Source organism: Tinamus guttatus, unplaced genomic scaffold, assembly GCF_059628265.1.
Source record: "Tinamus guttatus ecotype Peru unplaced genomic scaffold, ASM5962826v1 Tinamus_guttatus_pri_ptg000175l, whole genome shotgun sequence".
Taxonomy (NCBI): domain Eukaryota; kingdom Metazoa; phylum Chordata; class Aves; order Tinamiformes; family Tinamidae; genus Tinamus; species Tinamus guttatus.
This window is the reverse complement of record NW_028288709.1, coordinates 674055-745621: the sequence shown is the minus strand read 5'-3', so window position 1 is coordinate 745621 and position 71567 is coordinate 674055.

The window sequence follows — 71567 nt, the reverse complement described above, 5'->3', positions numbered from 1 at the left end:
AGCGCCAAGGGGCCGGGCACAGCCCCAGCTCTGCCCGTGCAGCCGGCAGCAGGGGCCATACCTGGGGGCTGCAGCCGGAGCTCTCCCACTCCATGGACTCCTCCTGGCTGCAGCCGCCCAAGCTGCTGCTCCCCACCGTCTGGAAGAGAGCAGGAGACCTTGGTGGGAATGGTGCCTGGGGAAGATGAAGGACAAGCACATCCAGTGGCTGTGGGGGCTGTACCTGGCTGCTGCCATAGCTCAGCCACTCCATCGGCTCCGGCCCATTCCCTGTAGGCCCCCCATGCATATGCAGAGCCTGCAAGAGAGAAGGAAGCATTTGCAGGGCAGGTCTCAGAGCTGGAATGCTCTAACCCAAGGACCCCTCTTCCTGCAGTGGGAAGCAGGAAAGCGGGAAGGGGCCAGCCCCAGCCCCAGGTCTCCGCATGTAACCAGCAGCAGTGGCAATACCTGCAAGCCGCAGAAGGAGCTCTCCCACTCCATTGGCTCCTCCTCGTTAGTGCAGCCACCCAGACCTTGGGTGCCCGGAGTCTGGAAGAGAGCAGGAGAGCTTGTGGGGACGGTCACGGTGGCAGCGCTGGCTCTGTGCGCGGGGCCTCGTGTCCCCTGCGTGCGCGGGGCAGGCGGTGCACAGAGCCAGGGCGCCAGGCTCAGGCAGCAGCCCCCGAGGCCTTGGCCGCTCCTGGCCCTGGTGCAGCTCTGCCCCAGCACCCAGGCCTGCCAGAGCTCCCTGCCACCTCTGCCACCAGCCCTGCGGCTGCTCTCGCAGAGCCAAGCGCCAGCTGTCCCCATGTAGCCTCTGCCTGCGTGCACAGTACCTGTCTGCTGCACCCCGAGCTCTCCCAGTCCATATCCTCTACTTCAGAGTTATCCATATTTTTCACTGTCCTGAGCCTGCAACGGAATGGAATTGTTTACATTTGCAGCCATGAGCACCAAGTGTAGCGCGGTGGCTTTGGGGCCTCCCCTGGGAGGCATCACGCAGGCTGTCCTGGAGCCCCGCAGCTCCCCTGCATCTCATGGGCACCACGGGTGGCCCGTGGTGCTGCGCGGCCCTGCTGCTCACCTGGCCTTGCTGCTGCATGGCCAGCACTGGGGCCACTGTGAGGCGCAGCCCTGGGAAGCATCCGTGTTCCCGTGGCGATAACTGCCCCTCTGGGATGTTCCACTGCTCCGTGGGGGGAGGAGGGCAGCGGCAGGGGCCAGGGGGGCTGCCGTGAGGAAGGGTCTGCGTGTGCTGGACTCCCCCTGGCACTGCTGAGCCTGGCGGCAGAGAGCAGTGCGTGGCCTTGGGCTTGCTGGGTGCCAAGGAGGTCTCCTCACGCAGCCCCATGGTGCTGCTGGCGGCTGCCTGCCCAGAGGCCGGGCTGCACTTGGGGCTCTGCTTCCACCCCCACAAGCAGCCTTGAACGCCTGGATCTTTCTTCCCTGCTCCCCTCCTGCCCTTACAGCCCGATGCATTTGAGAAAGTTTTGTCTTCCATGATTGAGACGTGTTCCTTGGTAGCGCAATGAGCGCCAAGGGCAGTTGTGCCCCTGGGCCAGGTGTGCATGTCCTCAGCAGAGCCCTTGTGAGTTGGTGGTGGCCTGGGACCTCTTTGCAGCTTCATCCACTTTCTGATTTCCTCTGGTTACATTGCTCCTTTCCTTCTAAATGGCCACAAGTGCATGTATTACCCCAAAGGTATATTTGAAGTCACATGGTTATTGGCCCACTTTCCTCCAGGTAACTCCAGAGTCTGTGTGAAAGCAAGCAAATCAGCTTTCTGAGGTGACGTATTTACAGTTCATGGTCCTTGGTTCTTTGTTCTTTGTTCACAACATGGAGCTTTTTGTAGATTTTCCATTCATTTTGGTGCATTTGCGCCCTGTTGTGGGCCTTCCCCATTCAAAAGTGAGCAGCTTATGACTTTGTTCTTCCCATAGGATACAAAAGAAAGTGTCTTTTAAATCCAAAAGTGTAAGAGAGAGGCTTAACACAATTTTGATGTTAAGAGTATACAGCTTAGGTACAACAAGATATATGTCAAACACTCTTTGAATGATAGCACTTAGATCTCATCCTCTGATTGCCTTGCCTTTAATTCCACTCTTCCTGGTGAAATACCACTGGTCACAGGCCTGCAACTATATTCAGCACCATTGATAACAACTCTTGAAGCTTGGCCATCCAGCCAGTTCTTGATCCACATGCTCTGCACTTAACCACACCAAACTGCCTGAGCTTCCTAGCATCCCTAGAAGGATGTTACAGGAGATGATGGGAATGAGAAGCTTGTTTCATGGGCCAGCTTTCACAAACAAGTATTCCTGGCTGTTTTTAAGAATTTCAGTTAATCACTGCAGTCAATAGCAGCTTCTCCAGCACTGTGAAAGTCACCTTCTCCATATATCCTCGACTATGCCTAAGGCAAAAGGAGGAAGCAGGCAAGACTCTTCCTCTCCATGGCTCAGCATGATTCCAGGCAGTTCGTCTCTCCTGCACCTCCAAACACCGCTTTCCAGAGAGGGGCCAAGTGGAGACCCACATGTGTAAAGCTGCTGACGGACAAGCCAGAGCAAGGCGGGTGCTGAGTGAGGGCAGTGCCTGATCAGAGAATAAAGACATTGCTCACAAGGGCCCTTGTGCCCGAGTTTTGAGGCAGACGAGCCGCAGCTTCTCTGCAAGCAGCCTGCGTGGGGCAAGGGCTTCCCAGCGCCTTTCCTGCCGCCGGGGGCACTGCGCACGCCTGGGCTCTGCAGGCGTCATGCGCGCAGGGAAGGGGGCTCCCAGCACTGGCCCTCACAGCCACGGGGCTGAGCTCGCTGCCCAGCCCTCTGCTCGTGCCTCCCTGCAGGGAACACTGCTCTGCTTCACACTGCCCCTCCAGCATTCCCAGGGCAGTAGCCAAATGCCTGCCGACAATTCCTCACGCCACCAGCCCTCGGCTTTCATGTCCTACCCTGAAAGTCGGGAATTCTTTCCCTTAGAAAGTGAGCATTGTAGCCCAGTGCTGGGCAGAGCTGCAGCAGCTGCAGGTCCCTGCTGCTGCTGAGGGCACATTTGTGCCTGCTCTGCCCTCTGCAGCCCTAGGAAGCTGTGGCAAGGGCAGCAGTGCAGGAGCCGCACCAAGGCTGCTCTCAGCCACAGCACATGGCGCCTGCAAGGTGCGCGGCAGGACAAGAGAAGGAGCCCAGCAGTACCAGGGGCTCCCAGGCCTCCACCAACTCACAAGGGCTCTGCTGAGGACATGCACACCTGGCCCCAGGGCACAACTGCCCTTTGCGCTCATTGCGCTACCAAGGAACATGTCTTGACCATGGAAAACAAAACTTCCTTGCGTCCGTCGGGCTGTCAGTGCAGGAGGAGAGCAGGGAAGAAAGAGCAAGACATTCAAGGCTGCTTGCAGGGGCGGGAGCAGAGCCCCAAGTGCAGCCCGGCCTCTGGGCAGGCCGCCGCCAGCAGCGCCATGGGGCTGCGTGAGGAGCCCTCCTTGGCACCCAGCAAGCCCAAGGCCACGCACTGCTCTCTGCTGCCAGGCTCAGCAGTGCCAGGGGGAGTCCAGCACACGCAGACCCTTCCTCACGGTGGCCCCCCTGGCCCTGCCGCTGCCCTCCTCCTCCCACGCAGCAGTGGAACATCCCAGAGGGGCAGTTATCGCCACGGGAACACGGATGCTTCCCAGGGCTGCGCCTCACAGTGGCCCCAGTGCTGGCCACGCAGCAGCAAGGCCAGGTGAGCAGCAGGGCCGCGCAGCACCAGGGGCCACCCGTGGTGCCCATGAGATGCAGGGGAGCTGCGGTGCTGCAGGGCAGCCTGCGCGATGCCTCCCAGGGGAGGCCACAAAGCCACCGTGCGACACTTGGTGCTCATGGCTGCAAATGTAAACAATTCCATTCCGTTACAGACTCAGGACAGTGAAAGAAAATGGAGAAATGTGAAGTTGAGGACATGGAGTGGGAGAGCTCGGTACAGGTACTGTGCGCGCAGGCAGAGGCTGCGCGGGGACGGCTGGCGTTTGGCTCTGCGAGAGCAGCCGCAGGGCTGGTGGCAGAGGTGCCAGGGAGCTCTGGCAGGCCTGGGTGCTGGGGCAGAGCTGCGCCAGGGCCAGGAGCGGCCAAGGCCTCGGGGGCTGCTGCCTGAGCCTGGTGCCCTGGCTCTGTGCACCGCCTGCCCTGCGCACGCAGGGGACACGAGGCCCCGCGCACAGAGCCAGCGCTGCCACCATGACCGTCCCCACAAGCTCTCCTGCTCTCTTCCAGACTCCAAGCATCCATAACCTGGATGGCTGCAACAATGAGGAGCCCATGGAGTTGGAAAGCTCCTTCTGTGGCCTTCAGGTATTGCCCTTGCAGCTGTCTGCACAGGCAGAGCTGGGGCTGGTCCCAGCCCCTTCCCATTTTACCGCTTCCTGCTGCAAGAAGAGGGGCGCTGGGGCCAGGGACCTCCCACTCTGTGACCTGCCCTCCCTCTCTATTGCAGGGTCCATGCATGAATTGGGGGCCTACAGGGGACCATTCTGAGCCCATGGAGTGGCAAAGTTATGGCAGCAGCCAGGTGCAGCTCCCCACAACCCCTGAACGTGCTTGTCCTTTCTCTTCCCCACGCACCATCCCCACCAAGGTCTCCTGCTCTCTTCCAGACAGTGGGGAACAGCAGCTTGGTCGGCTGCAGCCAGGAGGAGCCCATGGATTGGGAGAGCTCCGGCTGCAGCCCCCAGGTATGGCCCCTGCTGCCGGCTGCACGGGCAGAGCTGGGGCTGTGCCCGGCCCCTTGGCGCTGCTCCGCGCTGCCTTTGGGGAGCAGCCGCGCGGGAGCCTGGCCCAGGTGTGCGGGCGCTCTGGAGGGCCGCGGCGCCGGGGCAGAGCTGCACAGGGCGCAGGAGCGCCCAAGGCCTGGGCACCTGCTGCCTCAGCCCCTCTGCCGGCCTCTGGGCTGCGCTGGCCACGCCAAGCCTCTGCCAGGGCACCAATGACGGCAGCGCTGCTGCCAAAGAGCCCGCGCAGCCGCCAAAGAGCCTCTGCTCCACGGGAGCCCCCGAGCCGCTCCTCGGCCCTGCTCACGCCTCCTTTTCCCTTGCAGGCCAAGCTCCCCTTCACCTTGGCTGCTGCCAGCAAGCACTCGGCCCAGAGACACCAACAATAACTTCTTCTTTGGATTTTTCTTTATACACTTTTATATTAGCATTTATTGTTATTAATATTGTTGTTGGTTTTATTGTTGTTGATTATATTGTTGTAATTTTTCTTGTTATTGTTTTTAGGTTGTTATTTTTTGTTGTTGTTTAAATATATATTCCTGTATCATTCTTTTTTTGTGTTATGTGGTTTTTCTAAGTGAGGTCAGGCACAGAAATCATACCTATTGCAGATGTGTGTATGTAGCCCTGAGATTTCAGCCCCTAGGGGAAAGTGGGGGCCAGCAAAGTTTCCCTCTAGGATTTCCCTTCACACATGGCCCTTGGGATGCCACAGCCCATTTTCCACCCTTTTTCTTTTTTTATTCTTTTTCACTTCTTCTTCTTTTTCTCTTTTTCTACTCTGCTTCTTTTTTCTTTTCTTTACATTTTTTTCTTCTTTTTTTTTCTTTTTTCTTTTCCTCTTCTTTATTTTTATTTTTTTTAACTCTTTTTTTTATTCCAATTCTTTTTCTTTGAATTTGTTTTTATTCTGTTTTTTTCCTACCTTTTTTCTTCTTTTATTTCCTCCAAGGGTTGTTCTGTGGGAGAAAACTGTGGCAGAGAAAAGGAGTGTAGGACATCACTGAACCAAGGAGCATTCCCCACAGGCAGCAGGGACCGCAGCTCTGCTCCACACTCAGGTGCTCCCCTTCTAAATGCCTGCACTCAAGCAGTGCCAGGAGAGGACAAGCTCATCCTCAGGAGAGCAGGCATTGCTCGCTAGAAAGGACGAGAGCCTCCAAGGCCAGGCCTGCAAAGGAACAATGGTTCTTTTCCAGCAAAGTGTATCCATTCCAATGCCAGGCTGTGGGATTTCTTGCTCCCTTACGGAGTTGGGAATGAGTGTATGGTGCCTGGCAAAGCGGGACAAGCAAGGAAGAAGGCAAGGAGGTTGTTGGCAGATGAGCTGGAAGGCAGCACTGCCAGGCCCAGTGGGAGTCGCACGGCACACGGGGAGCAGCTGAGTGCACCCAACAGCCTGGCTCATTGCGGTCAATGACCACCTGCAGGGACCAGCCCTCACGCACACGTTCACCCCAGTCCTGCTTCACTGCTTTAGCCCTCTCTTCAGCTTCTGCCAAAGAAGACGCCCTGGATCTGCTGCATCTCTGCATGGCTCTTGCTTTGGGAGACAGACCAAAAGGGCAGCCTCAGATCCTGAAGGAACCACAAGTGTCCCAGGGTCCTGCTGTGCAGGCACCGCATGGGGCAGGGTGCACTCCAGGATGGGGAAAGGTCTCCCCAGTATGGACCCAGCAACAACCCTTGGTGTCTCAGCCCACCACAGCCCTCCTGCTTGGGCAGCCACCCTCAGCAACCTGCCCCTGCTGAGTCCTGCGAATGTCCAATGTTGGACGAGTACTGGAAATGGCCAAAGTGAGAGACCAATCCGTGACAAATGCCCTGCGGCCCCTTCACAGTCAGGCCATGCAACCAAGGACACCCAGCTCAGCAAACGTCCTTTTCCTCTCCGGACCCTCTCCAGCCCAGCCCAGCCCCTCTCCAGCTCTCCCCACCTGCCCTGCCCTCTCCCAGCCCACCCAGCAGAGCAGACCAGGCTGGGGGTGGCCCCACAGCAGTGCCCCCCGCAGGGCACTCACCCCACAGCCCCAGCCCCACTGTGGGCACAGCAGCTCCAGGGGACAGGGCTGTGTGTGTCAGGTGCCCCATCAGGCTCCAAGCTGGAACTGGCCCCCACACGGACACAGAGGACAGGGACACTCTGTGCCTCTTGTTCCTGTATGCCAGAGCTTCCCTACCCCAGGCTGCCTGCAGCCCCCATGCCAGCCCCTCTCTCCAGCACAGCACAAGGCCCCTGTCCTGGGGCTCTGCTGGCACCTCCTGCTGCCAGGGACACAGCAGCCAGTCCCTAGCTGATATGCACAGAAACATATTTCTTTTCCCCATTTATTCCTCCTTCCAAGAGCACAATTGCTCCTTTTCCCCTTCCCCCGGGATATCCCTGCTCCCTGGAAAACCTTTCCCCAGGTTAATTCCTTAGTTATGGTCTCCCTGGAAGCTCCTGGAGCCTCCCCGGTGCTCCCTGCAGGACCCCGAGATGCTGGTGCTGCTCTGCAGAGTGAGTGGGCTGTGGTGCTCTGGGGTCACAGGGTGACTCTGCAGTTGTTGTGGTCATGGCTGGACACAGACCCAGCTGGACAGGCATCATTGTACCTGAGAACACCATATCAAGGGGCTTCTATCTGTGAATGATGCTCTGAGCAACCACAGGGCATATAAAATGGCTCAGGCTGTGTTCATGTGTCCCTAGATCCAGACCATGACTTCAGGTATAAGCTATCAGGAGCGGCCACCACATGGGGGCCAGTCCCAGGCAGATACTACTTGGCCATTCATCACTATCAGGAGCACCGAGCACTCACAAGTGAGAACTGAATCCAGTCCTTATTCCCTAACATATCCCCCCAGGACATCATTGCCTTGGGCCCATGAAGAGCCCCAGAAAAGCAACAAGCATCTCTCAGGCTGAAAGTCCTGGAGCAAATTCTTGGCACCAGCTTTGAAAGAAGAGCCCAATCCACAAGATGCAATGAAAACATACCTTTAATTAGCGGTACGACAGCTCTGACACAATGATAGACACAGGCCTCTGATTGATAGAAACAGGCCTCTGAGCTCTGGGTCAGAAAGACACGGTTAACACCTCTGGAGAAGTGGGATGAATTCAGAAACTTGTGCACAAACCTCATTATTAAAGCAAGAATGCCAAAATCACAGGAGTTGTCTGAGAGAAATTAGATATTACTTGAGTAGAAGGATGGGCAGCTTATTGCTGTTGAAATATTACCAATTGAATCATTTTTTTCAGTGCATCCCTGAGTTCCTTGTTCCTCATGCTATAGATGAGAGGGTTCAGTGCTGGAGGCAGAACTGAGTACAGAACAGCTACCACCAGATCCAGAGCTGGGGTGGAAATGGAGGAGGGCTTCAGGTAGGCAAACATTGCTGTGCAGACAATCATACAGACCACGGCCAGGTGTGGGAGGCACATGGAAAAGGCTTTATGCTGGCCCTGCTCTGACGGGATCCTCAGCACAGCTCTGAAGATCTGCACATAGGACACCACAATGAAAAAGAAACACCCAAAAGCTAAACAAAAACTAACCACAAGAAGCCCAACTTCCCTGAGGTAGGAGTGTGAGCAGGAGAGCTTGAGGATCTGGGGGATCCCACAGAAGAACTGCTCCACCACATTGCCTTGGCAGATGGGTAGGGAAAAATGTGTTCCCAGTGTGCAGGAAAGCATAGAGAAAATTAGATGCCCAGGCAGCTGTGGCCATTTTAACACAAGCTCTGCTGTCCATAAGGACACCATAGTGCAGGGGTCTGCAGATGGCAACGTAGCGGTCATAGGCCATGACTGTGAGGAGAGAATACTCTGCTGATATGAAAAAGGTAAAAGTTAAGACCTGTTCAGCACATCCCCAGTAGGAAATTGCCCTGGTGTCCCAGAAGGAATTGGCCATGGATTTGGGGACAGTGGTGGAGATGCAGCCAACATCGAGGATGGAGAGGTTGAGGAGGAAGAAGTACATGGGGGTGTGGAGGCGGTGGTCGCAGGCTACGGCTGTGATGATGAGGCCATTGCCAAGGAGGGCAGCTAGGTAGATGGCCAGGAAGAGTGAGAAGTGCAAGAGCTGCAGCTCCCGCGTGTCTGCAAATGGCAGGAGGAGGAACTCGTTGAATGAGCTGCTGTTGGACATTTGTTCCTTTGCAGCATGGGGCAATATCTGAGGAAGAAAAGACATGGACAAGTTAGAGAAAACTTCTCTGAGCAAAACTTTCTCATATCCTTGCCCAAACACACACTTATTGCCTCCCCACCATTTTAGCAGGACCATCCTTGAGCTCTATGGCTTCAGTTTTTGGTCTTGATGCTGGGGGAGCAGAGCTAGCCTCTCCATCTGCCTTGGTCCGAATTGCCCTGTGCTCTCACCTTGGAGCTGTAGGACACTTGCACTCATGTTACCCCTCAATTAAATGACACCATGGGGAGCAGAGGATTCCTTTACATCATGTCCACCAGCACTCTTTTGGAGGGGGTGTCAGGCAGGTTTCCGCCCTCCCCTTGGAGCCAGCAACACCTTGGGCTCCTGCCAGCTGCCCACATCCACCTCCCTGCAGCGATTCTGTGACCTCAGATTCCAGGAGGCTTCTCCCTGGGGCACCCAGACAGCACCTGCTGTAACGGGGGAGCTGAGCTCTTCCGGAGGGCAGCTTGCAGCCCAGACAGGCACCCAGGGAGGTGGCAGGATGTCCTAAGGATGGGGTGTCCTGATGAGAGAGGTGGCTGGTTCCAAGCTCCTACAACTGCACTGCCCTGAGCCCCGCAGTTTAGAAGGCACTTGGGCACCTCACAGTCCAGGACCCCTCTGCATGGCAGGACCCACAGGGCCAGTGTCTGACCTGCATCAGAAACCCCCTGTCCAGAGAGTCCAAGGGAAGGAGAAGGGCAGCGTGGGCAGGTGGGATCATGGAGTAACACCATGATAGCTGTGCCGAGGGAGGCAGGGCCTGGCAGGGACAGAGGGGCACTCAGATGTGTCTCCTCTCCTGGACATCTGCCTGCTCTGGGACAACTCCTGCCCTGGCCCCCATGGCCTGGAGTGCAGAGGGCTGTGCTGGTGGGAAGGGGTGCTGCAGGAGGCACTTTCCTCTCACCATGATTCCATTGCCTGGAGCCGTCCCTGCAGGAGCTGCTTCTCTGTCCCCAAGTTCTGCCCTATCCATGTTCATAGACCCCATCGCACCCGCTGGGTGCTCAGCTCTGCTCTGTAGACACCTGCCAGGGGCAGGACCCTGCTCAGGGCACTCCGTGTTTGCAGGTGCAAAAGAGTAGGTGAGACAAACCTTGCTGAGGCCGGGGAGGGGATGCTGGCTGTGTCTGCAGGCAGAGGGGTGGGCGAAGGCAGCCGTGATCCCTCTGAGTGTGTGGCTGGGAGTCCCTGCTCTAAAGCACGACCAGCTCCAAACAGGAGAAGCTGGGAGAGCCACCCTGACAAACCCAATCAGCTGCTGAAGGCGCCATGTTCAGAAGATCCCTCCAGGAACCGCAGCAGTGTAGCCCTGCAGCCAGAGACTTACCGTGTCAAGGGCTGGGGAGGTTTCTGCCTGCAGTGAGCTCAGCCGTCCTCCCATTCCCAACTGTCCTTCACTTATGAGCGACTCATCCCAGCCTGGTGCCTGCAGGCAGTGCCCTGAGTCTTGGTGCTCCTTTATGAGGAGCTGCTCCTGGGCAGAGCTGTCTCTCTGCAGCGCCTGCCAGGTTGCCATGGGCTCCCGCAGTCCCAGGAGCCAGGCCCAGCTCAGGAGCAGGGACCCAGCTGCAGATGGGACATTTTCTGTCCCCTGTGCAGCCTCCAGGCATTTCTGGGGCTCCAGGGCTGGCAAAGGTCCACTGATGTAAAGAGAGAGAGTCCGTGGAACGAATCCAGCATGCAGCTGGCCTCATCAGAGGATGGTTGTCTAGGAGAGTGGACATGTCCTGCTGTTGAAGCCTCTGCTTCCATCCCATAAGAACTCAGAACACTTGCACAGGGACAAGAAGGGAGTTAACACCCTCATGCTTCAGGAGGTGATTTAGAGCAGTTCAGCAGTACAGCTAATGCCCATTGAGAAGCTCCAGGAGCGCAGGAGGATTCAGTTTGCTCTTGTGCACTCCATAAACTCAGAGGAGGATTCCCTTTGTCCAGCTGCTGGGGTGCACAAAACGGCTGCCTGTATGGGAGCTGGTTTTCTGAGCTCCCACTGCAGTCCCTGGGAGAAGTGAATCAGCTGTGCACACACACTCGCCCCTTTGGACTTCTTCCAAGGGGGAGGCAGTCCACGTTGGACAGAGCTGCTCCAAGACAGGTGCAAATGTCCACTTGTTCTGACAGAGCAATGAGGAGATCCATGTCCATTGCAAAGAGCTTGCATGATTCTGTGCAGACACTTGATTTCATGCAAGGAAAACAGGTCTACTCGACCGTGTCAGATGTCTGAGGTGTCCAGCAAAACCACCACACTCCTAGCATATTTGAGAGGGAACCAACAGGAAAATCGGGCCCTTCGAATTAGTTGGCAACCACCTAGGACACCTGGGTTTCATACATGCTCCCCCAAAGTTGAGTGCCACCACTGCCTTCAGGAAAAGTCCCCCTTGGAGACAGATAACAGCTCCCCTCCTCTGGTTAGCCATGCTACTGCTAATGCAGCCCCACAGGCATCTGGCATTATTCACATGACCATGCACCACTGCCTCATATGGCATCCCTCGTAGCACCAAGGCCCTTCCCCTCAGCCCTGTCCTCAGTTCCTCAAATTTCTATTTGTCCTGACTGACAAGGTTATATTCTTCCCTACACTGTGGTACTGCCAGGAGCTTTACTTGGTAGTGGGAGGCAGTATGAATAGCCAAAACAACCCCCAAAATCCCCAGTTTAGAGAATTTTGGACTGGACATAAGGATGAAAAAATGACACTGGAATGCTAGTGCCGTGGTGCAACAGGACACCCAGGAGGAGCCAAGGTTCATCCCATGGCTTTGGGAAGGAACAGCCAGTGGGGATGCAGAGACAACAGTGAAGGGAAGGAGATCCCGTGTGAGAGCAAAGTGGGGAAGCAAGGTGGGTGTCTACAGGCTGCTTGGACACAGCTGCAGGCATCAGACAGCATAGGACAGGCTCTGCTGGAGACAGACAAAGGCACTGTCAAGGCTCAAAGACACCAGAGCAGGTCAGCATCTTCTTGGCTATGGCTGTTGTCTCTGCCACCAAGGCCTGTCAGGAGACACTGGGCCTCAGTGTCCCTCTTGCTGACACCCCAAAAGGTGTCATATCATTGTCCTGCACTGAGCACTGCACACCCCCACCCACACACTGTCCCCAAGAGGACCTGGAAAACATGTGGGGGAAAGGATCTCCTTTCCCAGAAGCTCAGTGGCCGAGCTTGGACATTTTGCCTGATAAAACACATCAAGGGTTAATGTGGCATCAGAGCCACCTGTACGTTTCCTCTGCCTACCTGTTATCAGTGATGACAATGTTCTGCTCTAATCAACCCCTGGAGACACTTTACTGCTAACAAGTATCAGTGGGACCCATTAAAACTCAACAAAATGTTGTGGGTTGATCTTGCCTTTGAATTCCCCTCTCAGTAACTGAGGTTTATAGATTCAGCATGAAATACACCATGGGGCTCATTAAAATACAAAAAGCTCTCACAAAGCATGTCTCTCCCTGCAATTTTTGTCTAGGCTTGCATGACTAATTGGAGAGGTTTAGGGACTGTAGCTGAAAGGTGGAGACATCAATAATATACAAGTATTTCTGATTTTACAGGTTTTTATTGTTACTATTAACATCTAGCTTTCAGAGTAATCGACAGCAATATTCTGGAATTGGAATCAATCCAGAATGACTCCCAATGAAGTCTGGACATCTAGGAGAACCAGTGTCCCAGAGCTCAAGCACTGTATGGACATTCTTCCTTCCCTCCCCAACCTGCCATTTCTCACATCAGCCACCTGGGACTTCCATCACTCTTGTTAGAAGCTTCTCTGTTCTACTGAAATCAGCAACTGAAAGTTAGAGCTCATCTGCTGCAACTCCCAACTCCTTTCCTTAGAGAGTTCCATAGAGAACTAGCTGCAAATAAACACAGGTTTTTTTCTTAACTGCAAAGAAACAGAAATAAAGCATGAAATAATTTCATAAATAATAATTGTGCTCTTTGAGCGTAGGCTAAGTCCAACATGTCAACAGCGAGGTTCCCTTGCCACAAGGGACAGCCTTCCTGAAAGACAGAGCAACCTTTAAACTCCTTGAAGTGCAAACCAGCAGCTGGGTCAGAGTGAACAGAAAGCAACAGGGGGAGTCACAATACTGCGGTTCTACAATGGCCAACTCGTGGCCTGTAAAGATGGTGTTAGAAATTGTCAATTTAAGCAGGACATGTGGGAATGGGAGAGCCACACAGCTCCTGGGGGTCCTGGGTCATGATGTCGGCCATGCTGCTTTTGGAGATCCCAGACCTGCCTGCGTTTCTCTACAAAAGTAGGGAAAAGGCCCTGATGCAAGACCCTAGAGAAGAGGGATTTTCCTGGCTGCTCAGAGCAACCCAAAGAAGGGCTTGGGGATGTCAAAGGAAACCCAACCCACCAACACCAAAAGCACTGGACCCTCCTGGACCCTTAAGATGGGAGCAGGAGCGGGCAGGGGAAATATCCACGTTCCAGACTTCCTCCATCAGGCCTTCAGCTCTGCAGCTTCTCATAGTTTCAGGGGAGCTCCCTAAACCAATACTTCCCATGACCCTAGTGCATCGAGCAGACTGAGCAGACACAGAGGAGACAGGAGAGGGAATGTGTAGAGACCCCCGGGTCCAGAATGGGCCTTCCTGTGCCAAAGACAGAATGCTAGAGGCTGAATAGGCAACCGAAAGAAAGGAGGAAAGGCGTGCTTTGCTTTTCAGTGTCTGGAATGCCACATATCTGAAAGCTTCAAGAGGGATGCAGTCTCCCTTCTTCAAGATTTACTCCAGGGCTGTGCAAACACTATGGAAAGAGGATGTTGGTTGTTGGAAGCTTCAGCAGTAGGGGAGCTGGGAGATGGTCATCTCACCGACTTGTGAACAAGTCCAAATTCAGCTCCTGAGGCACGGGAGTGCCTTACAGGCTCCATACAGGAGCCTGGACAGCAGGGATACAGTGTGTGGGCCTGTCCTGAGACAGGGTCCAGGGTCAAAAGTGTGGGAGATGGAGGATGCCAGGGCTCTACAGATCCCAAGGAGAGGCTGGTGCCAAGAACAATACTCAGGGGAGAAACACTACTTGGAGGTGTAATGGAAAATCCCAAAGCATAAGTAAGGTGTCAAAGAGAAATGGCTTTCCTCAGGGTCAGATGAAAGAAAGCTGGGCAAAATTCACAGGATCTGGAGAAACTTCCTCAGATTTTCTACTTGGCCTGACCCATGGTTTTGGAGCCTGTCAGGAACCAATGTCCCGTCTCAAGCGCTCTGGAGGGAAGACATATGTTAAGAATATGTTTGCTGTTTTCTGACATATCTCTATCTTATCACAGATCAAGAAACCTTCCTGAGGGCTTTCAAAGGCTCTACAGGCTCTTCGCTTTTCTCAGAAGAGTAGATTCCTTGAGGTTGCAGCAGGGGAGCCAGTGCCCTGCTGAAAGCAGGTCCCAGTAGGCAGGTCCTTGGGGCCTTCTCCAGTGAACTTTGGGTTATCTCCGAGGATGGAGATCTGAGAATCTCTCTGGATCCTGTGCCAGAGTTTGGTCATGCTCATAGACAAAAAGATTGGTTCTTAACATCTAAGAAGCATTTCCCATTGTCCATTTCTTTTTTTCTCATTGTTGCCTCACATGCCATTTGTGTGACCCTCCAAGAAAATCCAACTGCTCTGTGCCCTCCACAAGGGAGTTGTGCACAGCATGAACATCCTCCTTGGACTTCTCTGGTCTACGCTGAACAAACCTTGCTCTCCCAGCATCTCCTTTTCTGCCCCATGCTCCAGCCCCTGACCATCTTCTCGTCCCTGTGCTGGTCTCCCTCTCACCTGTTAGTGCCTGTGCAGAACTGGAGAGACCAAATGGGGTCTGGTGTACAGGCATGGTCCCCACTGTGCCAAAAACAGAGGTAGAATGTGTCAGTGCCCCTCCTGGTTGTGTTCTCCCAAATACAAATCCAGATGATCATGCACTGGTCATGCACAAGGCCGTCCAAGGAGCTTCTTGATCATGCGCTGGCCATGGGGCTGCAGCTCCCGCCTTTCCTGCTCAGCCCCCCACCTGCCCACAAGACATTCTTTGCTACTGACCTTAGGCTGACCTCCACATCTCCCCCTTCCTTATTTAGTTTTTATTTGAGCGGTCATCACTTGATTGATTGATCATACAATTAACCATTGTACACATGATAACAGACAAAGTAGACAATTAACAGCAAGCAAAATACAATTAACCCAATAATCAAAAACTTTACAATTTGTGTTTTCCAAAGCCCAAACTGTCTTAACCAAGAAAATACTCCTATTAAACATGTTTGAAAGGGATTGTCTGTTGTTGACATGGCTAACGTTACCCATATGTTTCTTGGCTGTTTGGGACAAAGGCTGCACAGCTGCTGAGGAAAGCCAGGGCCGTACACATCGTTAAGGGACCCATCTTGGTTTCCCGTGTGTCAAAACGAAAGCATAACCCCTTCCCCAAGTTACTAAGTCTTTTGTACCTTCCCACTTCCCTGTAACTAGATCTTTTATGGTAACTTGGGATCTTGGCTGTAAATTTTCTGACCGTTGGCCAAAGTGTTGAGTAACTCAGTTCTCACCTGCTATGTTACGATTTAAAAAATTAAATACATATAAAGCTTGATCCAATTTTTCTTGGGGGCCATCTCTCTGAGCTCCCCCTCTCTGTTTAATTAACATATTTTTTAGGGTCTGGTGCGAGTGTTCAATAACTGCCTGCCCAGTAGGAGAATGAGGAACATCGAAGATATGTTGAACACCCCATTGTTTAAGGAAGTCCTGGGTTTACATAGCACCATACACAGGCCCGTTGTCTGTTTTTATCATTTTTGGAACATCCATGACCGCAAAACATCTTAACCAGTGCTTACACACATCCCAACTTTTCTCCCCAGTATGTGACCATGCCTGAGTAATAAGGCAGGGATTGGCTCAGCTATTTAACAAAGTCCATAAATTTCACAATTGGGCCATCAGCAAAGGATTGGCAACCTCTCAAAGTGTAGCTCCCTCCAAGCGCTTCACCAGGCCTTCGACATTTAAGGAATCTGTTCCAACATTAAGATTTAGAGTTGTAAATTTTTAAAAAGCCACGGTTGCAGCTACCAGCTCCACCAGCTGTGTGGAGCCTGGTACTTGAACCTCAGTTTGCCGCTCTGCGTCCGCTGACATTTTCCAGGCAATGGCAGCCTTTTTAGTTTGTCCTGATCCATCTGTGAAGACAATAATACCTGAAAGGGGAGTTTGCTGCCAAAGAGACCTTGCTAATAAGGGAATGTTAGGAAGTTCTGACCACAACCTATGCAGGGGATAGTGAATGTTCATCTGTCCTGCAAAGTCTGCTAAAGCCACCTGCATGATTAAATGTTCTGCTAATAACCATTGCAAATTTTCCTTGGTTGCAGGAAGATAAATGAATCGTGGATCGCTGCTGTTTAATATTAAGTGCATTCTTGCTTTCTGAATTAACTGTGCATATTCTTCTGTCGCAGTGATAATTTCTTTTTGACTGTCCATGAGGTAAAAAGATCCACTCCAGCACTCGAAGTGGATCTGTCAATGACCCATACAGCAGGTGAATAAGCGAGCTGGAGCTGGCTTGCCTCCACCTCTCGGCCTTTGGGGCAGTTTTTCTTGAGATGGCCATTCTCTCCACATTGAAAACACTTCCCTGCTTTTCCTTTTTAAGGCAGGATTTGGTTTTTCTCAGTCAAATGCACCACCGACGCATACACGACTGGCATAGCTGTTAATATTTCTAATTTCCCCTGCTGAACTGCCTCTCTGCTAAACATTTCCCAGCGATTCGACCCTCAATCCCCTTTTGTAACCTCGTTATGTGAGTCTCAGGCTGTAAATCATGTTCCTTCTCCGGGTCCCTGGGGCCTGGGTCGAACGGATGGTCGCACGGAGGATCAGCCACCCCAGCGTACGGTGCTGCTGCACGGTGCTGCTGCACGTGGCTGATTCCTTTTGTCCCCTTGAAGATCCCAGGCCGTTTTCAAGGCAACCATGATCTGCCACCAGGTGCTCACATGTTTTACTGCAGCTGTATCACCATCCACCATGGCCTCCTTAAGGCGCTTTCCAAGTTCTTCCTACACCTCTCGCTGGAGTGTGCCTTCCTTCGGGAAAGTAGGTACCCTCTCTCAAATCCACACTAGCAGAGTGACTAAATCCTTCCCAGAAACCTGCCGGTTCTCTTCGTGCACCATGTGCTGCAGCACATCCAGGCTACATTTCTGCCCTTGAGACATTCCGCCTCCTGTGGTTCCCAGGCTGCTGTCCTCTCATTAGGTGATGGGTGCACACCGGAGTTCTTCCTGCTCCGTTCCTGGTTCAGCTGGGCTACGCTGCCGGGTTCGGGCTTTGTGAGCTTACCCTGTGTTCTTGCCCCAACTTTGGGCGACATTTGCAGTGTCTGAAGCAATCATGGTCTTCAGTGTTGTGAAACCAGAGACCTTTATTTAAACACAATTTATAGAGCTTCTGACCCCGGAGACAGCCCCCGCCCTGCCTGGCAGCACGTTAAGACCCAAACCCAACCAACCCATCAACCAGATGATCACGCGCTGATCACACGTGAGGCTGTCCAGTGAGTTCCTTGATCATGAGCTGGCCAGGTGGCTGCAGCTCCCGCCTCTCCTGCTCAGCCCCCCATCTGCCGAGGGGACATTCTTTGCTACTGACCTTAGGTTGACCTCCACAGGTGGTGACTTGTGTCTGGGACCAGGGCACTGCTCTTCCCTAGACCCTTTCCTGGGAAAGCACTGCAGGAGCAAGCACGCCCTGGAGAACAACCTTGCCCATGTCCCTGGGACCAATGACAGGGTCCCTTCTGTGTGAGAACATGACATGCCAGCAGCAGGACCATGGCTACCCTTCATACTCTGAGGTCCTTTCTGCCTGAGCACCTGATAGCCCCAAATTCTGACTCTGAGGACACTTACTGCTCTGGATGGGCCAGAGGGGGCTCTTAGCTCCCACAGGCTGTTGTGATGTCACCTCAGTGTCCAGTGGTGACCAGGCAGAAAATGCCCATGGTTTGGATGTTGGTTGTGTTGGCGTTTATGCCTCAGGACCTGGCAGACCAGCAGGAGGCCCATGGCCTGAATGTTGTTAGTGAGGTCACCGCTGTGCCGGTCCCTGATAGGCCAGCAGCAGGGACATGGCCTGGATATTAATAGTGAGGTCACTGCTGTGCCTGATCCTGATAGGCCAAAAGCATGGATATGGCTCTGAGGGTGACAGTGAGGTCACATCCTTCACTGTAGACCTGATGCTATCAGGAAGCTCTGGGTTGCTTAGGTTTCTTGTGACGTCACCTCTGTCCCTGCTGCTGATAGGCCAGAGCCAGCTGAAGGTTCCAGGGCACATTGTGAGGTCACTGCTGCCTCGTGCGGGATTGGCCAGCAGCAGGACCAGCCCCAGCCAAGGGCCTGTGAGGTCCCCTCAGTGTGAGCAGCTGTTCAGAGGACAGGGCTGTGACATGGACTGTGAAGACGCGTCTGTCTGTGCAGAAGACAGGCTGGAAACGTGCTGGCCATGCAGGGCTGTCCCCAGAGCAAGTACTGGAGATGGAGAAGGAGCAGCAGACGAACGGCTGCTCCTCATCCATGGATGGGATCCATGGAGCGGGCGAGTGCACGAGGGAAGTAAGTGGGGGGACTGGAGGGAGAAGAGGGAGTGCCCGTTGGGCACTCTCTCCTGTAGCTGATGCTGGTTCAGGAAGAACAAGGTGCCACTGAAGATGTCCATGGGCCTTGACAGCCTTCGGTGCAGCCACCCAGAGGTCCTCATTAGCCCATTGCCTGTTCACACCATGTGGTGGGATGAAGAAAAGTTCAGGGGAGGAGAGCTGGAAGGGTTTGAGAGTGCAGGGCCTGGAGCAGAGACGGGGAAAGGCCGGGGTGCCTCCCATTTAGGCAGCACCCTGCATGTAGACGGGATGGGCTTACCCTACAGCCAGTGCTGGAATGTGTTTGTTTGGGTACAGGATGGAAACGCAGGATGCTCTGGGGCACTTGCCCAGCAATCACTCCAAGGGACATGGTTTTCCTGTAGGTGACCTGCTGTATCTGCTAGAGACATGAGGTTGTGCTGGACACCCCAGGCATCAGACAAGGCCCTGCCAGCACTTTTCTGTGACATCAAATCAGGACTCTGCATTGAATTACAAGAGCTGTTGGTTAATCCTGCAATCTTCCCATACCCGCAGCTTCATGGGGAGTGTCGCTGTTGTCGTAGTTGGCATCTGGGGTCATTTCAGATGGCCAAGACGGCCAATTCCCCAACTCGTGCTCTAGGATCATGCAGGTCTCCTAGTAGCTCCATCAGAGCAAGCAGGCACTGACACACGCCTTGCACCTCCTCAGTCTCTTCTGCTGTCACCAGGTGTTTCTGTGGGAACTGCTGACTCACCCTGCATCTCCAGTGATTGTGGTGGAGCTTTGACAAGGACCTCGTGGGCAGATCTCTGTGCTCTGCTCACTTCAGTTTTGGCAGGGGCAATCCCACCATTGCTGTATTTGTGCAGTTTACAGGAGGGATCTGAATACGACTTCCGACTCACATCTAAGCAGGTACAGCCCAGACTGATATTTCTGAATCAGCACCTAAACCCTGTGTCAATGACCTCCCCACTTGTTCACTCCTCAGTCTCCTGTCTAGTTAAGGGATGTGAAATGAGCCTTGCAGAGTGAGACATTTCCAATTTTGATAGATCTTCATTCTCTGATGAAATAAATTGCAATATTAGAATCTCTCTCTCTCCACTTGTTAGCAAAGGACAAGGTGATTATTTTAGTTTATTGAAGTGCACTTTTCCCAGGAGGAGGGGGCACGAGGGACAGAGAAATTGGTGAGTTCAGCTGTTCCTCTGCTCCTGAGCGGGGCCAGGCTCCTGGGACGGAGGCAGCTCGTGGCAGCCTGGCAGCACTGCCCAGAGACAGCCGAGTGCAGGAGCAGCTCCTGTGCCAAGAGCAGCAGGGCTGCGGGCACTGCCTGCTGCTGCGGACAGCAGAGGAGAGAAGGCAGCGAGAGGGGAACGGCAGTGTGGAGCGGGAGCAGAGCTCATTGTGGGGGAATCTTCACAGCCCTTGAAACAGTGAGTCTCTGTCTGCAGGGCAATGCTGCTGAGGTTCCTGGAGGGGGTGTCTGCATCCCAGCCAAAACATGGCTCATAGGATTTTTAATGGTCTCTCTCCTGGAGTAAGCAGGACATAGCAGGAGGAGGAGATGCTTCAAAGCAGGGATTCCCTGACACATGGTCAGAGGATCAGGGTACGCTTCTCTTGGCTATGCCACTTGAACACAGGGCTGTAGGGCTGTGAAGGCAGGGAGTGCACCAAGGTCTGCCTGGGGCTGTGATTCAGAGCAGTGTCCCTGTAGCTCATGGTGCTGTTTGCCCAGGGCAGTGACTCTGCCACCTGTGAGGGTCAGCACACAGCCTCTCCAGGGAGCTCCCCGTGGTGCTGTGGGGAGAAGCTTTGGGTGGGAAGAGAGATCCCTGGCAGGGCAGGTTCTTTCTGCCTTTGAGAGGTGCTGCAGGTTTCAGGTTCTGCTCGCAGCTCCAGCACATGCGCAGGACATGTCTGAGGGGTCCTTTCAAGAGGAAAAGCAAGAGAAGAGCTGCTGGAAGGAGAAAGTACTTTCCTTCAGGTCTCTGCACTTTCCTCATTTCGATAGGGAGAATGAAAGAACAAGTTTTCTGTTTTGGCAATGAGCTGGGAGTCGTAAACCTTCACTCTGAGAGATTAGTAGGTCTGTGGGAAACGTCAGTGAGCTGCTTCATCCTCACTTTAGTCTAAAAGCAGCATCAGCATCTTCTTTGCAGCATCCTAGGGCTTTGTGTGACCTGCTCATTCCAACCTGCAAACACAGAGCTGGCCCTGGACATTGCCAGAGGTTTCTGTAGGTTAGAACTGAGCACCCAGAGGGTGACATGGGATCTTTGAGCAGTGACAGGGACAAGACACTGGGACAGAGAAAGAGCTGCGAGCAGGGACAGCTCCAGGCAGCAGAGATGGGCAGGGAAGGAGAAGGAACTGCAGGGCATGGGACTCTGGCTGAACTCTGCAGCCAGAGCTGTGGCAGAGGAGAGGGGCATCTCTTTGGTGCCTCCCCACCAAAGGGCTGAGAGGGGCAGTGCTGCAATGTCCCCCTCTGCAAGGTGCCATACCCTGTGGGTAAAGCAAAGGTTTTCCAGAATGCCTCTCTGTCCCTCTCCTTGCCTCCCTTGGCAACAGGGTCATGGTGTTGCTCCTTAATCCTTCTCCTGTCCATGCTGCTCCTGTTCTTGCTCTCTGCTTCCTGTGGTTGGGAGGATTCAGCTGCAGTTCAGGCACCAAAGCTGCAAGTAGTGGAAAAGAGGGATTTCCAAGGGAGTGAGGCCCCATTCTGTCCTGTGGAGCTCCGGGAAATGCAGTACAGGGAAATGAGTTGACTGTCCCTTAAGGAAAGTCCTTCTTAAATCCTGACAATCATCTGGCTGTTACCCTGTGGTGTCCTGCAGGCTGCCACCTGCCCTCCAGAAAGCCTCTGCTGTCTCATGGCATATCTGTGGTATCTCAGCGACCCATGGGGAACCTATGGAAATACTGATAGTATGGAAGTGATGGTGGGAGGCTGTAAATGGGCTGCAGAAAAGGGTCTTGTGTGTTGTTTGCTAGAAGGGGAGTGTGGAGACCTCCCTCGGGTGCATGTAGAAAGGGTGAGAATCTCAGAGATGGGCACTTCTAGCTAGAAGAGGCATGAGCCTCAGAGATCTGGGAATGAGACGAATAGATAAGAAAACATCATTAATATCTTTATTTTCCTTTTAAGAGTGTCTCCTAACTTGTCTCTGTCTCTTTTTTCCTTGGTGAGTCCCCCATATGGATGGGGAGGAAATGTCCAACAGCAGCTCCCTCAATGAGTTCCTCCTCCTGCCATTCTCAGACAGGAGGGAGCTGCAGCTCTTGCACTTCTCGCTCTTCCTGGCCATCTACCTGGCTGCCCTCCTGGCCAACGGCCTCATCATCACAGCCGTAGCCTGCGACCACCGCCTCCACACCCCCATGTACTTCTTCCTCCTCAACCTCTCCCTCCTCGACCTGGGCTCCATCTCCACCACCATCCCCAATTCCATGCACAATTCCCTCATGGACACCAGAGCCATTTCCTACTTGGCATGTGTTGGCCAGGTCTTAAATTTTACTATTTTCATGTCAGCGGAGTTTTATCTCCTCACAGTCATGGCCTATGACCGCTACTTTGCCATTTGCAGACCCCTGCACTACGAGACCCTGCTAGACAACAGAGCTTGTGTCAGAATGGCAGCAGCTGCCTGGGTCAGTGGTTTCCTCCATGCCCTCATGCACACTGGGAACACATTTTCACTACCCCTATGCCAAGGCAATGTGGTGGAGCAGTTCTTCTGTGAGATCCCCCAGATCCTCAAGCTCTCCTGCTCAAATTCCTATCTCAGGGAAGCTGGGATTATTGTGGTTAGTGCCTGTTTAGCCTTTGGGTGTTTCAGTTTCATTGTGGTGTCCTACGTGCAGATCTTCAGAGCTGTGCTGAGAATCCCGTCAGAGCAGGGCCAGCACAAAGCCTTTTCCATGTGCCTCCCGCACCTGGCTGTGGTCTCCCTGTTTCTCAGCAATGCAGTATTTGCCTACCTGAAGCCCCCCTCCATCTCCTCCCCAGCTCTGGATCTGGTGCTGGCTGTTCTATACTCAGTGGTGCCTCCAGCAGTGAACCCCCTCATCTACAGCATGAGGAACAAGGAGCCCAAGGATGCCATTAGGAAAGTGATTTCATGGACCTTTTTAAGCAGTGGTAATTTTTCCATATCTTTCCAGGAATGACTCTTTCTGTATCCCGTAACTGGATTGAGCATTGTTTCTTCATGTTATTTTTATTACGGCTTTTATTACTGATAATAATCATTATGGTGTTGTTACACACTACTTGTATGCGTTCCCGTTTTTACGGTGTCTGCTCTGTCTCACCTGATACCCTCAATTGTGTCAAATGCTGGACAAGGGCTGGCTCCCTAACAGTATCTCTGTAATGAAGTAATTTCTATCAGTACATTGCGTGAAAGCTGGGCTTTTCCTCCAAAGCTGGTGTCAAGAATAGGCCCAAGGACTTGCACCCCTCAAGGGCCTGCTGCACAGGATTCTCCATGGGTTCAGCAACACAGAGCTCAGAATCATGTAATGATCTTTCAGAGACCAAGGGCTGATTTGAGAATTTACCTATCAGGGTCCAAGGATAGTGGAGATGCTGAATGGTCATGGATTTACACATGCACAGCTCTCCTACGTATTAAGGCACAGTGTCAGACGGCTGTTCTCATGGAGGGGAAGCTGGAGGTGTCAGGAGAGCACAGAGATCCTGCTGGGACAGCATATGCCTGAGATGGCCTGTGAGTAGAGCCTCATAAAGGGAGAGGTCCTCGAAGATGGAGTTTCTTAGGGGTAAAACACGGGGTATTTGCAGGCAAAAGAGGACTCTGCAGTCTCAGGAGAGGCAGTGAGGACTCAACTGTCAGAAATAAGGGAAAATGGAGAATCCTCTGGGTCATCATCTATCAAATAGCAGGGGCAGGATATATAGGCACAACTGGACACAACGAGCACCCTTGGAAATGCTCTGCAGTCCAGGTGCCCTGGAGTGTGCAGTCATCTGCAGTCCCCCGGAGGGATTAGAGGTCGTGATACCCATTTGGTTGGGTCTGACTCCTACCCCCGGTCACAGGAGCAGTGAAATGTCACCCTTAGCCACTTTATTCCCTTCTCTCCTCCCTTCATATCCTTCCCAGCTCTGGATCTCTCTGTGCTGGCCATTCTGTACTCAGTGGTGCCTCCAGCACTGAACCCCCTTGTCTACAGTGTGAGGAACAAGGAGCTCAAGGAGGCACTGAGGAAACTTCCTCAATGGGTACAATGTCAGTGCCAAAAACTGTCCTGTGTCCAGTCATTTGTCATTCCCATGTACTTGGCATGAAACGTGCTCCTCATTTATTTCTTTCTGAATTTTGACTCTTACCTTCCTGATAAAATAATAATAAATAATTATTTAAAATACAATACAACAATACAGTAGGAACAAAAGGCTGACTAGGGAAAATACAGGCCATGCTGTTAAATGGGCCAAGAGCCCTGGTGAGAGAGGACGCAGAAAAGGCCACCTTTCTGCAGTCTTTAGTGCTAAGAGTGACCCTCAGGAATCCTAGGCCCTGGAGACCATGGAGAAATGGAGAAAGGAAGACTTTCCCTTGCTGGAGGAGGATCTGAGTAGCGCTCACTTCAGCAAACTGGACACCCACAAAACCATGGGCTCTGAGGGGACTCTCTTGCACTGTTCAGTGCCCACACGTGACAGAGCTCCATGAACTGGAGAAATCGAGTCCCTCCAGTTACACTGCTTGTACCTCTGGCCCTTGGCAAGCAACCTTCACACATTAGAGACTCTCTGAGCACCGTCTGATAGATGCAAAAAGGGGCTCACATTGGAATGCTGCATTTATGGCACTGCACCTCGCACTGCTTTCATGCCTCCTGATGGTTAGCTTGCTTCCCTTTACCCCTTCTCTGTTTGCCACACTGCACCATTGCATGTGTCACGATCACATCTCAAAGTGCACAAGTGGCAGTTTCTCCTCTGGTGTTATTCCTGTGTTTCACACCTCAGACAACTTCACCTGCCACCTGCATGGTCAAAGTGAGAACCGGGAATAGAAGAAGCTGAGCGCAAGGAAGGACCTTGCTCTACCTTGCTTGGTCTTGTTACAGGCATTGCCTGGCTCAGGCTGGGCTGCTTTTTCTTGGAGAGCAGCAAGAGAAGAGGCATCTTTCCCTTCTTTTAAAAGTCAGCAGGCAATAATTGGCATCCTGCTTGTAACACACACTTGCTACTCAGGGCCACAAGGCCCGGGGGCTTGGGGCATGCAAAGGAGCACAATGAGAAAGAAGAGCACCTGCACAGCTCTGGGGCAGATGGGGCGACGGGAAAAAACAGATGCCACTGGAAAGAATGGTCTTATTTCACTATTTATATTAAGGCGGTACGGAATGATACATTTAACAAAATAAGCTTATTACACACTGGTTTTAGCAACAGACAAAATAAGCAAGGTAATGCACCTCACCATTACTATACGAGAAAGAGAATAGTGATTAAAAGATACATCACCAATTGCCTAAATATGCCATCATATGTGATCATCATCCAGATCCGCAGTTGCTGGGGAGTCCCTGTTGTGGTGAGAATTTGGAGAACCTTCCCGGCAACGGGGAGGTCTTACGTGGTGCTTCCACTCGTGAGGTCTCCAAAATTGTGGCAAGAGTGTCCATCTTTTATGGAGACAAATCAGCAAATGATGATAACTTGCATTTTGTTTGTGAGCGGTAACATCTGATGTGGCATACTTTCCCTATCATGTGGGATGGGGTTCTGGTCAGAGCCCAGGCCTCAGATGGGAGGGTTCCCTTCAAGGTCAAAAACAGCTGCATTAGAGCTTAAAAAAGCTACAGTTTAATAAGCCTCCATGCAAGCTGGCATGAACAATTCTACAGGGGAGTGTTGTGTACTGCAAAGGCAGTGCCGTATTCATCTCTAAGTCAACCCCGACTCGGGCCTGTCGGAGAACTGCTTTGGAGAACTTGCTGGGGAAGCAGATTGGGTGTCTATAGTCTGCAGTGACACAGGAGCAGGTCTAGGATGACCTGTGGTAGAGATGGCCAAGGGCGCTGCCAAGGCCCCAACAGAATGGAGGTCTTTATCCTCTTGACTATGGCTGTTGTGTCTGTCAGCGAGGCCTACCCCGAATCATCAGGACTTCTTTGCCCCCTTTATCCTTCTGGGGACCCTGGGAGGTGTCGTGTGTTTGTCCTGCACTCAGCATTGCACACCCCTACCCAAACACTGATGCCAGGAAGAGACATGGGCAACAAATGGAGGAAAGGATCTCCCTTCCCAGGGTTTCTCTGCCCATGCGTGGCCATTTTCCTTGACAAAACACATCGAGGGTGTATTCAGCATCAGAGCCACCTGAGTATTTTTTCTACCTAACTATTACCAATGATTATATTTTTTAGCTTTAACCAGCCCCTGGTGAGTTGTTGTAGTTAATGGCCTCAGTGGGATCCATTAATGCTCTACAAAACTTTAGGGTTTCCTTCTGACTTTGACTTCTTCACTGATTTCTTCCATCTCCTTTCAATAGCTGCAATTCACGGACTCAGCTCCAAGTACTGCATGGAGCTCATTAAAAAGCAAAACGCCCTGATAAACCAGGACTCTCCCTGCTATTTCCTTCAAGTGTCCATGGCTAATCGGAGAGGTTTGGAGAGTGTAGCTGAAAGATGAAGACAACAATCATATACAAGTATTTCATCTTTTTGAAGTTTTCTAGTATTATTCTAAAGAATAGGTGACAGCACATCATCCAATTCATAGCCATCCAGAGCGACTCCTAATGAAGTCAGCACATGTAGGAAAAGCAGTGTCCCAGTGATCAGGCACTGTATGCACAATCTTCCTCTCCATCTCCCCAGTCCTACCATTTCTCTCATCAGCCTCTTGGGAATTTAAATCACTCTTGCTGAAAGCCAGCCTTAGTCCACCTAAGTCTGCATTCAATGTTATAGCTCACCTGCCCCAATTCCCACCTGCTTTACTTAGAGAACTGGCTGCCAACAGGCACAGGGGGATCTTCTAGTTACAAGGAAACAAACAAACAAAAAAATAAAGCAGAGCACAGTTTCATGGAAAACAATGACACTCCATACAATCCATATGACACAGTCCATACAATCTGTACATATATTAAGGACTTGGCTAACAGGGCAGACTACAGGGAGACAGAGCAAGCTTTAACCTCCGTAAAGGGCAAACCAGCCACTGGGTCTCTAAGTGAAAAGAGTATCGGGCGGAGTCACAATGTGACAGCCCAGGGAGCTGCCCTGTGAGCTGGGTCTGGGGGGAGCAGAGGGGGTGCCCAGAGCTGCCCAATCCCTTGGGACCCCTCTGCCTATGGCATCCCACTGTCACCCCAGGCATTTGCCCTCTGCCATGTCTCCATGGGGAGATGCCGGCTCCTCTCTGTTTCCAAGTGCCAAAGGCACAAGGATGAAGTCTCCTCCAGCCCACGTCGCATTCAGCCCTGGGATCTGGATGCCGAGCGAGGAGGGAAGGGGCAGCCCCAGCAGCAGCCCCCTCCACACCAGGGCACGAGCCCCCTTGTTCCACACAAGCCCCCAGCTGTCTCCGTTCCCCCTGCCCAGCCCTGCTGCTACGGCCCCACAACGAGCCTTGTCCTATTGCCGTGCCAGCCGCAGGTCCCTTCCCTTGGGATGTGCATCCATGGACAGCCTTCCCCATCCCCAAACCCTTTGACCCTGTGTAACCAGGGGTAATGGTACCCTGAGCAGCAGCAGCTGAGGGCCAACGCGTGCGTGTTCTTGTTCTGCCCATGTAGGAGGCCTCAGAGTCCCAAGAGGAGGAGAACTCATTGTCCTCCTGCAGCCCCAGGCCAGACATTGAGCCAGGTACGTACCCACATGCAGAGCCCTTCTGGGGACAGTGGGATTGTCTGAGACAGCAAGTGGCACTGAGGTCGGCAGCAGGAAGCACTCGGGGCTCCCGTGCAAAGGCCACAGCCCCTTGGGAAGCCCTTGGCGGCAGGGACAGGCAGGTGCAGCCCTGCGCCCATGCAGCCCATTGCCCACAGCTCTGCTTCCCACCGCAGGCATCGCTGCCCTCCCGGACATCGCGGCTCCCTGGCGATGGCGCTCGCGGCTCAGGACGGCGCTTCGGGCTCTGAGCAGAGCGTTCTGCTGCTGCTGCATCGCGGGGCATCGAGAGGAGCGGCGCAGGTGAAAGAGCCTGGCAGGGCCCGAGAGCGGGGCTGGCGCAGAGCGATGGACACTGTGTCCTGGGGGCTACAGAGATGCTGCTGCATCGTGTCCCAGAGCACCCATGTGCCCACACAAGCCCTAGGTGGAAACAGCCATCGCAGGCTCCAAATAAAACTCTTGGAAGTTTTTTCTCCCCTTGTCAGTTGTTTTCAGAAAATCTCCATGGAAAGGCTAATGGGGCTGTGGGACCCTAAGGCCATGGGTGACTCCTGACTCCGCACTGGCCTTGGTGGCTGGGGTGGGAAGCAGACCTGGCCAAACAGGGCTGCTCACGACTGACATGGCTGGCATGTGTCTGGGCTCTTGAATGGTTCTCAGAGTGACCCCCGGGCTCTTGCAAGAGCAGGAGATGTTTTCAGGTGTGCATTAGCGCTGGCCTGTGGTGTTTCACTGCGAGTGCGTGAATCGCTCTCCAGTCCTCCTTCCCTGCTCCTCCTGGGTCCCCGCTGCTTCTCCAGGGACTGCCGAGTTCCCCAGGCATGCCTGCATTTGCTGCGTGGTCTTTGGGGGACTCTACCATGGGCTGCCTCATGTTTGGTGAGACTGCACTCACTGCCACCCCTAGGCATCCCCGGGGTTCCCCTGAGCTCTCCTGGAGCCTCAGGTTCCCTTCCACAAGGATGGGCATCTGTCATCAGCACTGTCCCCTGTGCGACAGCCCCAGGCATTCAATTCAGAGACCATTCTGCACCTCCAGTGGCAGTGCTCCCAGGGACATGAACCCCGAATGCAGCCCTTGGTCCCCGAAAGACCACGCTGGGCCTCTGACCTCCTCCCCTGGAGCCCACAGAGCGCACAGGCAGAGCAGAGGCCCTTTCACGCTGCAATCCCTTGGGTGCATTGGTGTACTGTTGACCCCAGCTTCAGAAGAAAGACACAACTTAATGTTTTTCTGGAGGCTAAGTCTGGCGTAAGGCTGCCCATTGCCTTGTCCTGCTTTACTTAGGAAACACATGGAAACACAACCCCACCACCACTCCGTCCCTTCAAAAGTCCAAAGGTGTCTGTGTGTGTCCAGCTGCCACCCTCTCTCCATCCCTATGGATTATGAGCTTAGACAGGAAGCTCCTATGCAGAGAGACATAAAATTTAGTCAAGGGGAAACCTCCTGTGACCTTGTGGAGCACAGAGGAGGGAACTGAATCCCGCTGCATCCCAGCAGCTTCTCCATGGGCATTTGGTGCATGGATTAACTCCCCGTGAAGAGCCCGTGGAGCAGGAGGAAACGAACCAACTTCCTGCTCCTGGGCAGGTGTCCTGTCCTCTTACGTGGCGGGAGCAGAGGCTTCTGCAGTGGGACACACAGATGATCGTCTGATGCTCCCGATGGTGCCACCCTGTCACACTGTCCCCCAGGAACTTTTCTACAAGAAAGAGGAGCTGCAGAAAGTGAAGAAGAGGAGGAGGACGCTCCCAGGCTCTGCTTGGACCCAGGTGAGCAGGTGCCTCTCCAGGGTGGAGGTGACAGGGTGCCCGGAGGGTCCTGCTGCAGCCTTGGGTGTTGTGGGTGCCGCAGGAGGAGCTGGGGGCAGTACCCAGGATGCTCCCCAACGTGCCAGGGTGCCAGGTCCTCGAGTTGTCCCCAGGATGTCCCCAGCGGTGCTGGGTCCCCAGGCTGCCCCTGCCTCTGCCCTGACCTACCCGCTCTCCGCAACAGCAGCCCAACATCAAGCAGAAATTGTTGGCCTTGCTGAGACACTTCAAAGTGTTGGGTGAGGTGGGGTGTCCCCCCAGGCACCCATAGGTGGCCCTGGGCCCCTAGGCTCCCTGTGGAAAATGGGGCTCTGCAGATGGTCCCAAACACCCCCCAGCTCCCTCTACTCCCAATATTGAGGTGTCCCCAACCTCTCCCAGACACCCCTGGTATTGGGGTGAATCCACCTCCCTTCACCCCCACAGTATTTAGTTCCCCCAACCTTTCCCAGACCCTGCCCAGGATTGGGGTGCCCCAAGCTACATTTTCAGCCAATATTGGGGTGTCCCAGTTCCTCCCCAGGATTGCAGTGCCTCCAAATACCTTCACCCCCAATACTGAGGTGCCCCAATCCCTTCACATCTAATATTGGGTGCCCTGGGACCCCCAGCACCTTTTAATATGGATATTGGGATGCTCATCTCCCCCCCAATATGAGGTTCCCCTTTATCCAACATTCTGGGGTACCCCAGACTCCCCTCACTATTGAGGTGCCTCCCATCTGCCTCCCCCCAGTACTGGGGTGCCCCAGGATCTTCTAAGTGCTGCGCTGCCCTCTAATGCCTTCCTCCCATATTGGGGTAGCTCAGATTCCCCCAGTATCGGGGTTCCCCCAGCTCCCTTTAACCCAATAGAAGGGTGAGACCCTCCCATAATGGGGTTCCCCAGGTTCCATCTCCTGATATGGGAGGGAATTGCCCCACTTCCCACTCAGGTTTGGGTTGCTCCCAAATCCCTTCATCCACAATTTTGGGCTACCCTGGGCCACCTCTGTAATGGGATGCCACCAGAAACCTTCATCCCTAATATTAGGAGTCCCCAGAGACCCCAATATTGTTGCCAGACCCCCCAGTCCTGGTGGTTCCCTCAACTCTTTTCACCCCTTTCCTGGGTTACCGCAGAGCCCTCCAGTTTTGAGGGTTCCCCCCAGGTCCCTTTCCCCTCAGTTGTGGGGTGCCACAGCCCCCCCAGCATTGGTGATCCTCCCCCACTCTGTACACCCCTAGTGTTAGGGTGTCCCCAACTTCTGCCAGGCTCCTCCTAATATGGATCTGCCCCCTGCTCCATTTACACTGGATATTGGGGTGTCCCAGAGCCCTCCCCAGTATTGGGGGTGCCCCAGACTCCCTTCAGCCCAGGTATTGTTGGGCCCCAGCTACTTGCACGGCCAATACTGAGGTGCCCCCGACATCTCCCAGACCCCTCCCTGTAGTGCAGGTGTCCACAGCTCCCTTCACCCAAAATACTGGGGTGCCCCAGATCCCCCCAACATTGGGGTGCCCAAAGCACCCCTGGCTGCCAGTACTGGGGTCCCCTGGAATCCCCCAGTATTGGGGATGCTCCCAGCTGCCTTCACTCAAAAGTTGGGCTGCCCTGACCCTTTTGCCAAGTATGTGGGTGCCCCCAATTCCCCCCCCCCCACATATTGGAGACGCTCCTAGTTTTTTGAGACCCTACCCAATATTTCTCCCTCAAAACAAACAAACAATATCGGGGTGCCCTAGAGAATTTCACCCATAATATTGGGGTATTCTGGACTCACCACCCCAGGTTTGGGTGCCCCCAGCTCCCTTTTCTCCCCAAATGGGGATGCGTAATTTCCCCCCCATATTGGGGTGCCCCAACTGACTGCCCTAACCCCCCCAATGACCTTTCCCTGCACAGGCTGCAGGAGGAGGACCATAAAAAGCTCATGGATTCTGGAGGAAGCCCCAAAAAGTTGAAGCCCCAAGTGAAAAGCAGCCAAGAGGAGCTGACATCAGCCAGGTAAGGGGCAAGCTGGGGTGGAGGGTGTTCCTGCTGGAGGAATTTGGGGTCCCTAAAGTGGGATTTAGGGTCCCCGAGTGGATGAGGGATTTTGGAGTGCAGGAGAAAGGGAGGAAATTGGATTCCCAAGAGGGCTTGGGGGTCCCTGTCGAGGAAGCAAGAAGGGATCTGTGGAGTTGGGGGGATTTTGCATCTCAGGACAGGGGTCATCTCAGGCCCCTGCGTGTCCTGAGTGGTGCCCTCGTTGCCCCAGAGCTGCCAGCGCCGGACAGAGGTGCTCCAGGCGGTGGAGGTGGTGGTGGTGGGTGCACAGGGGGGCACAGCCCCCTGTTGCCTTGTTTCCTGCGGCAGCTGCTGCTGGGCACCCGCCGTGCCGAGTGGCCGGGCTGTCTGCGCTGCCTCCTCGTGCTGCAGGTGCGTCACCTTGGTCGGGGACAGTGCAGGGACGCGGGGGGACACAAGGCATTGGGGGCCACGGGATATTGGGTGGACACCTGGGGGATGAGGGACACATGGGAGATTGGGAGCACATGGTCAGGGACACAGAGGGGACTGGGGACATGTGGGATCAGGGAGACAGAGGGCAGGGAGGGAAACCTAGGGAACTGGGGACATGAGTGGCATGAAGAGTACAGGACATTAGGAACACATCAGGACCTTGAGGGGACAAGGGCATAGAAGGCACACAAGCCTTTGGGGACACATAGGGCATTGGAGAAACATGGAGAACAGGAGGAGACATATTAGATCTGGGAACATGCAGGGCATTGAGAGACACAAGAGCTAATGAAGAGTACGGGACATAAGAGGACACAAGACACGTGTGGACACATGGAGCATTGTCAGGACAGAGGCCATGATGGGATGTACAGAGCATTGGGGATATGGAGGACATGAGGCACAGAGCATATTAGGAATACATAGGGAATTGGGAGAATTTGGGTCATAAGGAACACATTGAGATGCTGGGTGCACAAGGATGATGTGGGGCACATGGGCCATCAGGGGGACAGAACATCAGGGGTTCACAGGATATTTGGGGCCAAACGAAGCTTGGGAACATGTTTGCCACCAGGTCCATAGCACATTAGGGACACGCAGGACATGGGCAGACACATGGGGAATCGGGGACACAGGACATCAGGGGACAGCCAGAGCATGAGGGACATGTGGAGCATTAGGGACACAGGACATTAGGGACACATGGGAGACAGGGGGGACATGGGGCACTGGGGACGCATGGAGTATCAGGGACATGTGGGACATTGGTGGGTCACAGAGAACATCGGGGGACATGTGAAGCATTGGGTGGACAAACGGTGCATCAAGGAGACATGGCAAGGTAGAGACACGCAGGACATTCAGTGACTTGCCGGGGAAGGAGACACGCCAGGGATGCAGGACGTCACAGCAGGGATCGGGGCAGTGGGTCTGTGACAAGACAGGGACAGCCCGAGTTTCCCCTGTCCCAGCCATGGGCACTATCGTGGTCCCTGGGGTGGTGACACCAGTGTGGGCACAGTGTGGGGACACCCTGGGGGCCACCAGCACTGGCTTCCCGGTTGCCCTTGTCCCCTTGGGTGCCCTTGCGGATGCTGAGCGTGTTGGGGCCCCCACAGCGCTCCCGCCAGGTGCTCCCTGAGCAGCTCAAGCCGCTCTGGGTGTGAGACATCCCTTCCCGAGAGCATCGTTGTGGTAGAGACGGCCGAGCAGCAGGGCCAGGTGAGCGTCGGGGCACCCCCGGGTCCTGCTGGGAGCGGGGGGACACGGGGACCCTGCTGGGCACGTGCTGACCCCTCTGCACAACCACCCCTGTCTGTCCCCAGCTTGTTGGGGACCTGCTGCAGGAGCAGAAGCCACTGGTGGCTGCTGTCAAGCTGCAGGCCGAGCTCTCGGACGTCCTCACCCGCATCCAGCACCAGTGAGTGTCACCGCTGGGTCCCCAGGATTACTCCAGTCACCCTCAGTAGTTCACGTCTCCTCTGTGCCAGGCCTGGGCTGCCCATGTTGCCCATGTCCCCTCCATGTCATCGTTGGGGTGCTCGTGGTCCCCAGGTCCCCCCTGTGCCATGTTTTGGGTGCCCATGGTCCCCATGACCCCATTGGGTGACCCCACCCACCCCAACATGCCCCAACGCTCCATGGGATCCCCAGTGGGTCCCCCCCAACCTGGTACCCCCCCGCACACAGTGGGAGCCACTTTGGGTGCCCACTCCCAACCCAACATGAGAACCGCTGGGTTCCCCCGTGACCCTGCTCTGGGCCCAAAGGGGACCCCGAGCGTCCCCTGCGTCCCCTGAGTGGTGCCCTCGTTGCCCCAGAGCTGCCAGCGCAGGACAGAGGTGCCCCAGGCGGTGGAGGTGGTGGTGGTGGGTGCACAGGGGGGCACAGCCCCCTGTTGCCTTGTTTCCTGCGGCGGCTGCTGCTGGGCACCCGCCGTGCCGAGTGGCCGGGCTGTCTGCGCTGCCTCCTCGTGCTGCAGGTGCGTCACCTTGGTCGGGGACAGTGCAGGGATGCGGGGGGACACAAGGCAGTGGGGGCCACGGGATACTGGGTGGACACCTGGGGGATGAGGGACACATGGGAGATTGGGCACAGATGGCATCAGGGACACAGGGGGCATGTGGGATTAGGGATACAGAGAACAGGGGAGGGAAACATAGAGAACCGAGGACAGGCGTGGCATGAAGAACACAGGACATTGGGAATAAAGCAGGACCTTGATGGGACAGGGGCATGGAAGGCACACAAGACTTTGGGGACACATGGGGCATTGGAGAAACATGGGGAATCAGAGGGGTTACAGGAGATCAGGGAACACGCAGGGCATTGAGGGATGCAGAAGGAAATGGAGATTACAGGACATAGGGGGACACAGGACATGCAGGACACATTGTCAGGACCAGCACATCAGGGGACACAGAAAATTAAGGACATATGGACATGAGGCACAGAGCACATTAGGGACACACAGGAAAGAGGGGGAATTTGAGGCATAAAGGACACACAGGACACTGGAGAAACATGCAGAATGGGAGGAGATGCAGGAGATCAGGGAACACGCAGGGCATTGAGTGCAAAGAAGTCTTTGGGGAGACATGGGGCACTGGAGACACATGGAGTATCAGAGCACACCACTGAAGGGTCATAGAGGACATCAGGGGGCATATGGAGCACTGGGTGGGCATATGATGCATAAGGGACACAGGATATTAAGGACACATAGGACATTGAGGGGCCTGCCAGGGGAAGGGGACACCCCAGGGATGCAGGACGTCACAGCAGGGATGGGGGCATTGGGGCAGTGATAAGACAGGGACAGGCAGAGTTTCCCCCATTCCTGCTGTGGGCACTATGGTGGTCCGTGGGGTGGTGACACCAGTGTGGGCACAGTGTGGGGACACCCTGGGGGCCACCAGCACTGGCTTCCCGGTTGTCCTCGTCCCCCTGGGTGCCCCCGCAGGTGCTGAGCGTGTTGGGGCCCCCACAGGGCTCCCGCCAGGTGCTCCCTGAGCAGCTCAAGCAGCTCTGGGTGTGAGACAGCCCTTCCCGAGAGCATCGTTGTGGTAGAGACGGCCGAGCGGCAGGGCCAGGTGAGCGTCGGGGCACCCCCGGGTCCTGCTGGGAGCGGGGGGACACGGGGACCCTGCCGGGCACGTGCTGACCCCTCTGCACAACCACCCCTGTCTGTCCCCAGCTTGTTGGGGACCTGCTGCAGGAGCAGAAGAAGCCACTGGTGGCTGCTGTCAAGCTGCAGGCCGAGCTCTCGGACGTCCTCACCCGCATCCAGCACCAGTGAGTGTCACCGCTGGGTCCCCAGGATTACTCCAGTCACCCTCAGTAGTTTCCATGTCTCCTCTTTGCCAAGCCTGCGGTGCCCATATTGCCCATGTCCCCTCCATGTCATCGTTGGGGTGCTTGTGGTCCCCATGTCCCCCCTGTGCCATGTTTTGGGTGCCCATGGTCCCCATGACCCCATTGGGTGACCCCACCCACCCCAACATGCCCCAACGCTCCATGGGATCCCCAGTGGGTCCCCCCCAACCTGGTACCCCCCCGCACACAGTGGGAGCCACTTTGGGTGCCCACTCCCAACCCAACATGAGAACCGCTGGGTTCCCCCGCGACCCTGCTCTGGGCCCAAAGGGTACCCCAAGCATCCCCTGCGTGTCCTGAGTGATGCCCTCGTTGCCCCAGAGCTGCCAGCGCAGGACAGAGGTGCTCCAGGCGGTGGAGGTGGTGGTGGTGGGTGCACAGGGGGGCACAGCCCCCTGTTGCCTTGTTTCCTGCGGCGGCTGCTGCTGGGCACCCGCCGTGCCGAGTGGCCGGGCTGTCTGCGCTGCCTCCTCGTGCTGCAGGTGCGTCACCTTGGTCGGGGACAGTGCAGGGGCGTGGGGGGACACAAGGCATTGGGGGCCACGGGATATTGGGTGGACACCTGGGGGATGAGGGACACATGGGAGATTGGGCACAGATGGGATCAGGGACACAGGGGGCATGTGGGATTAGGGATACAGAGGACAGGGGAGGGAAACATAGAGAACTGAGGACATGCGTGGCATGAAGAACGCAGGACATTAGGAACACAGCAGGACCTCGAGGGGACACGGGCATAGAAGGCACACAAGACTTTGGGGACACATGGGACATTGGAGAAACATGGGGAATCAGAGGGGTTACAGGAGATCAAGGAACACGCAGGGCATTGGGAGATGCAGAAGGAAATGGAGATTACGGGACATTGGGGGACACAGGACATGCAGGGACACATGGAGCATTGTCAGGACCAGGACATCAGGGAACACAGAGAATTAAGGACATATGGACATGAGGCACAGAGCACATTAGGGACACACAGGAAATAGGGGGAATTTGAGGCATAAAGGACACACAGGACACTGGAGAAACATGTGGAATGGGAGGAGATGCAGGAGATCAGGAAACACGCAGGGCATTGAGTGCAAAGAAGTCTTTGGGGAGACATGGGGCACTGGAGACACATGGAGTATCAGAGCACACCACTGAAGGGTCACAGAGGACATCAGGGGGCATATGGAGCACTGGGTGGACATATGGTGCATAAGGGACACGGGATATTAAGGACACATGGGACATTGAGGGGCCTGCCAGGGGAAGGGGACAGCCCAGGGATGCAGGACGTCACAGCAGGGATGGGGGCATTGGGGCAGTGATAAGACAGGGACAGGCAGAGCTTCCCCCATTCCTGCCGTGAGCACTATGGTGGTCCCTGGGGTGGTGACACCAGTGTGGGCACAGTGTGGGGACACCCTGGGAGCCACCAGCACTGGCTTCCCGGTTGTCCTCGTCCCCTTAGGTGCCCCCGCGGATGCTGAGCATGTTGGGGCCCCGACAGGGCTCCCGCCAGGTGCTCCCTGACCAGCTCAAGCCGCTCTGGGTGTGAGACAGCCCTTCCCGAGAGCATCGTTGTGGTAGAGACGGCCGAGCGGCAGCGCCAGGTGAGCGTCGGGGCACCCCCTGGTCCTGCTGGGAGCGGGGGGACACGGGGACCCTGCCGGGCACGTGCTGACCCCTCTGCACAACCACCCCTGTCTGTCCCCAGCTTGTTGGGGACCTGCTGCAGGAGCAGAAGAAGCCACTGGTGGCTGCTGTCGAGCTGCAGGCCGAGCTCTCAGACGTCCTCACCCGCATCCAGCACCAGTGAGTGTCACCGCTGGGTCCCCAGGATTACTCGTCACCCTCAGTAGTTTCCATGTCTCCTCTGTGCCAGGCCTGGGATGCCCATATTGCCCATGTCCCCTCCATGTCATCGTTGGGGTGCTTGTGGTCCCCATGTCCCCCCTGTGCCATGTTTTGGGTGCCCATGGTCCCCATGACCCCACTGGGTGACCCCACCCACCCCAACATGCCCCAACGCTCCATGGGATCCCCAGTGGGACCCCCCAACCTGGTGCCCGCCCCCGCACACAGTGGGAGCCACTTTGGGTGCCCACTCCCAACCCAACATGAGAACCACTGGGTTTCCCCGTGACCCTGCTCTGGGCCCAAAGGGGACCCCGAGCGTCCCCTGCGTGTCCTGAGTGGTGCCCTCGTTGCCCCAGAGCTGCCAGCGCAGGACAGAGGTGCTCCAGGCGGTGGAGGTGGTGGTGGTGGGTGCACAGGGGGGCACAGCCCCCTGTTGCCTTGTTTCCTGCGGCGGCTGCTGCTGGGCACCCGCCGTGCCGAGTGGCCGGGCTGTCTGCGCTGCCTCCTCGTGCTGCAGGTGCGTCACCTTGGTCGGGGACAGTGCAGGGACGCGGGGGGACACAAGGCATTGGGGGCCACGGGATATTGGGTGGACACCTGGGGGATGAGGGACACATGGGAGATTGGGCACAGATGGGATCAGGGACACAGGAGCCATGTGGGATTAGGGATACAGAGGACAGGGGAGGGAAACATAGAGAACCGAGGACATGCGTGGCATGAAGAACGCAGGACATTAGGAACACAGCAGGACCTTGAGGGGACAGGGGCATAGAATTCACCTAAGACTTTGGGTGTGGGAATATATAGGATAAAAGGTTCATGAAGGGAACCTGTTGAAGATTGCAAAACTAGGACTGAGGAACTGCTGGTGAAGCAGAGGAGATCCAGGATTGGTCACTGGGATGCTGACGCTCCAGGATTGGTGGGTTAAGATGTGTGAAGGTTATATACTCAACCCTGGTTGGGTATTTATACCAACCCTTCAGCCTTCGGCTGAAGACCATTGGCCCATCAATTACTCTACAGTGCTTATAACCTACTTTCCAAAGGAACTTCGTAGCATACGACAGTTTTCCTCTGCCTGAATTCGTGACACATCCGAGGATCCTCACCTCCCTCAGCCTCACAAACCTCAGCTTCTTCTGACGATGATGATTCTATAAAATGATATAAAATGGCAGAAAGTGATGTTTCACCTGTTTATAACTCCAGAAAGCAGTTTCAAGTGTCTTTTCTCAATGCATAGTACAAGGGAAACACACACAGTAGGTTTTTTCAGGACACAAAGTGACAAGAGGGTAAGAGTACCATGTTGGGTTTATGACTTTTCTTTCAAGGATATGTACATATCTATTTATACTTCTCAGTGGAGATCTTTAAATTAAAATCACTAAGTTTGGATATGGAAATAACAAAACTGAAAGGTTAAGTTTTTGATAAAACAGTGCAATGAAAGAAAAAAGTCATTATAAACTAAACTACAAGTAGAAACAGATTTATAAAAAGTAGACGTTCTCAAGTGGCCCTTTAGCAGCCCATTTGTAATGGGGCATTGACAGAAATGGCAATGAGCAATTGAAGTGGCAAAGAAATGCAATGTACACAGGTTACATGCATGCAATAAATGCAGCAAAATGCACTTGCACAAGAAATTTAAATCAAAGTTGAGTGTGTGTGTGTATAAATATATTCAAGAATTTGTATCTCATTTATATGCAATCATTTAGCCCTGGAGAGTACCTGTGCACATAACCTACTTTCCAAAGGAGCTTGGTAGCATATGACAGTTTTCCTCTGCCTGAGGCCGTAACGCTTCCGAGGATCCTCACCTTCCTCAGCATCACAAACATCAGCTGCTTCTCACGATGATGATGATTCTGTAACTACAGCAGGAGGATACACTTCAGAGGAGCTCTCATGCACATCTCTTCCTGAAAATTCTTGCTGTGCTGCACAAAACCAGGAAAACTGCCCCACTATTGCTGTAGCAAGAGCACTGTTTCCCATGCTGAATAATACTACCCGTTTACTTGACTTCCCACCTGTCTGTGGCATCTGTTGCCTTTTATTTGTGTTTGGTCGTGAGCATGTTGTGAATGTGTTCCTTTGTTTTTCTGAGCATCTGTCCTGAGCCCAGCCCAGCCCAGCCCTGACATCCATCCCTCTGGCTTGTAACCCCGATGGCAATAGAGAATTATGAACACGTGGAAATTATCCAGTAGTTAGCTCACTTCTGTGAGCAGTAAAGATAATTTAAAGCCAGAATTAACCTATCACCTGAGTTGCATAAGCTTTTTCAGCAGCTTCATTCTTCTTGGAAGCATGCATCAAGTTTCCCTGCTTAAAAGAACCAAGAAAATCAGTCACAAATATGCAGAGCACCTGACATGCACGTACTTTGTGCCTGTATAGAAACTTTACCAAGGCACTGCATATACACAAAAGATCAATTTTTTTTCCTCTACTTGAAAAAAAAAGGAATTTGGACCTAAGCAGGAAGCTATGAAGGCAACTTTCTAGCCTGTTCACAAAATGAAGTGTTCAGCATCCCAAACGAAGAATTCCAGTTACCAGCAAAAGGAGGCAATAAGGATTGCTGTGTGCTTCAACAGCAGCTCCTCCAGGGGCACAAGACTACTTAAGATGACGTGCAATGCAGGCACAGCAACAAATACACAGAAAGCAGGCACCAGGAAATGTGGTTTAGAAATTAGAAGGCTTCAAAACCCTAAAAAGGTAACTCTGGAAGTGGCTTTTAATCAGTGAATATTCTAAAATGGGCTTTAAGTCGACTTAAGAAAATGCTTACATGCTACATTTGCCTTTCACAGCTGACTAAACTACACGATACAGGACATTCTTTGTAAAGTGAGGAGATTTTAAGAAAAAAATACTGGTCATGAGGAATCAAAGTTCAAGTCATGTCACACTGACAAACACACGGAGGCATTCTACAGTGCATTTTATAGGCTGTAACTTAACTGAGCTTTCCAAACTTTTTTTTTTTTTTCCCCCCGTGATCAGAAACTTAACTTGGGAACGAAGGCTGAAAGGACAGACAGCTTGGTTGTGCCTATGTGATGAGAGGCATCGGGCAGTCTGTTTGCCTCTTTAATCCCCAGTCACAATTTTCAGTAAGTTTTGAAGCGAATACCCAAGTCCTAGTAAGTCTGTAATCAATTTGCCCATTCAAAAGTTGCTAAAAAGCAATTCAGGAAACATGGTGTAAGATGTATATGGTGGCATTTCAGTGCAGCTGATGAAGGCACAGAGTGCTCCCTCAGCAAGTTTGCTGATGATACGAAACTGGGAAAAGTAGCTGATACCCCAGAGGGCTGCGTTGCCATCCAGAGGGACCTGGACAACCGGGCGGTGAAAAACCTCATGCAGTTCAACAAGGCCAAGTGCAAGGTCCTGCACCTGGGGAGGAATAACCCCAGACACCAGTACAGGCTGGGGACTGACCTTCTGGAGAGCAGCTCTGCGGAGAAAGACCTGGGTGTCATGGTGGACGACAAGTTGACCATGAGGCAGCAGTGTGCCCTCGTGGCCAAGAAGGCCAATGGGATCCTGGGCTGCATTAAGAAGAGCGTCTCCAGCAGGTCGAGGGAGGTGATCCTGCCCCTCTACTCAGCCCTGGTGAGGCCGCATCTGGAGTACTGTGTCCAGTTCTGGGCTCCACAGTACAAGAGGGATGTGGAGCTGCTGGAGAGAGTCCAGCGCAGGGCTACAAGGATGATCAGGGGCCTGGAACATCTGCCCTATGAGGAGAGGCTGAGGGAGCTGGGCCTGTTCAGCCTGGAGAAGAGAAGGCTGAGAGGGGATCTGATCAGTGTCTATAAGTACCTCAAGGGAGGGAGTGCAGAGGACGGGGATGGTCTCTTTTCAGTGGTGGCCACTGATAGGACTAGAGGAAATGGCCGGAAACTGAAACATCAAAAATTCCATAGGAACTTAAGGAAAAATTTCTTAACAGTGAGGGTGACAGAGCACTGGAACAGGCTGCCCAGAGAGGTTGTGGAGTCTCCTTCTCTGGAGATCTTCAAAACCCGCTTGGATGCAGTCCTGTGCCACGTGCTTTAGGTGTCCCTGCGTATGCAGGGGGGTTGGACTAGATGATCTCTAGAGGTCCCTTCCAACCCTAAGCATTCTATGATTCTATGATTCTATGATTCTAGGATGGAACCCTAGAATTCCCTGGAGTACTTGCCCAGCAAGTGCTCCAAAGGGAATAGTTTCCCTGTAGGTCCAATCTGCTAGAGACATATGGTTGAGCTGGACAACCCAGGCATCTGACAAGGCTCTTCTGAATTACAAGAGCTGCTGGTTAATACTGGAATCTTCCTATGCCTCAGCTGGAGTGAGTGGGGATCTAGTTGTGTTTGGCACTAGGAGGTCATTTCAGATAGCCAAGACAATTCCCCACGTGATCCTCACCTCATCCTCTAGGATGATGCAAGTCCCCCAATTCCTGCATCAGAGCAAGCAGACACTGACACCACATCTGTGTGTGGCACATCTGCCCTGGACCACATCTGTCTCTGTGTGTAAGAGACAGATATCTGTGTGTAAGAGACTGACTCTTCCATCTCCAATGATCATCAATGATTATCAATGATTATCAATGATTATCCATCTCCAACGATTATCCCAAAGATTATAGTGGGATCTTAGACAGGTGCATACACGCACAAATCTGTTTTGTGCTCACTTTGTTTTTGGGAAGGGGAATCCCACCGATGGGGTCTGTGGATTTCACGGGAATAATCTGAATATCACTTCAGACCCATGTGTAGGGATCTGAATTCTGTAATGCCCAGATTGATTAATCCTAATCAAAATCTGAACAACATCTCAGTGAGCTGGCTTTTGTCCCATCTAGGCATCCCTGTCTGGTTGAGAGATGAAAATCATTCTTCCAGAGTGGGACATTCACAACATTCATAGCTCCTCATCCTCTGATGAAATAAATTGCAATGTTGGAACCTCTCTCCACTCACGAGAAAAGGAAAACAGATGATTATTTTAGTTTGTTTGAGGGAACATTCCCCAGGAGGAGGGAGCACAAGGGACAGAGAAATTGGTGAGTTCAGCTGGGCCTCTGCTCCTGAGCAGGGCCAGGCTCCTGGGACGGAGGCAGCTCGTGGCAGCCTGGCAGCACTGCCCAGAGACAGCCGAGTGCAGGAGCAGCTCCTGTGCCAAGAGCAGCAGGGCTGCGGGCACTGCCTGCTGCTGCGGACAGCAGAGGAGAGAAGGCAGCGAGAGGGGAACGGCAGTGTGGAGCGGGAGGACAGCGGAGAACTGGTGGAGAAATCATCACTCCCTTGACACGGTGAGTCTCTGACTACAGGGCAATGCTACTGAGGTTCTTGGAGTGGTCTTCTCACCCCAATCCATGCCATTACAGATCGGCATGGATTCTCTTGCTTTCTCCTGTGCAGAGAATGGGGAGATGCTGCAGAGCAGCGTCCCTGCCACTCCAACACAGGGACAGGACATGCTGCTCTCTTCTCCTGGGGATGGCTGCAGGGTGTGAAGCCGGGCTGTGCACAGCAGTGTCCCTGTGCTCCATGGTGCTGTGTGCCCGGGACAGTGACTCTGCCACCTGTAAGTGTCAGCGCTCAGCCGGCTTCAGGAGCTCTCCATGGCACTGTGGGGAGAAGCTCTGGGTTAGAAGAGAAACCCCCAGCAGGGTATCTTGAGCCTCCCATCAAGAGGATGCTGTATTTCTGCCTTGGGGACATATCAGAGGTGACTTTTCATCAAGAACACCGAGGCAGGGAACACCTGATAGAGAGGGAATTGTCATGACTCTGTCCTCTCCCTTTTATTCTCTTTGGGTGGGGTGAAACAGGCATGGATTTGTCAGGTTTATACACAGGTTGGAGGCTCATAAACGGTGACACTGAGAGAAGAGCAGTAGTGGGACAACCTGAGCAAATGCCTTCACCCACCCCTCAGCCTGTAGACAGAGCCAGCATCCCCTTTCCAGCCTCAGCAAGGTTTGTCTCACCCGCAAACACGGAGGTGCCCTGGGCAGGATCCTGGCTCCAGGAGGTGTCTGCAGGGCAGAACTGAGGACCCAGCGGGTGGGATGGGGTCTGGGAGAGTCTCTGGCCATGTGAGGGCAGACACGCAGATGCAGGAACAGCTCCCACAGGGGATGGCTCCCCAGGCAGCAGAGTCATGGCCAGAGGGTTTGAGGAAACTGTCATTTCCAGGACCTCCTCCCCTCTCCCCACCAGCACAACGCTCTGCAAGCTGCAGCATCCAGACCATATTTCCTTGGCAGACGGACGTGAAGGAGACACCCCTGAGAGCTCCCTTCCCCCAGGCCTGCCTGGCCCTGCATCTCTTGGCACAAATCAGGGTGTTGCTCTGTGTTTCACCATGTGCTTCCCTTGGACTCTCTGGGCAGGGGGTTTCTGCTGCAGTCCAGACACCGACCCTGTGGGTCCTGCCATGCAGATGTGTCCTTGAGTGTGAGGTGCCCAATGCCCCTCTGCCCTGTGGTGCTTGGAGCCATGGACAGTGAGGGTTTCGGAATGAGACAACTCTCCCTTCAGGACACCCCATCCTTAAGAAATTAAACCTTTTCTCTTTATTTTTGTTGGCTGGGCTGCAAGCTGCCCCTCCAGAGCGGCACAGCTCCCCCATTACGGGTGAGTCTTATGAAGGGCTCCATGAAGAAGCTCTCTAGGTAGAGGCCACAGCACTGCTGCTGGGCAGGTGCATGGGAATAGCTGGAATAAGTCCAGTGTGCTTCCGGCTTGAAGAGGAGGGCTGAGACCTCCCTCAGGGACTCTCAGATAGGGCGCTGGGTTGGGCGATCAGTGCTTTGAACCTGGATTCCTCTGCACTCCGTGGAGTGATTTCTTTCTATGGTAAAATCAGTGAAATTCTCCTCTATATCAGAGGTGCGAACAGAGGGCAGCTGGGAACAGGTCAGCTCTTCTCACTCTGCATTAATGCTATAGTGATCCCGTTTGCCCCTCTATAACTACAGCCATTTACTCAGAGTGCAGTAGCAGTGCTGAGGATTTCTGTCTCATGGCAAACCCACCCAGCACCAACCACAGCTCAAGACATGGACCTCTATGATGGTTTGACTGAGATGGCAGTTAATAAAACTTGTGTGTTAGAGGAGGGTTTATGAGAAAGAATTGCACATGGAAATCTAATTTCTTAACAATTATTTTTATTCAGACAGTCCTGCAGTGGCCTAAAGGAACTAATGTCCAACAGCAGCTCCTTCAACGAGTTCCTCCTCCTGCCATTCGCAGACACGCGGGAGCTGCAGCTCTTGCACTTCTCGCTCTTCCTGGGCATCTACCTGGCTGCCCTTCTGGCCAACGGACTCATCATCACAGCCGTAGCCTGCGACCACCGCCTCCACACCCCCATGTACTTCTTCCTCCTCAACCTATCCTTCCTCGACCTGGGCTCCATCTCCACAACTGTTCCCAAAGCCATGCACAATTCCCTGTGGAACACCAGGACCATTTCCTATTTGGAATGTGCCGCCCAGATATTTTTCTTCATCTTCTTGCTTGGAGGAGAGCTTTATCTCCTCACAGTCATGGCCTATGACCGCTACGTTGCCATCTGCAGACCCCTGCACTATGGGACCCTCCTGGGCATCAGGGCTTGTGTCAAAATGTCAGCAGCTGCCTGGGCCAGTGGTTTCCTCAGCGCTCTCCTGCACACGGGGAACACATTTTCCCTATTCCTCTGCCAAGGCAATGTGGTGGAGCAGTTCTTCTGTGAGATCCCCCAGATCCTCAAGCTCTCATGCTCACACTCCTACCTCCGGGAAGTTGGGCTTCTTGGGGTTAGTGCCTGTTTATTCTTTGGCTGTTTCGTTTTCATTGTGGTGTCCTACATGCAGATCTTCAGAGCTGTGCTGAGGATCCCTTCTGAGCAGGGCCGGCACAAAGCCTTTTCCATGTGCCTCCCACATCTGGCTGTGGTCTCCTTGTTTGTCATTACTGTATTGTTTGCCTACCTGAAGCCCCCCTCCATCTCCTCCCCACTTCTAGATATGGTTGTGTCCATTCTGTACTCCGTGGTGCCTCCAGCCCTGAACCCCCTCATCTACAGCATGAGGAACAAGGAGCTCAAGGAGGCACTAAGGAAACTCATCCAGTGAGTACAAGGTCAATGATAAGAACTGTTTCATTCACTCACCAGGATATCTGGCATCGAGGCTGTATTTTATCCATTTCTTTCTTTTTTACTTCTCTCTTTTACATCCATCTTAAAATAATAAATAATAAAATAAAGATACCTAGTTTTTGTCACATCTGCACAGGAATCTCTCATTTAGCACTTAAACACAGACCATGATAAAGCAGGAAACCAGGCTTCCCCCTTCACTAGCAGAGAGGGGGGATTCTCTGAGCTGCTTCTTTGAGCTCCCTTGGATGTGCCCAGTGCAGGGAGGAGAGTTTCCCTCTGCAGCGTCTTTTCCAGCATTGACACCAAGGGACCTCTGGGGTACAGAGTCACGGCGGGACAAGGGCAGGTGGGCTGAGACCAGGGGTCCAGTGTTGTTTAGGAAATCTCAGCTCTCGTGGCTATGGTTAGAGTGTCATCTCAAATCTCTCTAATAGGAGAGAAATAGCAACCAAGTGTCACCATAGGTTTCCATGGTTCCAACATAAAAAACTAAATATGAGTGAATTGAAGGAAAGTCTAGAGGCAGCCTTCCCATGGCAGTTCATCTTTCGTGAAGACACATTCAGGAGGACAGCAGGACTTTCTTTATTTAGAGTTGGCCTCCTCATTTCTGTGCTGTCCTTCCATGCTTTATTCTGTGGATATGGCCCAGGAACTCTCATAACCTGGAAGAGATAGACCTGAGAAGAGAGGCTTGTTCTTACTCTTACCCTGGAAGAACAGGCAGGACCAGTCCTTGGGCTCCCTTAAGCCACAGCTGGATTCCAGAATAACATTTCCATAATAAAAGGGGATCTTCCCTATGATGGTCCTGAATGTGGCCTCTCTTTAGGAACTGGAATCAAAAAATATGCCCGAGGGTGTGCAACCACAAAGGGGCCTGCTCTTCTGCTTGTGAACTCCATGGGATCCAGGGGATGACCTCAGCATTCCAGGGTGATCTGTTAGCCTCAATCTAGGGTTCACCTCCCAGTGACCACTGCAGACAGGCAATGGTCTCTGCATTGCCTGTGCCAGGCTGCCCCACACGTGACTGTGCTGATGAGAGAACCCCCAGGGGATCTCCAGGCACAGGGTTTGCCTGGCAGTGGGCACTGAGTGCAGCTTTAACGAAACAGGGATGACTCACAGTGCAGGGACCAGAAGGTAGAGCACTAAACCCAGGTGCACATGGGGAAAGGAGGGCTCTGCAATCCCCAGAGAGGCAGTGGGGACCCAGGAGGCCCAGGGAAGGGGCAGTGGAGGGCGATTCCTGCACCCGCAGTGAAACACCACAGCCTGGAGCTAGTGGCCACCAAAGACATCTCCTGCCATTGCAATATTGTGGGGGCACTCTGAGTACCGTCAGACCTCAGCCACTAGTATCAGTGGCCACAAGGGCACACTGATTGCTCATGCTCAATTTGTTGCCAACCACGATTCCCAGGTCCCTTTTTGTGGAGCTGCTCTCCAACAGGTCAACCCCCAGCCTGCCCTGGTGCATGGGGTTATTTCTCCCTAGCTGCAAGACCTTGCACTTGCCCGTGTTGAACGTCATGATGTTCCTCTACCCCTAAGTCTCCAGGCTGTCCAGGTCCCTCTTAAAGCCTGCACAGACCTCTGGGTTATCAGCCATTCCTCCCACTTTTCTATCCTCAGCAAACTAAGGGTGCACTCTGTCCCTTCAGGTCACTGATTAATAAAGTGAACAGGTTTTGACTGATTCCTGATACCAATAGTTGCAGGTCTCCAACTGGGCTCCGTGCCGCTGATCACAATCCTAAAGCCTAAAGCCCAAACCCAGCTGCTCACATGGAGGTGACCTCACAGGTGCAAACCCACCACATCCCTGCTGCTGCCTGTGGCCTTCAGAGACAGCAGCTTCCTCAACCCCCTTCCCCACACAGGAACCACTGCTGCCCTCTCAGCTCCTCTCACCACAGAGACCCCCCACCCACCGCCCACGCCTGCCTGCCTGCTGCCGGCCAATCAGGCACTCACAAAGACATGACGTCACAGCGCCGTCCCGCCCAGCCTTCTGGCCCTGCCCTCCAGGGCAGCAATGGCCTCCCCAGCCCTTCCCCGCCAGGAGCCCAGCCCGGGCTCAGCAGCTGCTCCGCGGAGATGATCTCAGCAGCGCAGAGCCCCGCAGGGCCCGGCTGCTGCCCAATGAGGCGCTGCGGGAGCGGTGACCTCACAGTCACCAGGCAGAGCCAGCCCTGCTGCTGCCCAATCAGCTCTGCCCGCAGCGGGGACCTCCCAAGCAGCAGCCACGCCCTCTCCCTGCAGCTGGCCTATCAGGGGCTGCGGCAGCAGTGACCTCCTCGTACCCAGTGCAGCCATTGGCTGTGAGGCCCCGCGGGGCTCCTGGCTGTGCTGGGGTGTGTGCGGGGCCGGGGCAGGGAGGGGAGCCCAGCTCGGGGCTGCGGGTGCTGGGGGTGCTGGTGTGGGGGCCTGGGGGGCTGTGTGAGCTGCTGTGTTGGGCTCAGCCAGCACTGCCCACCCCGGCGTGGGGGAGAAGAGGGGCAGCCAGTGCCAGGGAAACCTGCCCTGGATTCTCTCCTTCTGCCCCCAGCACCCACACAAGGGTTGGAGCTGCCCCATGGGAGCCTTGGGGCTCAGGGAAGCCCCAGCCCCAGGAGTCCTGGCTGCCACGTTGTCCTCTGAGCAAGGTGGGACCCTCAGGCAGGACTCCTGAGGCAGCCTCCAGCCCTGAGCAGCTGCTGCCACAGCCTGGGATCCACAGTGGTCTTTGCAGTGACAGTTTCTGTGTGACACCTCGGGAGGGAGCTCCCAAAGCTGGGAGCCCTGGTGGAGAGTAGCAGGATCACTGGGAACAAGAACTGAGGTCCAGGCCATGGGTGTTCATCCAGCAGTCCCCATCTAGCTCATCGGTTTCCATCTCATTTGACTCCATCAGCAGTTTGTGAGATGACCAGCTCCCTGCTCTGCAGCTGATGAAGCTGGTGAATATCCCTGCAACCTCTTTTCATGCTCTGCCTCATCTCTACATAGTCCTGGGTACCATCTGACAGAAGGGAAACCCCATCTGCCTGGAAACCTGTCAGAGATGTGGCTTTCCAAGTCACTGCCAAAGGAAGGACTCCTTTGGGTTGCTTATTCAGTCTGTGGCATCTCATTAGTGATGCTGTGAGTCCAGCTCTTCATGCCAGGGGTCTTGGCATGTTCTCTGCCTGTCTCCTGTGCATCCACCTAAGTCTCCCATTCCCACATGTCCTGTTTAAAGTGGCAATTTCTAACATCCCCTTAGGACACCATCTGGACACATTGTGACTCCTCCCAATACTCTGTTCACCCAGGGAGCTAGTGGCTGCTTTGCCCTTTAGGGAGCTTAAACCTTGCTCTGCCTCTTGGTAGTCTGACCCATTAGCCAAGTCCTATCTGTATGTATGGGTTGTATGGACATAGCCTACATCCAAAGAGTGTCATTATTTTCCATGAAACTATAATTTGCTCTTTTTTGTTTCCTTGTAACTAAAACAAGATCCTGCTATGCCTCTTTGCAGCTAGTTGTCTAAGTAAAGCAGGTGAGCTATAACATTGAGTGCAGTCTTATGTGGACTAAGGTTGGCTTTCAGCAAGAGTGATTTAAATTCCCCAGAGGCTGATGAGAGAAACGGCAGGACTGGGGAGATGGGAAGGAAGATTGTGCATACAGTGCCTGATCTCTGGGACACTGCTCTTCCTATGTGTGCTGAGTTCATTAGAAGTCGCTCTGGATGGCTAAGAACTGGATGCTGTGCTGTCACATATTCTTTAGAAAAATAATAGAAAACTTTAAAAAGATTAAATACTTGTATATAATTGTTGTCTTCAGCATCTAGCTACACTTCCCAAACCCCTCCAATTAGCCATGGACACTTGAAGGAAATAGCAGGGAGAGTCCTGGTGTATCAGGGCTTTTTGCTTTTTAATGAGCCCCATGCACTACTTGGAGCTGAGTCCATGAATTGCAGCTATTGAAAGGAGATTGAAGATATCTGTGAAGAAGTCAAAGTCAGAAGGAAAGCCTAAAGTTTTGTAGAGCATTAATGGATCCCAGTGAGGCCATTAACTACAACAACTCACCAGGGGCTGATTAAAGCTAAAAAAATATAATCACTGGTAATGGATAGGTAGAAAAAGTACTCATATGACTCTGATGCTGAATACACCCTTGATGTGTTTTATCAAGGAAAATGGAAATGCACAAGCAGAGAAACCCTGGAAAGGGAGATCCTTTCCTCCATGTGTTGCCCACATCCTCCCTGGCATCAGTGTTTGGGTGAGGGTCTGCAATGCTGAGTGCGGGACAAACACATGACACTTCCCAGGGTCCCCAGAAGGATAAATGGGGCAAAGAAGTCCTGATGATTCCGGATATGCCTTGGTGACAGACACAACAGCCATAGTCAAGAGGATAAAGACCTCCATTGTGTTGGGGCCTTGGCAGTGCCCTTGGCCATCTCTACCACAGGTCATCCTAGACCTGCTCCTGTGTCCCTGCAGACTATAGACACCCAATCTGCTTCCCCACCAAGCTCTCACAACAGGTTCTCCTTCCCTTCATTGAGAGCTTTTCCATCCTTAGTGGCTGTTTCTTGAAACACAAAGCCATGGGTGGTGACAGACTCGCTCTGGGTGCCCTGTAGCACCACTGCTCTACCCTCCAAGTGATATTTCTTCATCCTCTTGCCCAATGTGAGCTTCCCAAGCTGTATTTTGGTCCTCTTTCCTCTTTTCATGCTGCTTCCCACTACCAAGGAAATCTCTTGGCAGCTCCACAATGTGGGGACGAATATAACCTGGTGTGTCACGACAGAGTGGAACATGAGGAACTGAAGTGCCAGGGCCCAAATGACAGTCCTGAGTCAGGGTTGACTTAGAGATGAATACAGCACTGCCTTTGCAGTACACAACACTCGCGTGTAGAATTGCTCATGCCAGCTTGCACGGAGGCTTATTAAACTGTAGCTTTTTAAAGCTCTCGTGCGGCTGTTTTTGACCTTGAAGGGAACCCTCCCATCCGAAGCCTGGGCTCTGACCAGATCCTCATCCCACATGATAGGGGAAGTATGCCACATCAGATGTCACCGCTCACAATCAAAATGTAAGTTTTCATGATTTGCTGATTTGGCTCTATAAAAGATGGACACTCTTGCTGTGATTTTGGAGACCTCCCGGGTGGATGCACCACGTAAGACCTCCCAGTTGCTGGGAAGGTTCTCCAAATCCTCACTGCAACAGGGACTCCCCAGCGACTGTGGATCTGGATGATGATGACATATGATGGCATATTTAGGCAATTGGTGATATATCTTTTAATCACTATTCTAATATAGTAATGGTTAGGTGCATTACCTTGCTTATTTTATCTGATGCTAAAACCAGTGTGTAATAAGCTTATTTTGTTTAATGTACCATTCTGTACTGCCTTAATATTAATAGTGAAATAAGACCATTCTTTCCAGTGGTGTCTGGTTCTTTCCCTTGCCCCGTCTGCCGTCTGCTCCAGAGCTGTGCCGTTGCTCATCTTTCTCACCGTGCTCCTTTGCATGCCCCAAGCCCCCTGCCCTTATGGCCCTGAGTAGCAAGTGTGTGTTACAAGCAGGATGGAAATTATTGCCTGATGACTTTTAAAAGAAGGGAAAGATGCCTCTTCTCTTGCTGCTCTCCAAGAAAAAGCAGCCCAGCTTGAACCAGGCAATGCCTGTAACAAGACCAAGCAAGGTAGAGCAAGGTCCTTCCTTGCGCTCAGCTTCTTCTATTCCCAGTTGTCACTTTGACCAAGCAGGTGGCAGGTGAAGTTGTCTGAGGTGTGAAACACAGGAATAACACCAGAGGAGAAACTGCCACTTGTGCACTTTGAGATGTGATTGTGACACATGCAATGGTGCAGTGTGACAAACAGAGAAGGGGTAAAGCGAAGCAAGCTAACCATCAGGAGACATGAAAGCAGTGCGAGATGCAGTGCCATAAATGCAGCATTCCAATGTGAGCCCCTTTTTGCATCTATCAGGCGGTGCTCAGAGAGTCTCTGATGTGTGCAGGTTGCTTGCCAAGGGCTAGAGGTACAAGCAGTGTAACTGGAGGGACTCGATTTCTCCAGTTTATGAAGCTCTGTCAGACGTGGGCACTGAACAGTGCAAGAGAGTCCCCTCAGAGCCCATGGTTTTGTGGGTGTCCAGTTTGCTGAAGTGAGTCCTACTCAGATCCTCCTCCAGCAAGGGAAAGTCTTCCTTTCTCCATTTCTCCATGGTCTCCAGGGCCTAGGATTCCTGAGGGTCACTCTTAGCACTAAAGCCTGCGACAAAGGCGGTCTTTTCTGTGTCCTCTCTCACCAGGGCTCCTGGCCCATTTAACAGCAGGCCCATATTTTCCCTAGTCAGCCTTTTGTTCCTGCTCTATTGTTATATTTTATATATATTTTAAATAAGTATTTATTATTATTTTATCAGGAAGGTAAGAGTGAAAATTTAGAAAGAAATAAGTGAAGAGCACAGGTTTCATGCCAAGTACATGGGAATGACAAGTGACTGCACACAGGACAGTTATTGGCACTGACATTGTACCCATTGAGGAAGTTTCCTCAGTGTCTCCTTGAGCTCCTTGTTCCTCGTGCTGTAGACAAGGGGGTTCAGTGCTGGAGGCACCACTGAGTACAGAATGGCCAGTACAGAGAGATCCAGAGATGGGAAGGATATGGAGCGGGGAAAGGGGGGAGTAAAGTGGCTAAGGGTGACATTTCAGTTCCCCTGTAACCGGGGGTAGGAGTCAGACCCAACCAAATGGGTATCACGACCTCTAATCCCTCCGGGGGACTGCAGATGACTGCACAGTCCAGGGCACCTGGACTGCAGAGCATTTCCAAGGGTGCTCGTTGTGTCCAGTTGTGCCTATACATCCTGCCCCTGGTATATTTGATAGAAGGTGACCCAGAGGGCTCTCCATTCTCCCTTCTTCCTGACAGTTGAGTCCTCACTGCCTCTCCTGAGACTGCAGAGTCCTCTTTTGCCTGCAAATACCCAGTGCTTTACCTCTAAGAAACTCCATCTTTGAGGAGCTCTTCCTTTATGAGGCTCTACTCACAGGCCATCCCAGGCATATGCTCTCCCAGGAGGATCTCTGTGCTCTCCTGACACCTCCAGCTTCCCCTCCATGAGAACAGCCATCTTTTACACTGTGCCTTAATACATAGGAGAGCTGTGCGTGTGTAAATCCATGACCATTCAGCGTCTCCACTATCCTTGGGCTCTGATAGGTGAATTCCCAAACCAGCCCTTGGTCTCTGAAAGATCATTACATGATTCTGAGCTCTGTGTTGCTGAAGCCATGGATAATCCTGTGCAGCAGGGCCTTGAGGGGTGCAAGTCCTTGGGCCTATTCTTGACACCAGCTTTGGAGGAGAAGCCCAGCTTTCACGCACTGTACTGAGAGAAATTACTTTATTACAGAGATACTGTTAGGGAGCCAGTCCTTGTCCAGCATTCAACACAATTGAGGGTATCAGGTGAGACAGAGCAGACACTGCAAAAAGGGGAATGAATACAGGTAGTTGTGTAGCAACATGATAACAATAATTAACACTAGTAAAAGCCATAATAAAAATAACATGAAGAAACAATGCTCAATCCAGTTACGGGATACAGAAAGAGTCATTTGCGGAGAGATATGGAAAAATAACCACTGTTTAAAAATGTCCATGAAATCACTTTCTTAATGGCATCCTTGAGCTCCTTGTTCCTCATGCTGTAGATGAGGGGGTTCACTGCTGGAGGCACCACCGAGTATAGAACAGCCAGCACCAGATCCAGAGATGGGGAGGAGATGGAGCGGGGCTTCAGATAGGCAAACAGACCTGTGCTGACAACCATACAGACCACGGCCAGGTGCGGGAGGCACATGGAAAAGGCTTTGTGCCGGCCCTGCTCAGAGGAGATCCTCAGCACAGCTCTGAAGATCTGCACGTAGGACATAACAATGAAAGTGAAACACCCAAAGACTAAACAGGCACTAACCACAATAATCCCAGCTTCCCTGGGGTAGGAGTGTGAGCAGGAGAGCTTGAGGATCTGGGGGATCTCACAGAAGAACTGCTCCACCACATTGCCTTGGCAGAGGGGTAGGGAAAATGTGTTCCCGGTGTGCAGGAAAGCATAGAGAAAACCGCTGGCCCAGGCAGCTGCTGCCATTTTGACACAAGCTCTGCTGCCCAGGAGGGTCCCGTAGTGCAGGGGTCTGCAGATGGCAACGTAGCGGTCATAGGCCATGACAGTGAGGAGATAATACTCTGCTGAAATTAAAAAAAAGAAGACAAACATCTGGGTTGCACATTCCAGATAGGAAATGGCCCTGTTGTCCCACAGAGAATTGGCCATGGATTTGGGGACAACGGTGGAGATGGAGCCAAGGTCGAGGAGGGAGAGGTTGAGGAGGAAGAAGTACATGGGGGTGTGGAGGCGGTGGTCGCAGGCTACGGCTGTGATGATGAGGCCGTTGGCCAGGAGGGCAGCCAGGTAGATGGCCAGGAAGAGCGAGAAGTGCAAGAGCTGCAGCTCCCGCCTGTCTGAGAATGGCAGGAGGAGGAACTCGTTGAGGGAGCTGCTGTTGGACATTTCCTCCCCATCCATATGGGGGACTCACCAAGGGAAAAACAGAGACAAGTTAGGAGACACTCTTAAAAGGAAAATAAACAAATTAATGTAGTTTTATTATCTATCTGTCTATTTGTCTCATTCCCAGATCTCTGAGGCTCCTGCCTCTGCTAGGTAGAAAATGATGTTACTCTAAAAAGGGGGCAGCCCTTGCTGAGAGCAGAGTCTGGTTTTAGAGTGCCCATCTCTGACCTTCTCACCCTTTCTACGTGCACCTGAGGGAGGTCTCCACACTCCCCTTCTAGCAAACAACACACAAGAGCCTTTTCTGCTGCCCATTTACAGCCTCCCACCATCACTTCCATACTATTAGTATTTCCATAGATTCCCCATGGGTGGCTGGGATACCACAGATATGCCATGAGACAGCAGAGGCTTTCTGGAGGGCAGGTGGCAGCCTGCAGGACACCACAGGGTAACAGCCAAATGACTGTGAGGATTTAAGATGGACCTTCCTTAAGGAACAGTCAACTCATTTCCCTGTACTGCATTTCCCGGAGCTGCACAGGACAGAATGGGGCTGTGGAGACCTCACTCCCTTGGAAATCCCTCTTTTCCACTACTTGTAGCTTTGGTGCCTGAACTGCAGCTGAATCCTTCCAACCACAGGAAGCAGAGAGAAGGAACAGGAGCAGCATGGACAGGAGAAGGATTAAGGAGCAACACCATGACCCTGTTTCCAAGGAAGGCAAGGAGAGGGACAGAGAGGCATTCTGGAAAACCTTCACTTTACCTGCAGGGTATGGCACCTTGCAGAGGGGGACATTGCAGCACTGCCCCTCTCTGCCCCTTGGTGGGGAGGCACCAAAGAGATGCCCCTCTCCTCTGCCACAGCTCTGGCTGCAGAGTTCAGCCAGAGTCCCATGCCCTGCAGTTCCTTCTCCTTCCCTGCCCATCCCTGCTGCCTGGAGCTGTCCCTGCTGGCAGCTCTTTCTCTGTCGCAGTGTCTTGTCCCTGTCACTGCTCAAAGATCCCATGTCACCCTCTGGGTGCTCAGTTCTGCCCTACAGAAACCTCTGGCAATGTCCAGGGCCAGCTCTGTGTTTGCAGGTTGGAATGAGCAGCTCACATAAAGTCCTAGGATGCTGCAAAGAAGATGCTGATGCTGCCTTTAGACTAAAGTGGGGATGAAGCAGGTCACTGACATCTCTCACAGACCTATTAATCTCTCAGAGGGAAGGTTTACGACTCCCAGCTCATTGCCAAAACAGAAAACTTGTTCCTTCATTCTCCCTGTCAAAATGAGGAAGGTGAAAGTGCAGAGACCTGAAGGAAAGCTCCTTCTCCTTCCAGCAGCTCTTCTCTTGCTTTTCCTCTTGAAAGGACCCTTCAGACATGTCCTGCGCATGTGCTGGAGCTGTGAGCAGAACCTGACCCCTGCAGCGCCTTTCAAAGGCAGAAAGAACCTGCCCTGCCAGGGATCTCTCTTCCTGCCCAAAGCTTCTCCCCACAGCAGCACAGGGAGCTCCCTGGAGAGGCTGTGTGCTGACCCTCACAGGTGGCAGAGTCACTGCCCTGGGCAAACAGCACCATGAGGTACAGGGACACTGCTCTGAATCACAGCCCCAGGCAGACCTTGGTGCACTCCCTGCCCTCACAGCCCTACAGCCCTGTGTTCAAGTGGCATAGCCAAGAGAAGCATACCCTGATCCTCTGACCATGTGTCAGGGAATCCCTGCCCTGAAGCATCTCCTCCTCCTGCTATGTCCTGCTTACTCCAGGAGAGAGACCATTAAAAATCCTCTGAGCCATGGTTTGGTTGGGATGCAGACACCCCCTCCAGGAGCCTCAGCAGCATTGCCCTGCAGACAGAGACTCACTGTTTCAAGCGCTGTGAAGATTTCCCCCACAATGAGCTCTGCTCCCGCTCCACACTGCCGTTCCCCTCTCGCTGCCTTCTCTCCTCTGCTGTCCGCAGCAGCAGGCAGTGCCCGCAGCCCTGCTGCTCTTGGCACAGGAGCTGCTCCTGCACTCGGCTGTCTCTGGGCAGTGCTGCCAGGCTGCCATGAGCTGCCTCCGTCCCAGGAGCCTGGCCCTGCTCAGGAGCAGAGGAACAGCTGAACTCACCAATTTCTCTGTCCCTTGTGCCCTCTCCTCCTGGGGAATGTTCCCTCAAGCAAACTAAAATAATCATCTGTTTTCCTTTTCTCGTGAGTGGAGAGAGGTTGCAACATTGCAATTTATTTCATGGATAATGCAATTTCATGGATAATGCAATTTATTTCATGGAGGATGAGGAGCTATGAAAGTTGTGAATGTCCCACTCTGGAAGAATGATTTTCATCTCTCAATCAGACAGGGACGCCTAGATGGGACAAAAGCCAACTCACTGAGACATTGATCAGATTTTGATTAGGATTAATCAATCTGGGCATTACAGAATTCAGAACCCCAGGCCTGGGTCTGAAGTGATATTCAGATTATTCCTGTAAATTCCACAGACGCCATCGGTGGGATTCCCCTTGCCAAAAACAAAGTGAGCACAACACAGAGGTGTGCATGTGTGCTCTAAGACCCCACTCTAATCATTGGAGATGGAAGAGTCAGTCTCTTACACACAGATATCTGGTGACAGCTGAAGACACAGATGTGGTCCAAGGCAGATGTGCCACACACAGATGTGGTGTCAGTGTCTGCTTGCTCTGATGCAGGAACTGGGGGACCTGCATCATCCTAGAGGATGAGGTGAGGGTCAGGTGGGGAATTGTCTTGGCTATCTGAAATGACCTCCTGGTGCCAAACACAACTAGAGCCCCACTCACTCCAGCTGAGGCGTAGGAAGATTCCAGTATTAACCAGCAGCTCTTGTAATTCAGGGCAGACACTTGATTTGATGGCGTTGAAAAGTGCTGGAAGAGGCTTGTCAGATGCCTGGGTTGTCCAGCTCAACCATATGTCTCTAGCAGATTGGATCTACAGGGTAACTATCCCCTTTGGAGCGCTTGCTGGGCAAGTGCTCCAGAGAATCCTAGGGTTCCATCCTGAATCCAAAGAAATGAAATCCAGCACTGTCTGCAGGGAAAGTTCATCCCATCTACATCCATGTGTGCTGCATAAATGAGAGACATATCACACCAAGGTATCTTGAGGTTCTTGCACTCTCAAACCCTTTTTGCTCTCCTCCTCTCAATTTCTGCCCACTCCATCATATTATATGAACAGGGACTGGGCTAATGAGGACCTCAGCGTGTCTCGATCACAGGCTGTCAGGGTCCATGGACATCGGCAGGGGCACCTTGTCCTTCCTGGAGATTTGTACAAGAAGTCTGTCATAGGTCCAGTATAGCCACAGAGTCACCTCAGGCAGAACCCCCTTTCCTGCTGTTTCTCAATGGCCCAGCTCTGTGTCTTCCTGGCCTCGGACACTGCTGGATTCACTTCCTTAGTAGGAAACTGCTTCCACCATTGCAGTGTTCCTGCTATATATGACGGCATGGCTCTGCTCTGAACTGGGCCATTGCACACCCAGTGTCTTTGCCTCGTGGTAACAGGTTTCTCTGTGACCATTCTGTTCTCTGTGCCACAGCTGAAGCTCTATAGCCCAAATACATGCAAGTGTAGGCTGCCTGAAGTAGAGGCAGGAGCACAGGAAGATGTGCAAGCTGTCACAGGCCAGAAATACCATTGGAATGGTGATCAGTAGACGATGAGGGAGGATACCTCTTGTGTGAAGGAGCAGATTGGATATGTGGAGCTCTTCCTTGGAAGAGGCAAGGTTTGAAGTTAGAGCTTGTGGGTGAGCGTCTCAGGAGGGAGCTCTCCTATTTCTCAGCAGTATAAAAAAAGTCTGTGGATCACTGGCCCTGGTTCTTGTTGGGCAGACTTTAATCCCCCTATCACGTCCTGGAAAGGCACACTGCAGGGTACAAACAGTCTGGGAGGCTTCTGGAGGACATTAAGGAGAACTTTTTTGCACAGCTGCCAGATGGGCTGATAAGGACGATGCTTTCTGGTATCTGGACATTTCAAACAAGGACAAACTGATCAGGGATGGGATAGTCAGTGTCTTCCTTGCTACTGTGACCATGAGAATCTGGAGTGCCTAATGCTGAGGGGAGTCCAGAAGGACAGTAGCAGAATAGAGACTGGGCTTCAGAAGAGCCAACTTCCTGGCCTGTTCAGGGGACTCGTGGGGGATCCCAGGGGAGGCAGCTCTCAAGGATATCAGAGCTCAGGAAAGACAGCAGGTCTTTAACGACAGACCTGCCAAGCATAAGGATGGGCCATTCCAATACTCACTAAAACTGTCAGATACCTCAGGGCACTCAGACTAGCAGATACCCCTTGGGTTAACTGGGATCTCGTAACTTAGCTCCAGACTAATAGGGCAATGTAGAGGAGAAAAAAAGGCAGAGGCAAAGGCAGAGGCATTTAGAAATAATGTCCAGCATTATATTACAAGGACAAGTGCAGGGTCCTGCACCTGGGGAGGAATAACCCCAGAAACCAGTATAGATTAGAGCAGCTCCACAGAGAGGGATTTGGGAATCCTGGTTGACAAGTAGTTAATCATGAGTCAGCAATGTGCCCTTGTGGCCAGGAAGGCTAATGGGATTCTGGCACCTATCATATGAGGAAAGACGAAGGGAGACGAAGGGAGTTTAGTTTGGAGAAGGGAAGACTGAGAGGAGATCTGATCAACATGTAGAAGTAAGTACCTTAGGGGGTTAATGTAGGGAGGATGGGGCCAAACTCTTCTTGGTGGTGGCCAGTGACAGGACAAGGGGTAATGGGTGCAAGCTGAAACACAGGTAGTTCCATCTCTATGTGAGGAAGAACTTTGCTGTGAGGGTGACAGAGAAGATCATACTCACAGCAGCACAATTTCCTGGTGCTAAGTGCTCCATCTCCCTCCTCTTTATTAAGGAGCTGCCTTTCTCCAGGGCTGCAGAGCTCCGCAGGTGTCAGCCCCTCCACGGGGCACCCTCAGCAAACCCTCTTGTCCCCGCCGCTGCTGCTGGGACAGGAGAGGCCTCAGAGCCCGTCCCCAGCCATGGGCCAGCGCTGGCCTCGCAGCTGCTCTGCCAGCAGGGACCTCCCAAGGAACTGCCCAGCCAGGCGCCTCTTGCTGGCCTGCCCGGGACTCAGCAAAGAGCAGAGCTCACGGTCACCTCACAGACATGGATGGACCTGCTAATGCCTGGTGCTGTCCAGTCAGGAGCACAGACAATGTGACCCCCCTCCCAAGCAGGAGCAGTGCCATGTGCCTGCTGCTGGCCTCCTAGGTGCTTACGAACATTCACTTCACCATCATCTGACTAGGTGATCTCCAAATATCCCTTGCAACCAGAGAAAGGTGCCTGCTCTCACTCAAGCCCCCTTGAAGCTTGCCTATGAACCAGCAATGTCCCCTTGCTGCCAAGAAGGGCAGTGGTCTTCTGGGGTGTAGTAGGAAGACTGTTGCCAGGAGGACAAGGGAGGCCATCCTGCCTCTCTACTAAGTCCTGGGGAGGCCACCCCTTGAGTCCTGTGTCCAGTGCTGGGCTCCCCAGTACAAGAGGGACATGAAGCTACTGGAGAGAGCCCAGCATAGGTCTACAAAGTTGATCAGGGAGCTGGAGCATCCCTCCTGTGAGGAGAAGGTGAGAGAACGGGGCCTATTTTAGCCTGGGGAAGAGAAGGCTGAGAGAGGATCTTATCAGGTTATGCAAATACCTGAAGGGAGGATGCCAAGAGCAGAAGAGGATGGCCCAGACTCTTTTCAGTGGTGACTAATGATGGCACAAGAGGCAACAGACGCAAATTGAAGCACTGGAAGTTCTGCCTGAATTTAAGCAAAAGCATCTTGACTGTGAAGGTGATAGAGCACTGGCATGGATTGCCCAGAAAGGTTGTGGAGTCTCCTCTGCAGATATTACAGACCTGCCTGGATGGGATCCTGTGCATCATGCTGTAGGTGACACTGCTTGATCAAGGGGATTGAACCAGATCATCTGCGAAGGTCCTTCCAACCTCAACCATTCTGTGATTCTATAAACGGTCTCCACTTGAATATATCAGCTTTGTGAGCTGTAGGGGTCTGCCTGTCCCTCAGCTTTATTGTGAGTGCTGCTCTAGTAGGATAGAAGGCATCCAGGGTCATTAGAGATGACCAAGGAAATTCCTGCCCTGGCCTCCCACTGAAGCTCTATTTCCAGTGATTCCATTAGGACCTTTAGGCCAGGAGCTTGCAAGTAGACCATGTGCATGCTTAGCCTGGTAAGGGGGAATCCCACCTGCCATGTATTTGTGGAGTTCATGAGTTAGCTGAATCCTTCTCCAAACCTGGCGCTTCTGAACAGACATGTGGAGCCCCTATAAGCCATCTGAATAAGTCATCTCAATCATATATGTACCATGTATGAACAAGCTCCCTTCTTATCCTTGTCTGGGTGTCCTGCCTAGTTAAGAGATGTAAATCAGGACTTCCCGTGGGACATTTCTAACTTTGGTAGATAATCATTATCTGATGAAATAAACTGCAACGTTGGAATCTGTATCCCTGTACTCTTTAGAGAAGGAAAACAGGTTACTCGACTTGAGGGAACATATCCCAGGAGGAGGAATCCCAAGGGATAGAGTAATTCATGAATTCAGCTGGGCCGCAGCTCGTGCCAACCTTTCAGCACTGCCCAGAGACAGCCGAGTGCAGGAGCAGCTCCTGTGCCAAGAGCAGCAGGGCTGCGGGCACTGCCTGCTGCTGCAGACAGGAGAGGAGAGAGGACAGAGAGGCGAAAGGCAGCGTGGAGTGGGAGGACAGCGGAGAGCTCATGGTGGGAGCAATCTTGGACATGGTAAGTCTCCGGCTGCAGGGTAATGCTACTGAGGTTTCTGCAGGGGTCTGCAGCATCCCTCCAGCTGATGACTTTCTTTTTTGAGGATTGTTCTCCCCGCTTCTACTTTGCATACGAGGAGATGCTTCAGAACAGAAACTCCCTGTCCCAGCATCACAAGGTCAGGGCATCATGGCTGCTTCTTCTGGAGCTGGTGCAAGACAGTGAAGGCAATGTGGGCACACAGGTTCTTCAGAGCACTGTTCTTCAGAGCAGTGTCCCTGTGCCCCAGGATTCTGTGTGCCCGGGGCAGTGATTCTGTGAGGATCAGCACTCAGCCTGCCAGGGCGCTGCAGGGAGAAGCTCTGGGTGGGAGGAGAGATCCCCCCCGGGCAGGTTCATTCTCCTGCTGAGAGGCTGCTGTGTGGGGTCAGGGCTGCTCACAGCTCAGCCTCACCCACACAACATATCTGGAAGGGGCTTTTCAAGAGGACACTCTTGGGAAGCTTCTGTGAAAGGAAAGGCAATATCCAGAGGCTAGGATTTTGTTTTGTATCCTTGACAAGGCAGCAAATGAATGGGACATTTTAGGTTTAGGTGCCTGAAGGAGAGTTCTGCAGTGCTGCTCTGAGGGATCAATAGGTCTGCGAGGACCCCAGAATATTCCTTCAACTACCTTTTCACCTGTGTGCAGCAGCAATATCCCCTTTGCAGCTCTCCTCATTCTCGTTGTGCTTAGTCTCACTCTGCTCTCAAAGGGAAGGGCTCCAGGGCATTTCTGACCTCCTCTGCAGTCAGATTTCCAGAACAGCAGAGCTGCCTCTCTCCTGCCATGTGCCCATGTCCCATTGCAAGGCACAGGGTCTGAGAACCACTGCCCTGGGAGTCCACCCTGTCTGGGAGGTGCAACCTGGCCACGGTGCTGCTCTGCCTCTCTGTCCTCCCTTGGCAGCAGTCACAGTGTTTCTCCTCGTTTCCCTGCCTCTCCTTTCTGCTCTGGTCCTGGCAGTCAGCTGGGGCTTCAGCTACAAATTCAGATACTCACCCTGAGGTCCTGCCATGGAGGTGTCTGAAGAGGGGCAATGTGCCCAGGGTGCTGGGCAGCGTCATTGGAGGGGCTGCAAAGGGGTTGACTCTCCCTTTAGGAGACCCTGTGACTGTCAGGACACGTGACTGTCTCTGTTGTCCTGCTGGGGTTGTGAGGTGCCCTCCAGAAGAGGATTCAGTGCACAGAGTGCTTGCCATGTAAGGAGCAGTGTCCTGTTCTCTGCATCACATATCCACCTTGAGCTAAGAGGGAGAGCAGATTTAATTGAGTGCTTTGAAAATAGCCTTCTATGATCTCAAAAGAATCCAGGTTTGTCTGGAGGAACAAGGCAGATGGACTGAACAGCATTCCACATTGTTCCCTAAGAAGTAGAGACCCCATTTCTATCTCCAGTCTGCTTAATGGTCACATTTGCAGGAATAGAGACATCTGTCTTTATTTGCATGTCAATAAAGACATGCAAAGAACCTGACCAGATATGATGGCAGAATCTAAAAATCTCCAAAATAAGTAATTTTAAAACAAAATGCTAAAACCCCCTGCTGCACCCCAAACTCCTTGGAAGTGTGTGTGGGCATATGAAAAGACCCTCTATCTTAAAGGTGGATGTCCTGTGACATCAACTCCGAAATGGAGCGATATCAAGAACCAGCCCTTTATACACATTGGCATAGAGTAACTCAGGCTCCGGCTCCTCCCAGAACACTCAGCTGGAGCAGGGACTGAGGAGCTGACTGAAGGCGACAGTGAGAAGAAGGAATTACTGTGAGTTGGGATGGGGTTGAGAAGCATTTGTATGAAAAATGGAAAGTTTATTTCAGAGAAAATTCTTCTAAGCTATTACTGCCTTTTCTTCCCTACACAGTTTTCCTGAGCACAATAGAACAGATGTCCAACAGCAGCTCCCTCAACGAGTTCCTCCTCCTGCCATTTGCAGACACGCGGGAGCTGCAGCTCTTGCACTTCTCGCTCTTCCTGGCCATCTACCTGGCTGCCCTCCTGGCCAACGGCCTCATCATCACAGCCGTAGCCTGCGACCACCGCCTCCACACCCCCATGTACTTCTTCCTCCTCAACCTCTCCCTCCTCGACCTGGGCTCCATCTCCACCACTGTTCCCAAATCCATGCACAATTCCCTGATGGACACCAGAGCCATTTCCTACTTGGGATGTGTTGGGCAGGTCTTAAGTTTTACTATTTTCATATCAGCAGAGTTTTCTCTCCTCACAGTCATGGCCTATGACCGCTACGTTGCCATCTGCAGACCCCTGCACTATGCGACCCTCCTGGGCAGCAGAGCTTGTGTCAGAATGGCAGCAGCTGCCTGGGCCAGTGGCTTTCTCACTGCTCTCCTGCAAACTGGGAACACATTTTCCCTACCACTCTGCCAAGGCAATGTGGTAGAGCAGTTCTTCTGTGAGACTCCTCAGATCCTCAAGCTCTCCTGCTCACACTCCTACCTCAGGGAAGCTGGGATTATTGTGCTTACTGGCTGTTTATCCTTTGGGTGTTTCGTTTTCATTGTGTTGTCCTACGTGCAGATCTTCAGAGCTGTGCTGAGGATTCCCTCAGAGCAGGGCCGGCACAAAGCCTTTTCCATGTGCCTCCCGCACCTGGCCGTGGTCTGTATGGTTGTCAGCACTGGTCTGTTTGCCTACCTGAAGCCCCCCTCCATCTCCTCCCCAGCTCTGGATCTGGTGCTGGCTGTTCTGTACTCGGTGATGCCTCCGGCAGTGAACCCCCTCATCTACAGCATGAGGAACAAGGAGCTCAAGGATGCCATTAGGAAAGTGATTTCATGGACCTATTTAAGCAGTGGTAATTTTTCCACATCTCTCCACAGATGATTCTTTCTGTATCCCATAACTGGATTGAGCATTGTTTCTTCATGTTATTTTTATTATGACATTTACTAGTGATAATAATTGTTATCGTGTTCGGACACAACTATTTATATTCATTCCCCTTTTTACAGTGTCTTCTCTTTTTCACCTGATACCCTAAATTCTGTCAAATGCTGGACAAGGACTGGATCCTTAACAGTATCTCTAATAAAGTAATTTCTACCAGTACAGTGCGTGAAAGCTGGGCTTTTCCTCCAAAGCTGGTGTCAAGAATAGGCTTAAGGACTTGCACCCCTCAAGAGCCTGCTGCACAGGATTCTCCATGGATTCAGCAACACGGAGCTCAGAATCATGTAATGATCTTTTAGAAACCAAGGGCTGGTTTGAGAATTCACCTATCAGAGTCCAAGGATAGTGGAGACGCTGAATGGTCATGGATTTACACATGCACAGCTCTCCTACGTATTAAGGCACAGTGTTAGATGGCTGTTCTCATGGAGGGGAAGGTGACGGTGTCAGGAGAGCACAGAGATCCTCCTGGGACAGCATATGCCTGGGATGGACTGTGAGTAGAGCCTCATAAAGGGAGAGGTCCTCAAAGATGGAGTTTCTTAGAGGTAAAGCACTGGGTATTCACAGGCAAAAGAGGACTCTGCAGTCTCAGGAGAGGCAGGGAGGACTCAACTGTCAGGAAGAAGGGAGAACGGAGAGCCCTCTGGGTCACCATCTATCTAATACCAGGGGCAGGATGTATAGGCACAATGGGCACAATGAGCACCCTTGGGAATTCTCTGCAGTCCAGGTGCCCTGGGCTGTGCAGTCATCTGCAGTCCCCCAGAGGAATTAGAGGTCGTGATACCCATTTGGTTGGGTCTGACTCCTACCCCTAGTCACAGGGGCAGTGAAATGTCACCCTTAGACGCTTTATTCCCTTCTCTCCTCCCTCCATATCCTTCCCAGTTCTGGATCTCTCTGTACTGGCCATTCTGTACTCAGTGGTGCCTCCAGCACTGAACCCCCTTGTCTACAGCATGAGGAACAAGGAGCTCAAAGAGGCACTGAGGAAACTTCCTCAATGGGTACAATATCAGTGCCAAGAACTGTCCTGTGTGCAGTCACTTGCCATGCCCATGTACTTGGCATGAAACCTGTGCTCTTCATTTATTTCGTTATGAATTCTTACTCTTATCTTCCTGATAAAATAATAATAAATAATTATTTAAAATACAATACAACAATACAGCAGGAACAAAAGATGGACTAGGGAAAATACGGGCCTGCTGCTAAATGGGCCAAGAGTCCTGGTAAGAGAGGACACAGAAAAGGCCACCTTTGCCTCAGGCTTTAGTGCTAAGAGTGACCCTCAGGAATCCTAGGCCCTGGAGACCATGGAGAAATGGAGAAAGGAAGACTTTCCCTTGCTGGAGGAGGATCTGAGTAGGGCTCACTTCAGCAAACTGGACACCCACAAAACCATGGGCTCTGAGGGGACTCTCTTGCACTGTTCAGTGCCCACGTCTGACAGAGCTCCATGAACTGGAAAAATCGAGTCCCTCCAGTTACACTGCTTGTACCTCTGGCCCTCGGCAAGCGACCTTCACACATCAGAGACTGTCTGAGCACCGCCTGACAGATGCAAAAAGGGGCTCACATTGGAATGCTGCATTTATGGCACTGCATCTCACACTGCTTTCATGCCTCCTGATGGTTAGCTTGCTTCCCTTTACCCCTTCTCTGTTTGTCACACTGCACCATTGCATGTGTCACGATCACATCTCAAAGTGCACAAGTGGCAGTTTCTCCTCTGGTGTTATTCCTGTGTTTCACACCTCAGACAACTTCACCTGCCACCTGCATGGTCAAAGTGACAACTGGGAATAGAAGAAGCTGAGCGCAAGGAAGGACCTTGCTCTACCTTGCTTGGTCTTGTTACAGGCATTGCCTGCTTCAGGCTGGGCTGCTTTTTCTTGGAGAGCAGCAAAAGAAAAGGCTTCTTTCCCTTCTTTTAAAAGTCTGTGGTGAGATCACAGAATCACAAAATGGTTGAGGTTGGAAGGGACCTCTAGAGACCATCTAGTCCAACTGCACTGGTGCAGTAGAGACATCCAGAGCACGGGACACAGGGTCGAATCCTGGCATGTTTTGAAGATCTGCAGAGAAGGAGACTCCACAGCCTCTCTAGGCAGCCTCTTCCAGTGCTCTGTCACCTCTTGTTCTGTCACTGGCCACCGCCAAGATGAGTTTGGCCCCAGCTTCTTTACATTTTCCCCTTAGCTATTTATACATATTGATCAGAGATAGAGATGCTATATCAGAAAAGAGCAAAAATGCCCTTAACGCATGTCTTCCTTCCAGAGGGCTTGAGATGGAATGCTGGTTCCTTCTTGTCTCTAAAACCATGGATCAGGCGAGGTATGAAATCTAGAGAAGTTTCTCCAAATCCCATTAATTTTTCCAGCATTCCTTCATCTGTCTATGATGAAAGTCATTTCTCATGTTGTACCTTCCTTAGTCCTTGAGCTTTTCCATGACACCTCCAGGTAGTGTTTCTCTCCTGGGTATAGTTCATGTCACGTGCCTTGCTTGGGGACCTGCAGAGCCCTGGCACCCTGGATCTCCCACACTTTTGACCTTGGGATTCTCAGGACAGGCCCACACAGTGCAGCACTGCTGCCCAGGCTCCTGTATGGAGCCTGTAAGCCACTGCCGTGCCTCAGGAGCTGCATTTCCATTTGTGCAGAAGTTGGTGAGATGACCATGTCCTGGCTCCCCTAGTGCTGAAGCTTCCAACAACCAACATTCCTCTTTCCACAGTGTTTGCACAGTGCCAGGGCCAATCTCGCAGAAGGGAGACCCCATCCCCCTTGAAGCTTGACAGAGATGTGTCTTTCCAGCCACTGAAAAAGCAAAGCACGCATTTCCTCCTTCCTTTGGGTTGCTTATTTTGTCTCTAGCAACCTGTCTATGGCAGAAGGAGGCTTACTTTGTACCCCGGCGTCTCTCCCCGTTCTCTCTCCTGTCTCCTGTGTGTCTGCTCCGTCTGCTCAATGCACTAGGGTCATGGGAAGTATTGATTTAGGGAGCTCCCCTGAAGCTATGACAAGCTGTGGAGCTGAAGGCCTGATGGAGGAAGTCTGGGATGTGACTGATTCCTCTGACCCTTCCTGCTCCCAGGCGAAGGGTTGAGGAAGGTCCAGTGCTTTTGGTGTTGGTGGTTTGGATTTCCTTTGACATCCCCAAGTCCTACATGGACCAAGCTCTGGGCAGCCAGGAAAATCCCTCCTCTCTAAGGTCTTGCATCAAAGGTTTTTCCCTACTTTTTGTAGAGAAGCGCAGGCAGGTCTGGGATCTCCAAAAGCAGTATGGCCGGCATCATGACACAGGTCCCACAGGAGCTTTATGGCTCTCTCATTTGCACATGTCCTGCTTACGTTGACAATTTCTGACACCATCTTTACAGGACATGAGCTGACCATTGTAAAACCACAGTCTTGTGACTCCTCCTGTTACTCTCTGTTCCCTCAGAGACTCAGTTGCTGGTTTGCGCTTCAGGGAGTTTAAAGCTTGTTCTGCCTTTCAGGAAGACTGTCCCTTGTGTTGACATGTTGGACATACATAGCCTACACTCGAAGAGCATAGTTAGCATTTATGAAATTATGTCATGCTCTATTTATGTTTCTTTGCAGCTGAGAAAAATCCTGTGTTTATTTGCAGCTACTTCTCTAAGGCAAGCAGGTGGGAGTTGGGACAGATGAGCTGCTACCTTCAGTTGCAAACTTTAGAGGAACAGGGAAGTTTCTAATGAGAGTGATGGAAGTCCCAGGTGACTGATGAGAAGAATGGGAAGAGGGGAGGAAGAGTGTCCCCCTGGCACTTGAGGTCTGGGACACTGGTTTTCCTACATGTCCAGACTTCATTAGGAGTCATTCTGGATTGATACGAATTGGAGAATGCTGCTGTCACTTACTCTGGAAACTGAATACCAATAAAAATATTAAACGCTTTAAAAGCAGAAATGCTCATATAATATTCATGTCTCCAGCTTTCATCTACACTCCCAAAACCTCTCCAATTATCCATGCAAGACTTGACGAAAATTACAGGGAGAAAAATGGTTTGTGAGAGCTTTCTGTATTTTGATGAGCCCCATGGTGTATTTGGTGCTGAGCCCATGTAATCCAGTTAAGCCTAGTAACCTCAGTTACTGAGAGGGGACTGAACAAAACATTCAAAAATTCAAAGTGAAAATCAACCCCAACATTTTGTTGAGTTTTAATGGGTCCCACTGATAGTTGTTAGCAGCAAAGACTGCCCAGGGACTGATTAGAGCAGAAAATTGTCATCACTGGTAACAGGTAGGCAGAGGAAACGTGTAGGTGGCTCTGATGCCACATTAACCCTTGGTGTGTTTTATCAGTTGAAATGTCCAAGCTCGGCCACTGAGCTTCTGGGAAGGGAGATCCTTTCACCCACATGTTTTCCAAGTCCTCCTGGGGACAGTGTGTGGGTGGGGGTGTGCAATGCTCAGTGCTGGACAATGATACGATACCTTTCAAGGTGTCAGCAAGAGGGACACTGAGGCCCAGTGTCTCCTGACAGGCCTTGGTGGCAGAGACATCAGCCATAGCCAAGAGGATGAAGACCTCCTCTGGTGTCTGTGAGCCCAGGCAGAGCCTTTGTCTGTCTCCACCAGAGCCTGACCCATGCTGGTTCATACCTGCAGCTGTGTCCGTGCATCCTGCAGACACCCAGCCTGCTTCCCCAGTCACAGCCCTGAAGCCCCAGAAATGCCTGAACGCTGCAGAGGACACAGAAATCATTCTGTCTTAAGCCAGGTCTTAGCTTCCATCTAAGCTCCTGAGCTGAGCCTGGCTCCTGGGACAGTGGGATCCCATGGCAACTTGGCTGCAGAGAGACAGCTCTGCCCAGAAGCAGAGCTCTTAAAGGAGCATCAAGACTCAGGGCACTGCCCACAGGCACCAGGCTGGGATGAGTCACTCACAAGTGAGGGACAGGTGAGGGGCAGTTGGGAATGGGAGGGCAATTGAGAACTCACTGCAGGGAGAAATCATACCAGCCTGAGATATGGAAAGTGTCTGTCTGTAGGACAACACTGCTGCGGTTACTGGAAGGATCTTTTGAATGTAGCACCTTCCCCAGCTGCGGTGGCTCTCTCAGCTTCTCCTGCATGGAGCTGGTGGTGCTTTGGAGCAGGGATTCCCAGCCAGACCATCAAAGGGACTGGGCATCACGGCTGCCTTCTCCTCGGGATGGTGCAGGGGTGTGAAGCCAATGAGTGCACCCAGGTCTGCATGGGCTGCAATTCAGAGCAGTGTTCCTCTGCTGAAGGGTGCTGTGTCCCCGGGGCAGTGACTGCCACCTGCGAGGGTCAGCACTCACCCTGCCTGGGATATCCCCATGGTGCTGCAGGGAGAAGCTCTGGATGTGAGGAGAGACTCCCATAAGGACGGGTTCATTTCCTGAAAGAGCCTTTTCAAGAGGACAGTGAAGGCAGTGTTAATGTCTAAGATCAGGAGATTTCTTGTGTCCTCTTTGTGAAGAGCTGGGGGTGTATGGAAAGGAAATGCCAGGTTAGAGCAGGAACCTGACACTCTAGTCCTTTAAATGGAGAGATCTGTGAGGAACCTCAGAAAACACCTGCCCCCCTCCCCTGGCTGCAGACAGCACCAGCATCACCTTCTCTGGCCTCACCAGGGTTTGTCTGACCTTCTCCTTACTACCTGCAGAGAGATGTCCCTGGACAGCGCCCTGCTGCTGAGATACTGCTGTAGGGCAGAGTGAGTGTCCAGGGGGTGGGATGGGTTGTGCGGCACTGACAGGGAGAAGACATGGGCAAGAGGAACTGCTGTCATCAGGAAAAGCTCCATCAGTGGAGATAAAATCAGCAAATGGGAGGGAACTAGAAACATAATCACTGTGGGAAGGGGGGATTTGGATCACTTCCCCCCAGTCAGTCCCTGCAATGCGGATATCTTCCTCTAAGCAAAGCCCGGTGTCTCCTCTCCCACCCCTCAAGCCCATGGGGTCCCAGCCGTGAGTACCCTCCTTGGTAGAAGAGGGGCTGTGTCTCTATTGCAGCCTGGTCCTTTCCCACTGCAGGAGAAGGGGACTGAGAGGGACTGTCTGGAGATGTTGCTGTCTGGCCAGTGGCGTGCACAGCTTGGGGAGGTGAAGACTTTCCCCAGTGCTCCTCTGTCTGTTACTCCTTCCTGTCCCTTGGCATAAGGTTCATAGTGTTGCTCTACCTCTCGTTCTGGTCTGGTTCTTGCTCCCTCGAGCTAAGGACAGGGAGTCAGCTGCAGTTAAGGCAGAAACTTCCCTCACCCACTGCATTGTGTCAAGCAAGAGTGAAGATATTAAGATGCTTGGAGGACAGGGTCCATTTCAGACACTTCTGTTCAAAAGGGTAAGCTGGAGGTGAATCCTTCCCAACATTTTTTTCTTTCAAAAAGAGCTATCATGAGTGATGCCATTTGCGCAAAAGTAATTAGAGAATATTGCTATTGAGTCATTGGATCAAATCCCCTTCACTCAGTTCCTGGTGTCCATCCCCTAGTCCCCTCACCGAATACATGAGGCAGTTGGAAACCTCCATTTACACCACCCACAAGAGCAGGACTGACTGACACAAGCGCAGATGAAGAGCACACTCAGCCAGCACAAACCAGAGGTCAGATAAGGGAGCTGAACAAGGTAAAGGAGAGAGGCAATGTGGGATTATGAAGAGGAGTAGAAGGAGTTTTGCTCAGAGAAGGACTTTTGCTCAGAGAAGCCTATTCTAACATGTTGACGCTTTTTCCTCATTGGACAGTGCTCCGAAACAACAGCAGCTCCTTTAACGAGTTCCTCCACCTGCCGTTCGCAGACACGCGGGGGCTGCAGCTCCTGCACTTCTCGCTCTTCCTGGGCATCTACCTGGCTGCCCTCCTGGCCAACGGCCTCATCATCACAGCCGTAGCCTGCGACCACCGCCTCCACACCCCCATGTACTTCTTCCTCCTCAACCTCTCCCTCCTTGACCTTGGCTCCATCTCCACCACTGTCCCCAAATCCATGGCCAATTCCATGTGGGACACCAGGGCCATTTCCTACTCCGGATGTGCTGCACAGATCTTTATGTTTGCCTTGTAGACCTGGCCTTGGAGGCTCCCTTCCTTTCCAGAGGGCAATGCCTGCTCTCCCGAGGATGAGCTTGTCCTCTCTTGGCACTGCTTGAGTGCAGGCATTTAGAAGGGGAGCACCTGAGTGTGGAGCAGAGCTGTGGTCCCTGCTGCCTGTGGAAATGCTCTTTGGCTCCATGATGTCCTACCTGCTTTTTCTCTGCCACAGTTTTCTCCCACAGATACAGCTTGAACAAAATAAATATAAAATAAAGAGGGGAAAACAAGGTATGAGAGTAAATAAAAGGAAAAGGAAAGGAAAAGAAAGGAAAAAGGAAAAAAATTAAAAAAAACAGTGAGAGGAAAAGGAATAAAAGAAAAGGAAAATAAGATAAAAAGAAGGCAAAAGGAGAAGAGAAACAAAGAGATTAAAAAAGAAACAGAAACACACAGGAAAAGAAAAGGAAAAAGAAAAAGTATTAGAAAAAGTAAGCGAAGAAGAGGGAGAAGAAAAAGACCAAAAAGGAATAAAAATGGCGAAGAGGAAAAAAAGAGAAAAAGAAGAAAAAAGAAAAAGAACAGGAAAAAGCAAAAAGATAGGAAAGGGATTGTAGCATTCCCAGGGCCGCGTGTGAAGGGAAGTCGTAGAGGGACAATTTGCTGGCCCTCCCTTGCCCCTAGGGGCTGGAATCTTAGGGCTACACACACACATCTGCAATGGGGATGATTTTTGTGCTTGACCTCACCTGGAAACACGACACAAAACTTAAGCAATGATACAGGAATATATATTTAAACAATAACAATAAAAATAACAATATAATAAACACTAACAACAACAACAATAAAAACAATATCAATAACACTAACAAAAATAATATCAACAATATCAAGAATAACAAATATTACTATAAAAGTCTCCAAAGAAAAATCCACATAAGAAGTCATTGCTGGCCTCCCTGGGCCCAGCGCTT